The sequence below is a fragment of the Paroedura picta genome, chromosome 5 (assembly GCF_049243985.1).
Source record: "Paroedura picta isolate Pp20150507F chromosome 5, Ppicta_v3.0, whole genome shotgun sequence".
NCBI lineage: Eukaryota > Metazoa > Chordata > Lepidosauria > Squamata > Gekkonidae > Paroedura > Paroedura picta.
This window is the reverse complement of record NC_135373.1, coordinates 19596578-19667442: the sequence shown is the minus strand read 5'-3', so window position 1 is coordinate 19667442 and position 70865 is coordinate 19596578. Positions and strand designations below refer to the sequence as shown.

At 47.3% G+C, this 70865-nt stretch overlaps 3 protein-coding genes across 3 annotated transcripts; all 3 read left to right on the top strand.

The window, feature by feature from the left end:
• The first annotated feature begins 5552 nt into the window (after nucleotides 1-5552).
• Nucleotides 5553-10534, top strand: LOC143838975 (uncharacterized). Its single transcript, XM_077340860.1, has 2 exons — nucleotides 5553-5680; nucleotides 8611-10534. Exons 1-2 carry the CDS (start codon nucleotides 5647-5649, stop codon nucleotides 10107-10109), a joined length of 1533 nt encoding a protein of 510 aa, XP_077196975.1. The 5' UTR covers nucleotides 5553-5646; the 3' UTR covers nucleotides 10110-10534.
• Nucleotides 10535-29641: 19107 nt separating this feature from the next.
• On the top strand, nucleotides 29642-48149 carry LOC143838973 (urokinase plasminogen activator surface receptor-like). Its single transcript, XM_077340858.1, has 7 exons — nucleotides 29642-29781; nucleotides 37254-37364; nucleotides 38291-38437; nucleotides 39621-39782; nucleotides 43598-43738; nucleotides 44355-44501; nucleotides 47030-48149. Exons 1-7 carry the CDS (start codon nucleotides 29727-29729, stop codon nucleotides 47293-47295), a joined length of 1029 nt encoding a protein of 342 aa, XP_077196973.1. The 5' UTR covers nucleotides 29642-29726; the 3' UTR covers nucleotides 47296-48149.
• Nucleotides 48150-58360: 10211 nt separating this feature from the next.
• LOC143837220 (uncharacterized) lies at nucleotides 58361-70100 on the top strand. Its single transcript, XM_077336813.1, has 5 exons — nucleotides 58361-58563; nucleotides 61226-61378; nucleotides 63951-64136; nucleotides 64870-65001; nucleotides 66329-70100. Exons 1-5 carry the CDS (start codon nucleotides 58482-58484, stop codon nucleotides 66838-66840), a joined length of 1065 nt encoding a protein of 354 aa, XP_077192928.1. The 5' UTR covers nucleotides 58361-58481; the 3' UTR covers nucleotides 66841-70100.
• The last annotated feature ends 765 nt before the right edge of the window (nucleotides 70101-70865 follow it).

Genomic DNA, 70865 nt, shown 5'->3' with positions numbered 1-70865 from the left:
CTGCTTGAAGACTGCCAGTGAGGGGGAGTTCACCACCTCCCTAGGCAGCCCATCCCACTGCTAAACTAGGCTCATAGAATCCTAGAGTGGGGAAGGGTCCATCCAGGCCATCTAGTTCATCCCCTGTCTGTCTCTCTGCAGTCTCCCATCGACCCCCTGCCAACCACATGCGCTGCCACACCTGTGCCACCCAGGGCCCGTGGTGCCCCGAAGGTGCCCGCAGTCAGATCAGCTGTGTGGGGGACCAGGACCAATGTGTGAATCTTGATGTCACCGGGAACACGGGTAAGTAGGAGGGACAACAATGGGATTTCTGGGATAAGAGAAAGGACAGAGGAGATGGCAGGAAAGGGCTGAATGACAGTCCATTTTGGGAGGAGAGGAGCTGTCAAGGGCAGCTGGATAGGGGTGGATCAGCCATACTTGTATAGCTTGAATTATCAGCCGTGTTTGACATGGTCAGTCATGTTATTGGCCTTGCCGGGGCTGGGATTCGAGGAGCAGCCCTTCAATGACAGAGGGTGGCAATGGGGGAGTGGGGCAGTGGGGGAGGTGCTGTCATGCCTGTAATGGGTAAGCTAATGGGTAAGCCAGCAGCTTCCCACCGACCCCACAGCTCCTGCTTGCCCCCACACCGACGCGCCTCCACCCCACCACATTCTGGGCTGGGAGGTGGGTGAGGAGGCTGGAGACCTTTTTGTGCCTCCGGTGGCCTGCCCCCCACCCCTGCTTTTCTTCCGCTAGCGCCTGCTGTCTTTAATACTGCATCGGTCTTCCAGGCTAGTCAAATAAATAAATAATTGTTGGGTAGAAAGTAGAGACATGCTTGGTGGAACTAGAAAGACAGGATGGAGTTTATCGTTTTTTTATATAGCCTCTACATCCAAAAGCTGTCCAAATCGTCCAGGTTTTCCAGGGCATGAAAAAACGTTTTGCTCTTTTGCCCCCTCTAGTGGCTGATTCAAAATTACATCACTTTATCCAGCATAGCTCTGTGTGATTTGATTCTAGACATAATGTAATATCAAATCAACCACTACAAGCTGTAAAACACACGTTGGACAGACACCCCACCTCTCAAGCAGAAGGAACTCACAAATGAGGGAACTGAACAGAACAGATAGCTGACATCCAAAACTAAAAGAGTTGCCAATTACAGGTTGGAAAATATCCTGGAGAGGTGGAGATATGGCCTGAACTAGCCAGGAATTAGGGAGGAGAGCTCCGCAGGATGTAACGCCACCACGTCTGCGCTCCAAAGCAGCCATTTTCTCCAAGGGATCTGAACTCTGTAATCTGGAGCTCACTTGGAATTCTGAGAGATCTGCAATCCACACTTGAAAATCGGCAGCCCTACCGTTAACACTCCCCATCTTGGCACACCGAGCCACAGCAAGGCTACCACCACACAGTGTGGCGAGATGAGGAATGTCCTTGGTATGAAGTCAGCATTCCCTTCCCTGCTGAAGTTCTTCAACTGAGGGCAAAAGATTGGCTTTGCTGGTCTTCCATAATACCTTAGAACAGTGGTCCCCAACCTGCGGGCCGCGGCCCGGCGCCGGGCCGCGAAGGCCATGGCGCCGGGCCGCAGCTCCCTCTCCCCCCCCCCCTGCAGTAAAAAACTTCCCAGGCCGCAAGCTTGCGGCCCGGGAAGCTACTTACTGCGGGAGGGCGGGAAGAGGGAATCAGGGCCGGGCTGCGCCCGTGCAGGCCGCGCCCGCGCGGCCCGGTCCGTGGGCGTGGCTCGCGGGCGCGGCCCGATCCGCGGTCGTGGCTTCCGGGCGCGGCCCCCGGGGGCCTGACCAGAAGCGTGGGCGTGGCCCGCGCGGGCGCGGCCCGATGCCCTGCCGGTCCCCAGCCTAATAAAGGTTGGGGACCACTGCCTTAGAATCATAGAATCATAGAGTTGGAAGGGGTCACAGAGGCCATCTAGTCCAATCCCCTGCTCAACGCAGGATCAGCCCTAAGCATCCTAAAGCATCAAAGAAGTGTGTATCCAACCTTTGCTTGAAGACTGCCAGTGAGGGGGAGCTCACCACCTCCTTAGGCAGCCTATTCCACTGCTGAACTGTGTGCCCTTTCCACTGCAGCCAATGGGAACAGCATCCTGCCCTCCTCCAAGTGACAACCTTTCAAAAACTTAAAGAGGGCTATCATGTCCCCTCTCAACCTCCTTTTCTCCAGGCTGAACATTCCCAAGTCCCTCAACCTAACTTCATAGGGCTTGGCAATTTTTTTTGCCTCCCAGCCACCTTCATAGAGCCAGATTTGATTGGCTATGTGATTTTCTGACGTGCTTCATATAAGTCCTCTCATTGGTTGGGATCACTCCCAAACATGGGAATTTAGAGACTCTTGGGAAGGCGCCTTCCCTTTGATATTTTTGATGATCAAAATTCTTTAGGTTCTAAAAAAGAGAAGCACCAGTCTTTGGTTTAGCTAAAAGCAAGCCTTGATTTTTAATTCTAAATGTGATACTGTTTCCAAACTATGATGGAAATATGCTCTCTGCACATGCTCTGAGGCACTTCCTCTTAATATATTCTTGCTCGCAATGTTGCAAATAGATTCTGTGGATGAGCCAGGAATGTCATGACACAAATTAATATTGGATCTTTGGTTAATATAGCAGATTTTGCCCAGTCATAGAAGCAGGTTACTGAGCACAGTAAATAAATCTCCCAAAAAGTAAATTGCAAAAAAAAAGATAAACTTAACTCTATCCAGCTAGATTCAATTCATATTCAGGTTGCCCTTAAAAAGAACATAGAGAAGTCTAAGCTAAAGAAGACTCCCCTTATCACAAATAGGCATGTGCAAAAAAACAAACTATAGCCAGCATTTTCAGGTTTAGGTATATTGGGCACAAAAAATATCAGCATTTGTGGAGATTCCCAAATCCCGATAGTGCTGTGGTACTAGCATTCAGAGAATATTCTGGAAAGCAATTTTTTGCCTCCCAGCCACTAAATTCACTGAGATCTATTTAAATGCCATCAAACAGCTAATCTTACAGAGAGTAGTCTCTCCACAGGATCTTGGGCTCTGTTATTGGGCCTGGTTTGAACTGCCCCCATGCTGCCGAGCTCACTGGATTGCAGCTATTCCAGCAGTCCCTTTTGCTTCCTTTCCTTTGGAAGGGGGGAGTGAAAGGGAGTGTTTAAATGGCTGCTGGCCATTTAAACTTAACTGCTGATCAGTAGAGCAGTCAATCTGTCAAGTTTAAATGGTTGATGAATCAAAGTTAGCAGTGAGATTTGCTCTTGTTGAAACCACCATAGCATTTGCCTTCTCTAGGTAAGAAATCCTGACCTCCCCACAGGGGAATGTCCCATTTTCCAAAGTCATTTCTATTATTCATTGGCATTTTGGGAAAGGCCAGCCTCCCTTGACCTACTTCCTCAGTATGTGCCACACCTGTAATAAGCACCCATGCATGAAGCTCCTGGGACATTGTGCTCTTAATAAATAATATCTTATAACACTTTCCTATTTAACAAGCCTTAAAATGACTGTGTAAACTAGTAGGAGGCGAGTTTTGATCCTGGGACACTTTGCTCTGTTTGTGAGCAGTCTACCAGAAGACCTGGGCTTAAAGGTTGAGTGAATACAGGAGGATAGACCTGGTAGCCTCTATTCCTAGAGATTGGGGGGGGGGGGAGAGCAGAGTTTGGGGAGTTAGGAGTCTGGGGAAGGGAAGAATCTTAGCAGGGATGTGATGTTGTAGAGCCCACCCCTTTGAAGCTGCCATTTCTTCCAGAACTGATCCCTATAGTCCAGGGGTGGCCAAACTGTGGCTCTCTAGATCTTTGTGGACTACAATTCCCATGGGCCCCTGCCAGCATGAACTACATGGATGGCCAACATGGCAGAGGCTCATGGGAACTGTAGTCCACAGTTTGGCCACCCCTGTGTATAGCCAGGTGTAATTCCAGGAGAACTCTAGACCTCACTTGGATGTTGGTCACTTTGCTGGCTCTCCTCTTCTGCTTGTTTACATGGATGCAGCTGTTTACATGGTAGCTCATGTAGGAGTTGGTGCTGCATCCATGGGTACATGGGACCCCTGCTTTGTCTGTTGAAATATGCAAAATCTATAGTGTGCATGATTTCAGGAGCTTACGAACAATGTCCTACAGGGGCAGTGGAAGAGATGTGTATTTAGCATAGTTTGATTAGGAACTTCCTGGTTTTTTTCTAATACATTCCTGATTGACTCAGTTGGAGATTGAAGTGGAACACACTTCCTCCCTGCTTGCCTCCAGAACAACAGACAGAACAGTTAGTCAGTTAGGAGTGGATTGACTCTCTCTCTCTCTCTCTCTCTCTCTCTTTTATTTCTTTCCAGAGTTGTTCCTCTTCTAAATAAAATAGTCCTATTATTTTAAGCAGCTCCACCTCTTTTTACACATTTAAGCTCAGCCAACAATATCAACCCTGTCCTGTGATCCCTGCAGGTCAGCTTGCCAACATGAAGCTACGAGGGTGCGCCAACCTCCCGAGTTGCCAGGACACGCTGAGCTTCTACTCGGGCTCCCGTACCATCCACGCCAGCTGCTGTGACACGCCGCTCTGCAACAGCTTCACGCCAGGCAAGCAACCCTCCGACTTGGACACGGGGTAGCGGAGAGGATCTTGTGCCAGCACTCCTTCTGGCATGCATTTTTCAGCCCTGGTATCCATAGGACTCTCCTCCAACACCATATGTCAAACAAACTTGTGTCCTTCCTGTTGCCTCTCTTCATTGTTGGGAAAACATAGGTATCCCTTAAGTACCTGGCTTCTCCTTTAAAACGACTGGTCGAGCAGGGGAGCCAGGTTTGAATAGCAGTGAGGAGAACTTCTGTGTATTTAAGACATTGTGTAGTGTAGTCATTCTCAACAGAGGTCCTAGGGCCCCATGGGGGGGAGGGGGCTGGCACATTTGAAGGGGGGCAAAGATTGAAAAATGTCAGAAGGGGAATCCAAAGAGTTTATGGCAGGCCTGGAAACTGATCTGATGAAATACCTATTTTGTCACATAAGCTGTCATCAATTAGAAGGGGGAAAAAGAGTTGGTTTTTATACCCCCCTTTAAGAGAAGGGGACTCTAAATGGCTTGCGATCGCCTTCCCTTTCTCTCCCCACAGCAGGCACCCTCTAAGGCAGGGGTAGTCAACCTGTGGTCCTCCAGATGTCCATGGACTACAATTCCCATGAGCCCCTGCCAGCATTTGCTGGCAGGGGCTCATGGGAATTGCAGTCCATGGACATCTGGAGGACCACAGGTCGACTACCCCTGCTCTAAGGGATAACCCTCAGTCAGCCAGTCATGTCCTCTGCCTCTAGTTAAACTGCCTAAGGAGTTCATAGACTGACAAAGAGTGCTTGCACTCGAAAGCTCACTCCCTGAATACAATCAGAGTCCAGTAGCACGTCCTGCCTTTAATAAATCTTTGTTGGTCTTAAAGGTGCTTCTGGACTCTGATTTTATTGTGCCTCAAGGCTGCTTCTCTGACTTCACCCCCCGTCTTCCTTCCAGATTTGCACCTGCAGAGTCAGGCAACCAACGGCCTAGAGTGCTACAGCTGTGCAGATGGGGATGGCAGAGAGTCTGGATGCTCCGACACAACCCCCTCGACGGTGCAGTGCACTGGCCTCCATAACATGTGCCTGGAAGGGATCGGCAAGAGCCGCAAAGGTGAGTGTGGGATTGCACGGCTCCCTAGCTGGGCAAAGATGCCTTCACAAGACATTCCCAGACACTGTGTCCAGAGGAGACATTGGGAGACAGAGCCACGGATTCCATGGAGAGAGTTCTTAGCATGTTCAGCCCTGACCTGGATAGCCCAGGCAAGCCTGATCCCGAGTCATTTCAGAAGCTAAGCAGGGCTGACCCTGACTAGTATTTGGATGGGAGACCTCCAAGGTTTTGGGTGGTAGTTCCTCCAAGGAACACTAGGGGTCATGAAGCAGAGGCAGGAAATGGCAGACCACTTCCAAGTGGCCTGTGCCTGGCTACCAGACGATCTTGGATCTCTTGGCTAGGCTACACATGCTACGTACACAGACCTGCCCTTAGCTATAGTCAAGAAGTTACAGCTGGTGTAGAATGCGGCTGCACAGTTCCTTACAAAGTACCTGTGGAGGGCCCATATCCAACCTGCCCTCCATCAGCTACATTGGCTATCAGTGAAGTTCTAAATCAAGGTGTTGGCATCAAACTTCAAGGCCCTGTGTACTTATGGGACTGCCTTTCTCAGTATGTCCCCCAGAGAGAGCTATAATCAGCAAATACCAATCTGCTGGTGATCCTTGGCCCTAGGGAAATCTGATTGGCCACAACCAAAGCCAGAGCTTCCTTGGGTTTGGCTGCTGTCTGGTGGAATGAGCTACCAATTGAGACCAAAAGTCCTACAGGGCTGGTAAAATGGTCCTCTTCCACCCTGCTCATGGTTGAGGCCAGGATAAATGGAGGAATAACTATGGGTCTCCCATCTGACTTCCCCTCTGATTATGCCAGCTCTTCCCTGTGCTTCAGGTGGTTCTCCTGCTATAGTCTATGAAGAGTTTCTAAGTAGGGAAGAGTCTGCACTTACTTTCTTTATTCCATTGTCAATCCTGTTGAATTCAGATCGCTTTGAACTCGGGTCTTCCTCTCCCCGCCCTCCCCATTGAAACAGGAAAGTCTTCTGCATGTGGTTAGGGTAGTTCAGAAGGTGGGGGGGGGGGAGCCAAGCCTCTTTCTTTCTTTTCTTGAAGGGGGGGAGAGAGGAGCCAAGCAGGGAGCCTCTTTCTTTTCTTGGAGGGGTGGGGGAGAGGATCGAAAAAGGCAGAGGAGGGAGGAAAAATCCAGGACCGACAGAAGTTGAGAGAAATTAGGGGCTTCTCCTTTAAGGCAAGTGTGTCACATGACCAGGTGTAGCCTATCAGAGTTTCTCTACCACGGAGCTTTCTTTCCCAATGGATATTGAGGATTAAAAGCACTCTAAGATATCGCACAATAAAGGTCGGGTCACTCCGGATCAATCCTTTTTGCTGCAGAAGGAAAATTTAAATCGCCCCAAATCCAAACGGAAATCGCATTCTGTGTAGGGGGCAGGGACTGAATCAATCTGGGGTTGGAATAAAAGTTCCATGCAGTTTACACCTAGAATGGCCAGTGAAACTATGGTAGTAGCAGAACACTGATATGTAAGATTTTCTTATTGTTTAAAAGGTCCATTTAATGGTAGATACATGTTGTGCGGAGGGGTGGCCTGGAAATTAAAGTATAATAATAAAATGATAAACAAATAATAATAAATAAACTAGCATGCTGAAATGATGGTGGATTGGAGCTTGTTGAGACCAATAGGGGACCACTGAGAAGATCTTCAGAAGCTGGTCAGAGAAAGAGGCCATGTGGCATCTGCTTTACTAACTAGTAGGAGGGTTGTGGGAAGGGACTTGGGGTGCAGAAGTAATAGCTGCGGCCCTGTGTCAAGAAATCACCAGGAACTCTATGGTAAAACCATAGAATTTCCAGTGATTCCTAGAGCTACCCCATGTCATTTCAAGGCTTTCACAGGAAGTGATGTAGTGCCGTATGCCGTTGCTCGAAGCCGTCGCAGACCACAGGAATTTGCAATGGACGATTTCCTGCCCCACAAAGGCTTTCCCTGAAAGAAACCCTGTAAAGGGATAATAAAAGAGCTGTCTGAGCAGAGAGGTTTCCCCCAAAATAATCCTCACATGAATTCCAAATCAAGTTTAAGGTACTAGTTCTTGCCTTTAAGGCCATATGAGGTCTGGGCCCGCCATATCTACAAGACTGCTTCTCTGCCAATGTTCCCCCAAGATCATTGTGCTCTGTAAATCCCAACTGATTGGCAGCCCCTGCCCTCAATGAACTGTGTCCTGGCTCAACCCAGGCCAGGGCATTCTCGGTCCTGGCCCCCACTTGATGGAATGAGCTACTGGAGGAGATCCGGGTCCTGTTGGATCCAGTTCAGTTCCTCAGGGCCTGTAAGAAGAAGCTCTTCCACCAAGCTTATGGTTGAGGCCGGTGATCAGTAACATCAAATTGGCCTCCCCTGGGTAAGCCCCCCATGACGAGTGCTACAACCAGGCTACACCTAGAGATTACACTGTACACTGGGTTAATGCTTTTAATGCTTTTATTGAGCTGGTTATTGTTAATGTTTTTTATGGCTTTATTACTATTTATTTAAAGTTAATGTACTTTGTTCCTATTGCTGTTGTCAACCTCTCTGAGCTGCTAGGGAGTGTGGTATACAAATTAAATTAAAAATAATGGAGTAATCGGGCAGTGGACTGTTGAGTGTCTTCCCAGTTGGCCTGCATGCTTTACTCCCTGAAAGCACAGGGCCCCCATTGCCAGCCTCTTACCTATTGTGAGCTGAAATCCTGGATCTGACCCTGAACTCAGATCATCTTCCCCACTGCTGCTCCTCTTTCTGGACCTCCCCTGCTCCCAAACCCCAGGTGGTAATGGCTCTTGAGCTGCAGAAGTTCCTTCCAAGAGACCAAGTCTCATAGAGCAGGGCTTTTCTATGACCTGGAAGGCCTATTGTTCCTATATGCTTGTGGCCCTTGAAATACTGATCTTTCCCTCTTCTCTACCCGCAGGCCATAAGGATCTGGGCATTATGACCTTCAAAGGGTGTGCGTCCGAAGCCATGTGCCATAGTTCTCTTCTGGCCTTAGTGCAGGAGATCGATGATGCTGAAATCCTGTGTTGCCAAGGCAACCTCTGCAACACACGCATTGTGAACGGTGTGGTGACGGAATTTAGAGTCTCTGACGAGTCTCCTGACCTCTCTGAGGATGAAGAGTGCTCAGCTACCGCTGCCTCCACACCTGGCAATGCAGCAAGCCCTGCCTGTGGCTACAAGAATGAGGAAGACGAAGCAGTCCCATCTCCTGGGAGCCATGCCAGTAATAAGACATCAACGGTGGACCACAATGACATCCTTGCAGACAACACAACGGGCCATGAAAACAATACCACTGCAGGCAACCCTGTGACAACTTCCCTTCACCCTGGTGAAGTCGCTGTGGATGAGCAAGAGTTCTATGATGATTTGTTTACTGGCTATTATGAGGTTGAGACAGCCTCTCCTATAGGTGATTCAGCGTCTGAACACCACGCAACAGGTGGCTCCCCATCTACCACGAACTTGGACAGGAACAACTTGCCAGGAGCTGGCAACACCTCATCCAGCAATCACGGCAACGTTGTTGTGCTGGTCCCCATCATAGTTCCCAAGAGGAACGTGACGGCTACCACCACTTTGTCCTCCTCCTCCTTCTCCTTTGAAGCAACCAACACCAATGACGTCGTGGGAGCAGCCCACGATGACGATGTAGAGTGTGAGGAGGAAGAAAAAGACATCAGCCCTAGGGAGCATTTCACAGCTTACAAAGAGCATCAAGGTGCATCCACACAGTCCCCGCGAAGCACTGTTGTCCTAGGTGGTGACCATTCCAGCACTGGTGTCTTCACCACAGAGAGACATGGGTCTACTCACTCTCCTGCAACAGGTACTGCAGAAAGCACCAATGTAGGCCACAGCCATTTTGTCCACTCCCAGGGCACCACTTCCAAACACAGCCCACGTCCTGGACTTTCAGGGGCAAGCAGCCCCGGAGCCACCAACGTAGTTGCCACAGGTGGTGAGAACTTCGTAGCTGGTGGCAGCACACCTCCAGCCAACACCGTTCTTCCCATCCCCTATATTACGACCAAGGAGAATGACACTTTTGCCACTGGCTCAGCCAACCCCTCTATGACTGACGCCAGTGTGCCTGCTGCCAACAACAACCCTGATAGAGAGGCCCTGGTTTCAGGCAGTGAAGTGGGCACTTCCCGTCCCAAGAACAAGATCCCTTGCAAGCGGCCAGGAACTCCAAAGCAACCAGGTGTGAACTTGATGTCGTCACCTGAAGCTGAGAAACAGGTCATGGGAGACAGCACCTCTTGGAACGAAGCTGACCACCCACAGCGCAGCGTGCCTGGCAAAACCCACTTTCCAGACAAAACCAACCCCTACAGTGGTGCCTTTCGCCTAGCCACCAATTTGGGGTTATTTTCCCTCACCCTCTTCCTGGCTGCTCTGTTACACTGAGCTCCCCTGGACCACTTTGTGAGCATCTTGAATTTGATGAGTCCTGATTCTCAGTTCCATTATTGACATAGTCTCGCTCCCTTTTTTAAGTGAAAGGAGGGCTTACACCCAGGTAGGGTGTTCTGGATCCTAAGATGACCTTAAACCCAGAAACGTGAGGGTTCAAACTCAAGGCATTAAACCAGGATACCTGGAATTTGTACAAGAATATGGGTTTGGTGTGGGACAGAATAAACGTGCATCTGTGTCATTGAATAGAATCTCAGCCTTGTTCTGCAGGAATGAGAATGTAACTCTCTGCATTTCGCCGAAAAGAGAGTTTCCATTCAATAAGCTGTTCTCAGGAGGTGGCCCTCTATGGATATCACATTGCTGGAGATAGATAGATCCAATGAAATATACCCAAAGGATGCTTGACCCCTAATATGGTGGTGCTAGTCCATTGCTGTGTACATGCCCACCCCAGGCCCCTCCCCTTCCCACCCCCTCCAGGCTCATCATTGGCCATCTGGGGAACGGGTGGGTGGATCAACTGGACTATATATAGTCATATCACCCAATAAATGTTTAACAAACTGAAACATATATATTAAAAATCAATTAACTCCCATCCATTTGGGAAACCCTTCCAGGACCGTCAAGAAACCCCAGGATTTCATGAAACCCTGGTTGAGAAAGTCTGTGCTAGTCCAATGCATAGGGTGGAATTGATTTTTACCAAACTGAGTTGCATCCACAGAGAAATCCTTACTCTGTAATGATGCGTGGAAACAGGTTCTATCTATTGGGGAATCTATCACTGGGTATTTATTTTTTTCACAAGTGCAAGGGACGACGGCATAGAATCATAGAATCATAGAATCATAGAGTTGGAAGAGACCTCATGGGTCATCTAGTCCAACCCCCTGCACTATGAAGGACACTCACATCCCAATCGCTCATCTACTGTAACCTGCCACCCCTTTGCCTTCACAGAATCTGCCTCTCCTAAGAAATCCGTTCCACAAAAGGAAAACCTGGTCTCCAGTACCCATGGAGTTTCTAAAGATAAGGCAGCATATAAATCCCAAAATAAAGAAAGTAAATTAATTCGTCATCTGTGTTAAAGGAGGTTAGCCAACAAAGCTAAGTGGAGAGTGGAACGGCGCCATAGGTTTGTCCATGGTAGGTCAACTCCAGGATAGAAACAAAGAACTGCTAAGCCCAGGTGGTGTCTGTACGATGGAATTCCTGTTCTATGCATAAATAGGGATTGATGTTACTATTTTTCAATAAATGGTGTCAGAGATCCATACGAGAACTTCGGTGGTCTAACAAATTGTTGAAGGCTTTCATGGCTGGAGTCAACCAGTTGCTGTGGGGTTTTCAGACTGTGGAGCTGTGGTCTAGTCGTTTTTGTCCCTGACGTTTTGCCAGTCACTGTGGTCGGCATCTTCAGAGGTAGAACACAGCATGATGGGAATGTTTCCATGCCAAAGAGTGAGATTCCTGTCTTGTTGTGTCCTGCCTCTGAAGATGCCAGCCACATACTGGCAAAATTTCAGGAACTAAAACGACCAGACCACAGCTCGGAAAAACCACCATCACCACCACATCTGTAGTCCCTTAGCTTTTAATCCTGAATTGGAGCAAAGTCCGTCATTATGTTTCTCTATTCTCTCTTATGCTTGTCAGATTGGAAGGTTCTTGGGGCAGAGACTGCCTTATGGCTTACATTTCTCTATACAGTGCCATGTACGCAGGCTATGTTCTTGGAATGCTGATGATACTCTGACAGACTGGCTGAGTGTAACTTGGCCATGTTTGCGTGCTTTTGAATTTCGCACAAGTCTGCAATGTGACGTTCATGGTTATGATTCAAAGCAGGCCCTCGTGCAGCTTAGATCTGCCTTTTTCTCATGTGTGAAGTACAGTCTTTAAGATTCTCAAGGCTAGGGTCAGTTTATTTGCCTTATATAGTTTGCTGCAGAGTTGATCTCATTTATGTCTTATGTTTTGGTTTCTCTTCCTTTCCAATTCTTAACACTCCCCCCACCCTCACACTATACAAATAAAGAGATTTGATTATTAATAATACTGAATCTTTGGTTTCTTGAAATCTCACTGCATATCCAGCCAGAAAACTGCAGAGATGGGACACAGTTTCTTAAACTGGATTTACTCGATCAGCAATTTCCGATTAACGCTTCTTCAATTCCTTTTCTGACTCACTGAGAACTGACAGACAGGGCTGCATTCATCAGCATTAAAAAGGTTTGTTTTTTGTGATTATTATTTATTATCAATTTTAAAACATTGGCGCAGTATACAACATCCTATCAATCACCGATTAAGTCAGTATTACAGATGGTTCCTGGCAAATAGATAGGGAAGAAATGTAGGTAGTTACAGATTCTATTTTCCTGGGCTCCAAGATCACTGCAGATGGGGACTGCAGCAAAGAAATTAAAAGACGCTTGCTCCTGGGGAGGAAAGCTATGGCAAATCTAGACAGCATCTTAAAAAACAGAGACATCACCCTGCCAACAAAAGTGTGTTTAGTCAAGGCTATGGTCTTCCCAGTTGCAATGTATGGCTGCGAAAGTTGGACCATAAGGAAGGCCGAACTTGAATTGAGGCTTTTGAACTCTGGTGCTGGAGAAGACTCTTGCGAGTCCCTTGGACTGCAAGGCGAACAAACCGGTCAGTCCTAGAGGAGATCAGCCCTGACTGCTCCTTAGAAGGCCAGATCCAGAAGATGAAACTCAAATATTTTGGCCACCTCTTGAGAAGGAAGGACTCCCTGGAGAAGAGCCTAATGCTGGGAGCGATTGAGAGCAAAAGAAGAAGGGGACGACAGAGAGTGAGGTGGCTGGATGGAGTCACTGAAGCAGTAGGTGCAAACTGAAATGGGCTCCGGGGAATGGTAGAAGACAAGAAGGCCTGGAGAATCATTGCCCATGGGATCGCGATGGGTCGGACATGACTTTGCAACTAACAATGACATTACATATGGTGAAGTGAGATAGAGACCTTTCTCTACCTTTCTCACACAAGTGTCTTCTTCTTTATCTTCTTGGCATTTGATTCACAGACATTGAAATAAATTTGGACACATTTGTTCTGGATGCAGAAGTGCACCGGAGGTCTTAAAAATGGAGTATAAGCATCTGCTTTGGAGTATATCTTGCTCATTTAAATATTATCTGGAATAGGACCAGTAACCTGCTCCGTAGCACTTCGGCCAGCAATGTGAAATAGTATGGCACAGCCCAATCTTTTCAGATCTTGAAAGCTAAGCAGATTCGATACCTGGATGGAAGACCACCAAGGAAGGCTCTGCGGAGGAAGGCCATGGCCAAGTACCTCTGCTTCTCTCTTACCTTGAAAGCCCCTTTCTGGGGTCTCCGTATATCAGTTACAACTTGATAACACTTACATACATATGTACTGTTTTTTTTTTACTTTTTGTCTGCAGTATAGAGACAGTAAGGTTTGAAGCAGAGCTGCCTAGACAAGTACACATCCAAACTTGACACGCACCTGTAAAAGCAATATTGTAATAGCCGGCTTGATTACCTAACCACACACACACAAATCCCTCCATGCAGTAGAGTAGGTTTAAATACAAGGTTCTGATTCCTAATCCTTAATAATACATTCTAGCTGATGCATTTCCTGGCTTCTGCTTCCTCAAAGCAAAGAGACAGTCCTCCACCTTACTGGAGCAGCCTTGTAATATTGCCAGCTGGCTGCTTTGGAGGGTAGACTCTGTGGCACTGAGTCTACCTCACCTCCGCAAGCCCCACCCTTCCAACTCTCCATCTCCAAATCTCCAGGAAATTTTCGTCCACAAATGGGCAACTATGGGAGCAAAAGGTGCTTCTGAAAGAGGAGGAAGCATCACCGTGTCTGCAAGAATCAATCATGAGGAGACAGGAGGACAGTGGATGTTGATCCTCTCACCATTTTCAAGTTGACCTCAGCCCCCATGGCAGCCATTTTGTGACTGACCACAACTGCCCTCATGGTGGCCATTTTGTGGTGGTTCCCACTACCTCCTAGCAATGTCTAAAAATGCCTAAAGGTAAAGGTATCACCTGTGCAAGCACTGGGTCATGTCTGACCCTTGGGGTGACGCCCTCCAGCGTTTTCATGGCAGACTCAATACGGGGTGGTTTGCCCGTGCCTTCCCCAGTCATTACCGTTCACCCCCCAGCAAGCTGGGTACTCATGGCTGAGTCAACCTTGAGCCGGCTGCTGGGATTGAACTCCCAGCCTCATGGGCAAAGCTTTCAGACTGCTGCCTTAAGAGGCTCTTAAGAGACTGCTGCCTTAAGAGGCGCCACAAGAGGCTCTTAAAAATGCCTACGGGGTCCATTACCTGCATATCTGAGGAGAACATTTTGTTCATCTGGTGCAAATTAGTTAGTCTCTGACTCTAAAGACTTCTACCTGGCCTCAACCAGAGCCAGGGCCTTTTTAGCCCTGGCTCTGGCCTGACGCAATGATTTGCCAGCTGAGCCCAGGGACTTGACATAGCTATCACAGTTCCATAGGGCATGTAAGATGGAGATCCTCCACCAGGCCTACGGTTGAGGACTGAGCGATCTAGTAAAATGTGCCTCCCTCTGCCGCCTCAGGCTCCTTCCCTCCCCTTTTCCCATGCCCTTGAACAGACATGGCTGGGTTGGGAGTTAGTTAATTATTTGATTGTTAATTAGTGTGTTCAAAGGTTAAATGTTTAAATCGTAACATAATTATAAATAAACTGTTTTGCATATTTTAAGGATGTTGTTAAAGCAGCCAGGTCCATTATTGGAGAGAGGCAGTATAAGCATCCAATAAATAAACACACTGAAGAGAAAAACAAGCCATTTGAATGCTGGAAGAGCCTCAGAAACGGCTGGGCTGCTATTGTTAATGATCTGCTAGGAGACAGCATGGTGTACATAATGGAGAAACTGGCTGAACAAAGTAGAATTACTCTTGTTTAGAGTTCACAACAACAGGGCACCTCCCATCCAGCCAGTCTAAAGGACACCTTGAACTGCTGTTTCACAAATAGCTGATTCACAAATAGCTGAGGCTGCCAAACTCCAGGCAGGGACTGGAGAACTCCCGGAATTCCAGCTGGGCCTCTAGACAACAAAGATCAGTTCCTCTGAAGGCTGGAGTGATTGGCATTGTGCCCTGCTGAGGTCCTTCCCCCTCCCCAAGCCCCACCTTCTCCAGGTTCCACTCCTCAAATTTCAAACCTCAAATTTTCTAATCTAGAGCTGACATGCCTACGTTTCGTGTGTGTGTGTGTGTGCAAACCAGACATTCTCAAAAGCTCCCTCTTTCTCAGGAATGAGGGTCTAATCCAGACTAATATGTCATTGTGATAGGGTTGCCAGCTCTGGATTGTGAAATACCTGGAGATTTTGGGGCTGGAGCCTGGGGAAGCCAGAGGTTGGGGAAGGGAGGGAACCTCAGCTGGGTCCAATGCCACAGAGCCCACTATTCCAATGCAGATATTCTTCCAGCGCAGACATCTTCAGGGAGAACGGACCAGTGTATAATGGAGAGCAGTTGGGATTCCGGGAGATCTCCAGGTGCTACCTGGAGTTTGGCAACAATACTTTGACACTTCCTGTTTCCATGTTCCGTTTTTGTGCCCGGTCTTCTTCAAGGCCTGTAAATGAGCACTGTGTTCAAAGTTGTCCCTCGTTAAAAATCAGGATTAGAAGAAGAAGAAGAAGAAGAAGAAGAAGAAGAAGAAGAAGAAGAAGAAGAGACTTGTGTAATTAAATCTACTGCAAACTTTTTTTTAGGTCATTGAAACAGGTAATATTGCTGGCCTCCAGGTGGCGACCTATTAAAATTATATATTTGGATTCTCATAATGACACACGTGCAAATGCATCCAGCATTTCCTGATTGCAATGTTTTATGGTGCAATAATCACCCAATACAGTTAGGTTCTATGGAACAGTTTTGCTGGAAGAGAGGAAAGAAATTTATGGCCATTTTCCCAGCTCAAGGGCTTTAGGTGATGATTGCTACTGTGTCTCCACTTTAAAGGGAATTACTGATTTCCTCCCTGTAACATCTAAAAATGTAGCAAAGCATGTAATAATAACAATATTAACAACAACATTAATAATAACAACATTAATAATAATCATAATAAAATGTTTTTACTTCCTTTGCCTCCTCTGTATACATGAAATGAGAGAGATGAAAAGATGTACTACATAGTTCTGTTTTCATTGTGTGACCTTTTTTAAAAAATCAGGAAGATTTTCAGTCCAGGAATGCCCTTTATTGATTTATAACTTCAAGGCTTTTCTATCCTGGAATGATTTGAAATAAGAAATGAGACAACGTAACTAAACACACTGTTCTTTTTATAGAATTACTAGATTTTAAGCCCATTTTACTGTAGATAAAATGGGCGCTAGATGGCATTGGCACGGGGCAAGGGTAGGCCTGGCTGGCGTAGCACAGGGCAGCACAGGGCCGCAGGAGGCTTGCCCCCCTTCCCCACGGCGGAGCGCAGAAGGTGTTGGGGAGGGCCGGGGCTACATGGAGGGGAAGCGGCGTACCTTTTGTCGGCTTCGGCTCCTGATCTGGCAGGCTTCTGAACGCCGTAGTCCGGGCGGAGGTGAGGCGGGCGGCGACGCTGCGAGGCGGCTCCGCCCGGCGGCAGAAAGCTTCCCGCCCCCCCCCCCCACCCACCGACGCTCCCGAGGCTCTCTGGAGCCTTCTGCCGCCGGGCGGAGCGGGCTCACAGCGTCTACGACGCTGTGAGCCCGCTGCGGCCTGCGGCAGAAGGCTTCCCGTCCCCCCCCCACCCATCCACCCCCCCGAGGCTCTCTGGAGCCTTCTGCCGCGGGCCGCAGCGGGCTCACAGCGTCTACGACGCTGTGAGCCCGCTACGGCCTGCGGCAGAAGGCTTCCCGTGCCCCCCCCACCCATCCACCCCCCCGAGGCTCTCTGGAGCCTTCTGCCGCGGGCCGCAGCGGGCTCACAGCGTCTACGACGCTGTGAGCCCGCTACGGCCTGCGGCAGAAGGCTTCCCGTCCCCCCCCCACCCATCCACCCCCCCGAGGCTCTCTGGAGCCTTCTGCCGCGGGCCGCAGCGGGCTCACAGCGTCTACGACGCTGTGAGCCCGCTACGGCCTGCGGCAGAAGGCTTCCCGTGCCCCACCCACCCATCCACCCCCCCGAGGCTCTCTGGAGCCTTCTGCCGCGGGCCGCAGCGGGCTCACAGCGTCGTAGACGCTGTGAGCCCGCTACGGCCTGCGGCAGAAGGCTTCCCGTCCCCCCCCCACCCATCCACCCCCCCGAGGCTCTCTGGAGCCTTCTGCCGCGGGCCGCAGCGGGCTCACAGCGTCTACGACGCTGTGAGCCCGCTACGGCCTGCGGCAGAAGGCTTCCCGTCCCCCACCCACCCATCCACCCCCCCGAGGCTCTCTGGAGCCTTCTGCCGCGGGCCGCAGCGGGCTCACAGCGTCTACGACGCTGTGAGCCCGCTACGGCCTGCGGCAGAAGGCTTCCCGTCCCCCCCCCCACCCATCCACCCCCCCGAGGCTCTCTGGAGCCTTCTGCCGCGGGCCGCAGCGGGCTCACAGCGTCTACGACGCTGTGAGCCCGCTACGGCCTGCGGCAGAAGGCTTCCCGTCCCCCCCCCCACCCATCCACCCCCCCGAGGCTCTCTGGAGCCTTCTCTCGGCCGGCGGAGCAGGCTCGCAGCGTCCACAACGCTGCGAGGCCGCTCCGCCGGCCAAGAGAAGGCTTCCCGGCCCACCCCCCAGCCGAGGCTCTCACCAGGCGGGCCGCCATTTTCCAACCGAGTGAAGCAGGCAATGGGGAGCCGCGCTTCGCGCGGCTCCCCATTGACTGCCTGGGGCGGGATTGACACTCGGAGGGGCCAATCAGGAGCCGCTTCGCGGCTCCTGATTGGCCCCCCCCCGAGTTTTTATCCCGGACCGGTCCCGCCCTAACTCCTCCCCACTACCCCTTACTCCTTTATACAGTCCGTGGCGCCCGTGGCGCCACGGGCTGTTTACAGATTAGTGGACTGGATGGGAAGAGAGGGAAGATTTTTCACTATTTATAGACACTTCTGAAGTCAGGGTACACATAGGTGAGCCGTGGGCCACCATGAGGCTGCAAATTATACGAGTCTACTGAGTTGTCAGCTGCTACAACAAAGTTTTGTGCTGCCACCTGTAAAATTTGTTGCCTCATGGTAAGGGACTGTTTCTGTACTTGGAAATTTGCTGCCCTGGCTCCTGTGCGAGAGCACAAATCCGGGGTGGATGAGGTGCACCGGGCAAAATGCTCCCCCGTGTGGGAGCAGGAAGAGGTAGGGCAACCTCCCCCAGCTCAAACTCCAGCCTGCAGCCCAGCACAAAGTCTCCAGTGTGCAAATGGCCAGGTTGACTTTTCTGTGAAATTTGTACCTATTATATTGGGATTGTCCTATTTTATTCTAGAGATTGTTCCCCCCACCACCAACCTGTTTCTATATTTGTGTTTTCTTACTGCTCTAGTCTAAGACTGATAAAATAAACAAACAAACAAGTGGGTGAATATTGCCTGTAGTTTGTAGATAAAACGGGTCACTCCTGGGCAAGAATCAGGTTTAAAGAGGAAGTCTCTTGTCCTATGAAGTAGGGAAGACAGCCTATGAGACTTGGGGATCCCCTAGAATTACAGCTGATTACAGAGAGCAGCTCCCCTGGAGAAAATGGATGCCTTGAAGGGTGAACTCTGTGCCATTGCCCCACCCCCAAGATCCCTGTCCTCCCCAGCCTCCAGCCTCAAATCTCCAGGAATTTCCCAACCTGGATTTGGCCACCTAGCCACCCTCATCTCCTGCTGGTGTCCAGGAGGAATCTCGCAACCCTGGTTCAACGCACATGGTTTTTAATGACTAATGTTATAAATAGTGCACACTATAATATACTTATTATATTATTAGTCTAAATATGCACATGTCAGATTTGAAGGGAGAAGGCATGGGAAGGTGCCCCAAGTAGAATGTCAACTCCAGTTTGGGATTATCCTGGAGAACTGGAGGCTGTGACTGGGGTGGGTACAGTTTGATGGAGAGGAGGGCACTCGTTGAGATTATGCCTATATATATATATATATATATATATATATATATACACACACACACACACATATATACACATATATATATATACATATACACACACACACACACACACACATATATATATATATATATATATACACACATACACACACACACACATATATATATATTATGATGCCCCCGCCCAAGCTGCTATTTCTTCCAGAGGAAATTATCAGTATTGTCCAAAGAACAACTGTCATTTCAGGATAATGCTAGGCCCCACCCGGAATTTGGTAACTCTAGTCCCAAGACTATGGTGCCCGCCCCCACCCCCCAGGAGCTGGGCTATCTCTCTGCAGCTCTGTCTGTGGTTAAAGATACATGGCAAGGTTGTCCCTGTAAATGTTGGGGGGTGAAGCCTATGGGAGAGGTAGGGTTAGCAGCACTACTCATGACCTTGGACATTACAGCTCTTTATACTAATACTCTGTGTGATGAGGCATGGAGAGCTGTAGAAAATTGTTTGAGAGAATATGAGAAACCTGATCTACCAACCCATTTTTTTGCTAGACCTTTTTTGACATTGTTTTGGAAAACAACTGTTTTATATATAAGGGAGATGTATATTTTACAGATCCGTGGGTTCTCAATGGGGTTGGCCATCGCACCTGTACTGGCCAATCTGATTATGCTTGAATTATTCTGGATTCACAAACTGAACAGTATTTCTCCACATGGTTGAAATGAGGAGATTGATTGGATGGCTGTTTTTAAAAAAATGCTGAATTGTTTGTTGATGTGATAGCAAGGTGGGATTCTGTAAAAAAAAGTGTTTATTAGTAAGTTTTGTGCTTTTGTAAGTTCCTGTCAGTGGCCTCAAAGAGGAAGATCTTTTGGCCGCTTCTTTCAGCAGCCTTTCCTCACTTCCCATACAAGTTGCAACCAAACGGCCAGGCAGCTAATTTACTTCAAGGGTATCTTACAGCACATAGGATTTAAACATTTCCCCCCCCAATCACTTTTTGACTACATTCTATAAGACACATGAGAATACACTCAAGCTGAGAGAGGGCTTTTAAATAAGGCATGTGTATGCATATAAAAGGTTTTTCATAAGAGAATTATTTGGATTTTTATAATGAATTAACTTTATTTGTAGGGTGAAGAATAAATATTCTAATGTGTGTGTGTGTGGGGGGGGGGCTCCAAGATATATATTTGGATGCATTTTATTAATGCAGGAGCCTCTTCATTCATGTGAGTAATCATCAGCAGACATATATATTAAAAAGTAATAGATTTTATTGCATACCAAAGCTCTTCATAATATATTTTTATCTATGTCAGATTGTTTAACACCTATAGTACCCACTTGAGTGTCTTTAAATATTAGAATACTGAAGAAGACCCCAAGAGGAGTTGAAATGCATTTGGTTTTCTGTTTTTTGGTCATTTCCATGGATCAAAACGTTTCAGATTTGTGTACTAGTGCATGATATATGTTGATGTTTTTTTTTCCAATTCAAATATTTTATTGTGATATCAAACAAAATATCCATACCCATCACTAATCCATAAATTCATCAATCTAACATTCAATCACAAATAAGTACAAATATACATTTAAGACTTCTCTCCTAGTCCTAATAAATGAAATAGTAAACCTAAATCTGTGACATAACTATGCTTAGAACCTGCTGTTGCTATGTTAAATTTTACAAATCTTCTCAATGTCTGGATAGTTTTTTTCATATAATTCCAAAACAATGTCCATTGCTTTGCATATTTTCCAAGATCGGGATCTTTGTAGATGGCAGACAATTTGGCAACTTCAGCGTAGTCCGCCAGTTTTCTTAACCATTCTTCAGTTGAGGGAATATCAGGGCTCTTCCATTTAGAAGCAAAAACAATTCTGGCTGCAGAAGTAGCATACATAAATAAAACTCTATGATCTTTGTGGATCCTGCCCTCCAAAAGGTTCAATAGAAATAACTCTGTTTTTTTTCAAAATTAAATTTTAACATTTTTGTTAATTCCGCAAGTATATTCTCCCAATACTGTCTTGCTTTCTTACATTCCCACCACATGTGAAAAAAGTCACCCTTCTCCTGTTTACATTTCCAACATTTGTGGCCTATTTTTTTATTCCACTTAGCTATCTTAACTGGAGTAAGATGCCAACGGTAAATCATTTTATAAATATTCTCTATAATACAGTAATAAAGGGTGAATCGCATATCAAACTTCCATAACCTTTCCCAAGTGTCCAAACTCACCGTGTTGCCAAAATCCCTAGCCCAAGAAATCATTACTTCTTTGACTTTTTCGTCTTCCATATTCCATTCTAACAGCTGCTTGTAGATTTTTGAAATTTCTTTACCCTCCTGTTCTAATATTTCTTTCTGAAATCTAGATATTTGTATACTGAAACCCTTATCTTTATGTATTTTAAACAGTTCTGCCATTTGATAATATAAAAACCAATCTATCCTATGATCTGAAAGGTCTTCTCTTGATTTCAGTTTAACAGTTTTTCCATCAATATAAATCAATTCACTATATGTATACCAACGAGGGGTTTCCTTTAATCCACAAAGTCTCGACATTTCTTCCGGAGAGAGCCATAATGGGTTATAAGGTTCCATCCTGTTTTTATATCTCTTCCAGACTGTTATTAAATTTCTTTTTATACAATGGCCAGTTTGGTGTAGTGGTTAGGAGTGCAGACTTCTAATCTGGCATGCCAGGTTCAATTCTGGGCTCCCCCACATGCATCCAGCTGGGTGACGTTGGGCTCGCCACGGCACTGATAAAACTGTTCTGACCGAGCAGTGATATCAGGGCTCTCTCAGCCTCACCCACCCCACAGGTTGTCTGTTGCGGGGAGAGGAATGGGAAGGCGAATGTAAGCCGCTTTGAGCCTCCTTCGGGTAGGGAAAAGCGGCATATAAGAACCAACTCTTCTTCTTCTTCTTCTTCTTCTTCTTCTTCTTCTTCTTCTTCTTCTTCTTCTTCTTCTTCTTATTCTTATTCTTATTCTTATTCTTATTCTTATTCTTATTCTTATTCTTATTCTTATTCTTATTCTTAACTGTTTATGTATAACATCTTTATCATGCCAGATATATGTTGATGTTTTAAAGTTCTATATGCGCACTTGCACTAAAATAAATATTTTGCGTTATAATATTTAATACAGTTTCTGACGTTGCTCAACTTTTCAAGTACCAAGCTTCAATTAGAACAAGCTTGGCTAGGCAATGAGTCCATAAACCCTTTTTTAGATACAATAGTGGTGATTAAGGAGGGGGGAGATGCAATTTATACAAGTGCAATTTATACATATTGACCATGGCTTTTCAACAGCACTTCCATGTTCCGACCCAGAAAACCACTGAATATGAGACACTGTTGAGTGAACAGATTTCTACCTTTTTCATTAGGGTTGCCAACTCTGGGGTGGCATATATCTGGAGATTTTGGAGTTATAGCTCGAGGAGAGAGGGGCTTGGGGACGGGAGGGACTTCAGTGGGGGATAATGCCAATGAATCCATCTTTAAGTTGCCATTTTCTCCAGGTGAACTGATCTCTGTCTCCTGGAGATCAGTCATAATCCCAAGAGATCTTCAGCTACCACCTGGAGGCTGGCAACCCTAAATCCTTCATGTACTGCTTATCAACTCCCCAAGCCATCTATCCGGCTCCTCCAGAAAGCCAGACACCAGAGAGTGTGTAATTTGATATTTATTTATTAAGTCTGTGGGTTTGGTAGACTCAGATCCAGTTGTTCGAAAACCATCAGCTCTTTATTAACTCCAGTTCCAACCAGAAACACAGAAGAAAGACCCCAGGCGCAACATGAACTTATAAACAGTTTGGCTAGCCCGCCAAAGACCCTGATTGGCCCTTCTCCCAAGCTACCGATTGGTCTATGTATCCTCAGAACAAGAGTCAGTAATTGGGTCAGGGGGAGGTGAAGCCAACCATTGCCAACTGAAAAACAGACAAAGCACAATAAAATCCCAAATAACCCTCCTCTCTAAGTAAACACCTGCATCCGATGCTTTTTTAGTCTGATGTAGTCCAGTCCTACGAATCTGAGAGCTTTAACATTCTTCCTTCTCTTCTTTTCTGGATTTTGAATACACCAAGGCAGTTTCTCCTTCGATTCGTGCTGTATCTTTCGAAAGCGCTACGGAGGTGTTCCAAGACTTGGCCTTATGACATAGCGAATTCCTCAGATGTTTCGGAGAGGTTCGAACAGCTCAGTCTCCGGTTGTTTCAGGTTGTAGCAAAGCGCTCATTCCCCTCCACTGCTCCTTTGCCCACTCCTGTGGTGACTTGATTATATGGAATGCTGCTTACAATCCATGTGGGTTGCTCACAAGGCATCAAGATGGGAAGAAAATGGTGCAGCTAGGAGAAGGAAAGAATGTGTTCTGCTCAGTCATCTCTAATACATCACCTCAGTTCAAGGTATATGTGTTTTCAGTGGAGTGGAACCACAGAATGGGAACTGCAATTCCAACAGCATGGATCTTAGAATCACAGAATCCTGCTAGAGTTGGAAGGGGCCACACAGGCCATCTAGTCCTACCCCCTGCTCAATGCTAAGGCATCCAGGATAAGTACCTGTCCAGCTGCTGCTTGAATATCATCAGTGAGGGGGAGTTCACCACCTCCTTAGCCCTTCCCATTGCTGAACTAGACTCATAGAATCCTAGAGCGGGAAGGGGCCATGCAGACCATCTAGTCCCAACCCCTGCTCAATGCAGGATCAGCCTAAAGCATGTAGGATAAGTCCTGCTGCTTGAAGACCACTGGTGAGGGGGAGCTCACCACCTCCTTAGGCAGACTGTCCCACTGCTGAACAAGACTCATAGAATCCTAGAGTGAGAAGACCACCAGTGAGGGGGAGCTCACCACCTCCTTAGGCAGCCCATCCCACTGCTAAACTATTCTGATTTTGAAAAAAAAATCTTGATATCTAGCTGGTACTTTTCTATACATAATTTAAACCCATTCTTGTGCTGCTGCCAACAGGAACTGCCCCCTACCCTCCTCCAAGTGAGAACCTTTCAGATACTTAAAGGGAGCAATCGTTATAGCTCATCTCCAGACTAAAGTGATGAGTTGACAATTCATGGAGGAAAGAACAAGAACTGATTTAAAATGACTTACACAAGCATAACAGAAATGTATCATGAAAATGATGGTGGTTACAGGGAAAGTGGAAGAAATCGGCATCAAGTACACATTTACAAACAACAAGAGAGTCATTGTTTAAACCGGTCGGTGCCAATGTTTGAAATCTGTGAATGAAAGACTTTTCTTTTTGCAAGACAGCTTTATCTACATTCACTTTCTCAAAAGGCTTAAAGTTTAACACGTCAAGAATTAAATATCTTAAATCATCTGCAGGATGCTTTTTTTTTTCTAGAAAGTGCGTCACTAAAAGAGCTTCTGTTATTTGATTTTTAATATGAGAGTGGTGTTCCCCAATGCTCACTTCAATAGGTCTTGTTGATTTAACTATATATTTGAGACAGCAGGGACAGATCACTAAATAAACACATAGAATCATAGAATCATAGAGATGGAAGGGACCTCCTGGGTCATCTAGTCCAACCCCCTGCACTATGCAGGACACTCACAACCCTATCGCTCATCCACTGTAACCTGCCGCCCCCTTGAGCCTTCGCAGGATCAGCCTCTCCGTCAGATGGCTATCCAGCCTCTGTTTAAAAATTTCCAAAGATGGAGAACCCACCACCTCCTGAGGAAGCCTGTTCCACTGAAAATCCACATAGTTTGGTGTTACCGTTTGGGGGAAAACCTTAATTCCAAATCAAATTTCAAATCTGGAAACACAACTTGTTTTGTTTCCCAGACATATTTGCTCAGCTGATAATTTAAACATTTATAATGTCGCTATACATGAGGAGTAACCCTACTGACCCTACACACATCAGTGTGTGCCAGCAGGTTTCTTATGAACAAAGTTTTTCTCAGTCCTATTTTTGGTTTTATTCCACATCCCAGGATGTGCCAATGCCAATAAACAATCTTTTTAATATTGTTGGCAAGTGGAGAAAACTCCAAAACCCAGTTTAAGCACTGTAGCACTGTGACCTAGTTTAACCTTCTGTTGTTCCAAAAGTCCCTTACAAATTAGAACGGCTGTCTTCTTAAAGGAGCCATGCATAATATGCTGTGGATAACCTGTACTGCAGGGGTAGTCAACCTGTGGTCCTCCAGATGTTCATGGACTACAATTCCCATGAGCCCCTGCCAGCATTTGCTGGCAGGGGCTCGTGGGAATTGTAGTCCATGAACATCTGGAGGACCACAGGTTGACTACCCCTGCTGTACTGTTTAAATCTATCATGAGTTTTACAGCATTGGCCTTAAAGTCCCATTCATAACTTGAATTCCTTTTTGATTTGGTGAACCACCTATAAGGAATATTGCTTTTAAGGAATTGAGGAGGAAATTCTGTAGAATATAGGTAAACATTCTTATCTGTTTATTTCCTTGTAAGGATTCACCATAAGTTTTAAGCTGTCTGTGAAATAAACCATAAGATCCAGAAAAGCCAAGGACTTATTTTTCCATCACAAATGTAAATGTTAAATTGCCATCAATAAACCATTGAAGCCCATCTCCTCCCCAAGCCCTGCTCTCCTCAGACGCAAATCATAAAATCTCCCAGTATTTCGGAATCTGGAGCTGGCAGTCATAATTTCTGGCCAGCTCTGCTCTGTGGGGTCAGGCAAGGTGGGTGTGAATCGGGCCGTTCTTTTGACCCATTCCAAATGGTAAGTTTGGCTTTAAATCCATATATAGATCTCCTTTTGCAAGGCTGTGGCATTTTGGTTTAGATATAGCAAGAAGCTGTCAGCAGTTGCAATCCATGGTGGTCACAAGGTTGAGTGGAAATAGAAAAGAGAAGTAGATGGGACATTTTGGGGACCAGATTCCTCTTTGTCCTCTCTACACTAATCCCTGAATCTCATCAATGGCGCTGAAAATAGTCTTTCTTTTTCTTTAGTTTTCTCCATGTAACCATTTGATCAAATTCATTACACAGTTCCATGTCTAGTTTTTGTTATGTCAAACTATTACTAATAAAAGGGGTTATACCAGGGGTAGTCAAACTGCAGCCCTCCTGATGTCCATGGACTACAATTCCCAGCGAACGCTGGCAGGGGCTCCTGGGAATTGTAGTCCATGGACATCAGGAGGGCTGCAGTTTGACTACCCCTGGGTTATACAGTATATAGAATGCAAACCAAATTAAAAAAGAGCCCAAAGAGTAAACAGTACTGCTGCCAGGATGCAAGAAAATAAATTAAACTGAATCTAAAAGAAAACTTAGAGTATGTTGCTGTGAATTATTTATTCTAAGTATTTTTTTGCAAAAAAAAATCTCAATAGTAAAGCATAATATTAACAAGGACATTCTAGTAGATAATTCTTACACGGGACAAGGTACGATAAAGTTTAGACATTCGAAAATATAGTTACACATTGAAGTCTAGTAAACATCTGATGCAGCAAAGCTGTATAGAGAAGGAAGAAATATAACAAGAATACAGCAATGAGTTGTTAGCTGTGATCTTGTTTCGTCCTCTGAAAAGAGAGTTTACCACTTATCTTCCAGCCAAAGGGTGTTTCAGTAACAAAATGTATAAAAAAATAAGGAGACTAGACATATTATGAGTACAGTGAGCTATTAATGGAATGACTTTTTTTTACAAGAAGATACATAAAGGTGTTTTTAAGTATACATGAGAGAATGAGCTTCCAGTAGGTCAAAGTATACATGCCAATTAGTTTAAATCATTGTTTTGTATAGGTAAATCATCCAATTTTTTTAGACTATCTACAATAAGATCTAAAGGTGCGAAAGCTGTTGCCAAATAAGAGTGATGATGCAGTAGAAAGAAATGTTGAGGACTTAGCCGTCAATATGACGTTAAAGAGTCTAACCTCTTAAGAATTTTGAGAAGAGCTGCCAGCGTGCTGGGTTTTTTGTGCTGGAAGCTTATTTTACAAGCTCAACCTTGACATATTTAACAGAGATGATAATCTCTCTATATATATATAGTTAAGTGAATGCCCCTTGCCTGGCTGCTAGACAATCCTCGTATTTCCTGGCTTCATTACATGTGCCATATGATAACTAAAATGAATAAATCTGGGACTCAACTGGAACATCTGTTTTTCATGGAGGCAACTAATGGCTGAAACTGGACTCAAGACTTTTCTTTCGTCTCTGAGGAATGCCAGAAATACTGCCTGCCGGCAAACTTGCGGACAGATTCATCCAAGAATACAGCACCGAGAAGAAGCGGAACGGAAACAAACCCGGTGCCCTAAGCTGACCCATCCGCAAAAGCCAGCTCTCATGTCACAAAACTCTCGGCTTCTAGAACTGCCAAATCCAGAATGGGAAGCACCTGGAGATCTGGGGGTAGAGCCTGAGGAGAGCAGGGTTCTAGGAGGGGAGGAACCATAGAGGGGTAGAATCCACCCCTCCTTCCAAAGTTGCCATTTCTTCCAGGGGATCTGATCTCTGTGGTCTGGACATCAGATGTATTTCTGGGAGGTTTCCAGGTTCCACCTAAGAGGGCCCTCCTAGGTGGCATCCTGGGTTCCTTCAATCAAATGTGATCAAGAGTTCTCTGCATGGGATTTAATTCCCATGCCAGGTGAATGCAGACCCAATCTGAATCAGGATCGTGGCAGGTAGGGAAAGGAGGATTAAGCTTCCTCTCTCTGACACAATGTTTAGCTGATACGAATCGATCCCCGGAGCCACAAATGACAGCCTTGTTTGGGTAGAAAAGCAGGAAATGAATGAATGAATGAATGAATGAATGAATGAATAAATGAATGAATGAATTAATGAATGAATTAATTAATTAATGAAATGCCTTTGCCCAGTCAGCCCATTATAATACACATGTTTTTTCTAAACTAATCAAATAGCAACTCCCTGGGGCCATTTTAAATCTGTTACAAAGGTGGGCCTTAAGTCCCTCCCTCCCAGATATGTTTGCCAGCTGATGCCAGCATCCTCCCCACCCCCAGTTCCTGGGGATCAGTGCTCCAGCATCACCCAGGCTCATGATATCACTTCCAGCAGAAGAGGAAGTGACATCACCAGTGCTATCCCCCTTTTCCTATTTCCCCCCCACACCAGCTGGGCAGGGGGTGTCATGCATGTGAACTCCATAGTGCTAATGCCAACCATTATGCTAATGAAGGATCGTAATTCAGCCAATCAGAGACTATCTTTAATTGAAATTATGGACCAATGAACTCCTCCTGTGAGGGACCAATCAGATTTTTTGGAGGGCTGGTACAAGTGTATATAAGTTATGTTTTGTTGATGAGTGTTTGGTGTTTCTGGCTGGAGTTTGTAGTTAATAAAGAGCTGATTGTTTTCGAAGAACTGTCTGTGTCTACCGAACCTGCAGACTTACTTAGGGGTAAAGGGTGGAAAGTCTCTCCTATAACAAAGGACCCCACGCCCACCCTCAGCACACCACAGACCTGAACCGAAACCTGCCTGCATGCCTCAAGGAAATACATTTTTGGCACGCAGAACTCCAGCTCGTGTCTACGCAGACGGACAAGGCAGAAATGTGGGAGACACGAGGACTTTGCAAGGTGTGAATCTGCATTCCAACATTCATGCGTCTGGATGTGAATTCTTAGCCTTGCTGGGGTTGGACAGATTAGGTCCCAGATTTCCTTGTGAGATGTTTGGCTCATCGTACATGATAAAAAACCACCAGCTCAGGATTCTGTTACAGAGCAGCAATGCAGTTTGGGACTGGGTGCCCTGAATATAATGGGACTTATTCCAAGTCTGCAGAAGATTACAACCTTTGTCATTAAGACCAGAAATGGGTGAAGGAAAGGATCAAGCTTGTGGGGTGACTTTGGGCCAGTCGCACATGCTCCACCTGACCTACTTCTCAGGAGAACAATATAAGCCTCTTTGGGTCCCCGCCAGAGAGAAAGACAAGGTATACATTCAAAAATATAGCTATAAACTCATGCTCCAGGCCTGGAATCCTCTCTTCCTGTCACCAAGCAGACTCCAATGAAGGCAAAAGTGATCTGTGCTCTGCACATGTTCAGTGGCCCTTTGAAACACGTGGCTTTACAGCCTCAAAAATGACTTTATACGTTCCCGGATGCACTGAGAGCAGATGCCAAGGAAAAGCCATTGAGCTGTAGTGTATACACAGGCGGGCAAAGTCACTGCTCCCCCCCCCCTCTTCCTGTACTAGTCTGACTACTGGCTGTGTCATCCTTTCAGATTCAGCGGGGGGGGGGGAGAGGTGAAGTTCCTCTCCAAATGATGTCAGAGGTGGGGCCAGAGGGAAAAACCTTTTTAAAAGAATAAACAGACCAAGAAGTGCTGGCAGAGAATCTTTGCAGGGCTGAGAAGAGGCAGAGGGGGAAAAGAAATACATTTGCACATTAGAAACCCATCGCCTCTCTCCCTTCGCTCCTTGAGGATATGCATTTCTTCTTCTGGATCTGTTTCTGCCTCCTGTCTTCGCTGGTGGCTCAGGGTAAAATATATGTGTAGATTTTGTTCTTACTTGTTCTATGTACGCTGCCCCGAGACATCATAGTGTGGGGCAGTATATAAATTAAATGAATACATAATGAATTAATATCTATCTATCTATCTATCTATCTATCTATCTATCTATCTATCTATCTATCTACACACATATATTTCTGCTCATATGTTGTGCCATGTTGGTATGTATCAATTGACTATAATTTTCTGCCCCGGAATTGGTGAGGGCAGTTGTTCCAGTGGTTAGATGTTACTAGCTTACAATCTAAGAGAGCCAGCTTGTTATAGTGGTTAGGAGTGCGGACTTTTAATCTGGGGAGCCGGGTTCGATTCTGCACTCCCCCACATGCAGCCAGCTGGGTGACCTTGGGCTCACCACAGCACTGATAAAGCTGTTCTGACCGAGCAGGAATATCAGGGCTCTCTCGGCCTCACCCACCTCACAGGGTTGTGGGGAGAAAAAAGGGAGGGTGATTGTAAGCCACTTTGAGATTCCTTCGGGTAGAGAAAAGTGGCATAGAAGAACCAACTCTTCTTCTTCAGTGAGATCAGGACTCTCTTGGCCTCACCTCCCTCACAGGGTGTCTGTTGTGGGGAGAGGAAAGGGAAGGCGACTGGAAGCTGCTTTGAGACTCGTTCGGGTAGAGAAAAAGTGGCATAGAAGAACCAACTCTTCTCCTTCTAAGATGGCTTTCCAATTTGAGGAAGGTAGCAAGGTTCAGTAGTCAGAGCATATGTGTTCTTGAGATGGCGGCAAGTTCTGATCTCAAAGCAGATTTCATCCCTAGTAAGAAAATGGGGGTCTTATGTGAGAGAGGGGAAGCAGCGGCACACTGACAGGAAAGCTGTTCACATGAAAGGAAACCATTTTCCGTTCTTCTCTCGAGTGGCCTGTAAGGGCTAGAATGGAAAGCTTGTGGGCGAAATGTTCTCTGCCTGGTGTGAATGGGCCGAAAAGTGCCGGCCAGGAGTCCCTGGACCTAACGGTTGGTGTTTTCTTAACACAGTCTTAATACAGTCTGGTCTTGCTTAACTCTTTCTCCACCCTGCTGTTAAAGCAGTTGTTCCGCATGGATGGCCAGCTGCTGTTATTTTAGTGGATGACGTCCCATTACACAAGATTGTCGTTTGTGAGGTGTTTATTTATTTTTTTAATTCTGGGTTCCTCAAACCAGAATAGAGTTTTGGGTCCAGTGAATTAGAAGCTGTTGTTTCCAGGAGATTGCCTGCCGTGCTTTGAGATTACATCTGGGTACAATGCAACCACATATAGTGAACCTGTAGGATGCATTAAAAATACAATGAGTGAGTTATATCTGGATGGGGGCACAAAGCCAGAGGTTTCGTAGTTGGGTTACCATGTTCATCTGGTGGGCAGCAGGGTATGGGATGGGGGGGGGGCAGAGTTGCCCTATCCAGGCTAGGAATCCCCTGGATTCAAGACTTAAAAGTGCATGCCTAGCAGGAGAAGTTGGCTGAAGACGGTGAATTAGGGAGGAGGAGGACTTCTCGATACCATTCTTTGGGGGTTGGAGTTTTTATGGGAAGTGGTTTTGTGTAGCAGGTCCAGGCCTATAGCCAAAAAGGAGCTGGGCCCCCTCAATCATTTGTCACACTTCTCCAATTAAGAGGCTGATTCCGCACAAGGACCAATGTTGTCAGTTGGTCCCACAAAGCAGAAACGCTATTTTTAAAAGTGCAATCCCGGCATTACGCATACCTGCTTTTTTAGTGGAATCCAGTAGCGTTTCATTTGTTTCCCACAGGTTTCCGGTCTTGCAAAAATCGCTAGACAGGAAACGATTTTTCCTGTGCTTTGTCCCGCCCCTGGCCATCAGTCAAACGACCAGCCAATGGGTGGTTGTTATCATGCTCCGGGAAAGCCCCTTTCCCTTTAAGAAAAGTTTTTAAACAACCACACACACGTTGCAATGAATATGCATTAATTCATTGCAAGGGAGAGACCCATCTAGCTGGCAGCTGGCGTGTGAGCTGGCGATTCATCGTTGCCACGCTCCCCTGACTGAAAAGAACCCCCCCCCCCCTGCACGGGCGCGATTTTCGGCCGAAAATAAAGGGAACTTGCAAACGGGGCTGTGTTGTGCTTGGTGACTTAGGGGAGCTTTAAAGCAGTGGTCCCCAACCGCCATGCATGCGTGGCCGAAATAGCACATTGCGCATGCGCAGCTGGAACGTGCATGCGCACATGCGCGGCCGAAATCACGCAATCATGGCACTTTCGCACATGCGCGAAAGTGAAGCGAATGCGCAATGTGCGTGCACGGCCCTGCTTCCCTCTCCCCCCCCCCCCGCAGTAAGAAGCTTCCCGGGCCCCAAGCTTGCGGCCTGGGAAGTTTTTTACTGCGGGGGCGGGAAGAGGGAGCCGCGGCCCGGTGCCAGGGCCTTCACAGCCCGTTGCCGGGCCGCAGCCTGGTGGTTGGGGACCACTACTTTAAAGCACTTCTGTGGAGGGACTGTGGCCGGAGAAGCCTCGCTGGGTGAATGAAGGCTCGCCGGTTCGTTGCTTTCTGCTCGCTCCGAAAAAAAATTGGTGATCGCTTCTCCGGAAGTTCAGAGAAGAGAGCCAGTGGGAGGGACTTTGCTGGAACCGCAACAATGGGAACGCACAGGTCTTTTTCGCTAGTGTTGCAGATTGTTTGCAAGAGTGTAGCGCTTTTTGGAGAGTGAATCCACTTTTCCCGATTTCCCTTTAAGCGCTATAATGAATCGCTTTTTGCGGGACTGTTTCGGGAGTGTGGCAGATTGTGTGCAACGTCTTGCGGAACTGCAAATTAGTAGCATTTACAGTTTGCAAGCCTTTTGCAACATTGAAGTCTGTGTGAAATCTGTCACAAGTCTTCCCAGTGAGGAGGAGAGGTGAAAAGGTGCAGATCCTGTCCTAAATATTTCAAATGTGAATTCTCTATGCCACGGACTAGAACAAAATCAGCATTTAGCAGGGCTAAGGAGTCCATGCTTAAAAAAAAAAAAAGCCCTGCAATGTGTGTGTGTGTGTGTGAAATCATATTGAAAGGATCTGTCCTGGGGCCTGTATTGTCCAACATATTTATAAATGATTTGGATGAGGGATTAGAGGGGCTACTTATTAAATTTGCAGACGATACTAAACTGGGAAGGGTAGCAAACACAACCGAAGACAGAATCAGAGTACAAGATGATCTTGATAGGCCCAAGAAGTGGGCTAAAATGAATACAATGAAGTTCTATAGGGACAAATATAAAGTTCTGCATTTAGGTAGGAAAAACCAAAAACACCAATATAAGATGGGGGAGACTTGTCTTGGCAGTAGTATGTGCGAATCTAGGAGTCTTAGTAGACCATACATTGAACATGAGTCAGCAGTGTGACTCGGTGGCTAAAAAGGCAAATGGGATTTGGGGCTGCATCAAACAGAGTATCATGGCCAGATCACGGATATCACTTTACTCTGCTCTAGTTTGGTACAGACAAACTGGAGCGTGTCCAGAGGAGGACAACAAAGATGGTGAGGGGGTTGGGGGAGCTTGGTCTGTTTAGCCTGGAGAGGAGATGACTGAGAAGGGATCTGATAACTATCTTCAAGTATTTAAAAGGCTGCCATACAGAGGATGGAGCAGAGTTGTTCACTCTTGCCCCAGAGGAATGGACCAGAACCAATGAGATTAAATTGATTCAAAAGAAATTCCATCTAAACATCCGGAAGAAGTTCCTGACAGTTAGAACGGAACAGGCTTCCTCGGGAGATGGGGGTTCTCCATCTTTGGAGATTTTTAAACAGAGGCTGGATATCCATCTGATGGAGAGGCTGATTCTGTGAAGGTTCAAGGGGGTGGCAGGTTACAGTGGATGAGCGATAGGGTTGTGAGTGTCCTTCACAGTGCAGGGGATTGGACTAGATGACCCAAGTGGTCCCTTCCAATTCTGTGATTCTATGATTTCTTGATTCTAAAGGAGAGAAAATAATGACGGCTGATCATCCGTGTACTCATTTGCTTCCACCCAATACAAATGTCTTAGCTGTAGGGGGGCTTAAGTGGACAGGAGGTCCTTTCTCTGATTTGTTAGTCACTCCTTTCTGCTTGATTGAAATTTCCCTGCATCCAGCTCAATAGACAGACTCACATCCTGCCAGCCTTTACTCAGCATCCGAGATCCTGCAGGTGTTCAGAAAGGGAAGAAGGGAGATTTTATTTCAGCCAGGGTCGGAGAAGACTTCATGCACAATGTCAACGGTCACAGAGAATGCAGAGATTAATCATGAAAAAAACTTTAGCTGAAATTTCCAATATATGTAACTAAAAGGACATGTAATTATCATGGTCAATATTTTATACCTTTCTGGCAGGCTTGAATAGTGTGGGCACAACATTTCACTATACATCATGTCAGTGGTTGCAGTGCTCAAAAGCCCTACGGGTTATCTTTGAGCCCTCACAACAGCCCTGTGAGGTAGGTTGGTATAATGCACTTAGGGGCTTGAGTTCCAGAGAGAAGAGGGTTGACCAGCTCTAGGTTCCAATGTTGTGAGTCAGCCAGCTCTGCTTAGGGCCACTCACAAGCTATCCACAGGAGACGGTGGGGGTATGATTGGTGTGTATCTTTCCCACTACCAGGCAGCGTGCAGAGTTGCCAGCCTCCAGGTAGGGACTAGAGATTTCCAGGAATGACCAGGGTTCCCCAGACTACATAGGTGGCTGATTTATTGCTTATTTGTTGGACACATTTATCCTGCTTCCTGAGGAAATGGCTCTTGGGAAGGTGAACTCTGTGGCATTATATCTTACCATGTTCCCTCCACTCCCTAAACCCCACCCTGGCACCCCCACCTGCTTGTTGTTGGGATATGCAAGATCTGCAGTGTGCATGACTGAGCAGAATATGAAGAGCGTCCTGCAGGGGGCATCAGAGGAGATGTGTATTTAGCATAGTTAGAATAGGAACTTTGTTCTGATTTTCAAATAATCTCCATTGTCAACAGGGGACTTCCTGCATCTTTGAGCACACTTCCTTTACAACAGAGAGAATGACTCCTACAACAGTTATAGCTAAATTAGCATCATGAAAAAATATCCAACAAGTATGCATCAGAATGAAAATGTTTGTTTCCCATCAAAACGGGGATCCAGCGATTCTAAGGTCTCGCCCTGGCTCTCAAAGAGGAAAGCCGTGTCTAGTGGTTAGAGCAGAAACAAGGAGATGTGTGTGTGCAGGGGGGGGGGGAACACCTGCAATTAGTCTAGGGCTCTTGAAATGGATTTGAACATACTGATGAGGGCAGGAATGCGGGTAGGGTTTAAATACGCAAAGGAGGATAAAATACTTTTATTGAGAAGAGACACAACTATGTAAAGAAAAGAGACCTTTCAGTATAACTGACGTTGTGGGGGCAAGCAGGGAGGAAGTGTGATCCAAGGAGCAGGAAGTCTCTAAATGAGCCAATCAAAACACAGAAGATTATTTGAAAAATATCAGTAATTTACTAATCATATATGAAAACTGCACATCTCCCCCAATGCCCCTTATAGGATATTCTTCATATGCAGTTGAATCATGCGATCTACAGATCCTGGATCTTCTAACAAGAAATAGGGAGGGTAAAAGCCATCTTAAATAAAGGTAAAGGTAAAGGTATCCCCTGTGCAAGTACCGGGTCATGTCTGACCCTTGGGTTGACGCCCTCTAGCGTTTTCATGGCAGACTCAATACGGGGTGGTTTGCCAGTGCCTTCCCCAGTCATTACCGTTTACCCCCAGCAAGCTGGGTACTCATTTTACCAACCTCGGAAGGATGGAAGGCTGAGTCAACCTTGAGCCGGCTGCTGGGATTGAACTCCCAGTCTCATGGACAGAGCTTCAGACTGCATGTCTGCTGCCTTACCACTCTGCGCCACGAGAGGCTCCATCTTAAACAGGTTTAGTCAAAAGTAACCTCCATTTTTGGAAAGTGTTTTTAGAACTGCAATGACCAGCCTCTTGGATTATTACCACCCCCCTTCCCCCAAAGAACTGCAGTGTCCAAAGCCTGCCTTTCATTAATCATTATGGGATGTTCACAGAGCACAGCCAGATGGGAGATCCCATTCCAGTGGAACTTCATGATGGCTGTGGAGTCTCATTTCACCTCCAAGCTTACAATTCCCCCATCTCCTGCAAGAAGCCCATCTCGAGAGGAAGGAGCAGGGCCCATTTTTCCAGCCTGCAGTTTAATACAGATACAGATTCATGTCAGTCTCCTTAATGTAGAAGCAGAAGAGTTGGTTCTTATATGACGCTTTTCTCTACCCAAAGGAGTCTCAAAGTGGCTTACAGTCACCTTCCCTTTCTTTTCCCCACAACAGACACCCTGTGAGGGAGGTGAGGCTGAGAGAGCCCTGATATTACTGAAGAAGAAGAGTTGGTTCTTATATGACGCTTTTCCCTACCTGGAGTCTCAAAGTGGCTTCCAGTCACCTTCCCTTTCCTCTCCCCAGAACAGACACCCTGTGAGGTAGGTGAGGTTGAGAGAGCCCTGATATTACTGAAGAAGAATAAGATCTTACATGCTGCTTTTCTCTACCCGAAGGAGTCTCAAAGAGGTTTACAGTTGCCTTCCCTTTCCTCTCCCCACAACAGACACCCTGTGAGGGAGGTGAGGCTGAGAGAGCCCTGATATTCCTGCTCAGTCAGAACAGCTTTATCAGTGCTGCGGTGAGCCCAAGGTCACCCAGCTGGCTGCATGTGGAGGAGGAGTGGGGAATCAAACTCAACTCACCAGATTAGGAGTCCGCTCTCCTAACCACTACACCAAGCTGGCTGTGATGGTTTATGACAGGTTTTCCCAACAGGGATTTCGTGAACTAGGTGGAAGTTAATTAATTGTGTGTACGTGTGTATAACTTTTTTTTTTAATTGGGTGATTTGACCATATATGGCTATATCGAACCACCCAGCCCCTTCCAAAATGTCCAGTGATGAGCCTGGAGGGGTCGGAAAGGGGAGGAGCCCTGGCCATATGAATCCTTGCTGGCTGAGACTCATTGCATGGTAGCAACAGGAGTCCAGAGAAATAACTAATCACATTTTAATTTAATTGCATGGGAGGGATTGGTAGGGCTGACGAAACAGCGGATGCCTGTCCCATCCCTGCTCCTGGTCCAGCGGAGTAGGCCTCTGGATCGCTTCTTGCATGGCTATGGAGCTTGATGTCACTTCCGGTGGAAGTGCCTGGGTGATGTCACTTCTGGTGACATGTGTCTTCTGAGGGCGTGGCAGGGAGGTGTGGCCTTCTGGCATCACTTCCAGAGTTTCTTGAAGCCTGAAGAATGTTTCAGGAAGTTTTCAATGGTAAGAAAAGTTGAGAAAGGCTGGTTTATGAGACAGAGCATACCGGAACTTGCTGGACAGTTAAATAGGCAGCCCTCATGTTCCGCTTCCAGGCTTGGTCTCCCAAGGATTTCCCTTCTCATTTTCGTCTTGTAGCCTTCGGTCTTCAGTGCTACTCTTGTGATGGAGACAGCAATTGCCTGGAAGCTCAAGTCTGCCCAGAACACCAAGACCGGTGCCGCACTACTGTCATGACAACACTAACCCGTGAGTTTCGCAGAGGGCCGTGGGTGGTGGTCAGAAGGTCTCCCCTCCCCATTTCCTTAAACACTCAAACTGAGAGAAGAGGATCACATGGATTGTTCCATCTATCCAATGTCAACTGCAGCCTCAATTTGCCTCACAACGATGTGGAAAGAAAGGGCTTATTAACCCTTTAGGGGTGGCCATACTCTGGCCTACTCACTCACTCACTCACCTCTAGTCTATAAGGAGGATTGCTCTGAAAGCCACCTAGTGGTCCTGGAATTATACATTTCAGAGGATAACCATGTTGGTTTGCAGTAAAACAGCTAGTTAAGAGCCCTGTAGCATCTTAGAAACTAAACAGATTTTTGGGGTTTGAGCTTCCACTCTGAATAGCTTGCACCCTGCAAATCTGGTTGGTTTCTAAGGTGCCCCGGGACTCAAATCTAGTGGGAAATATGTCTATTTTAATATGCTCGAAAACGTTTGAGCTAAAACACCCAGATCTGCAAATGAGGGGAAATCTGCTTATGGTGGGTACCTATTGGCAAGTACCTGTAAGGTCACCCTCCTACGTTCCCTGAGTAATTTTGCCACTCTCTTTCAAACATTTATGGCTGTTCTTTTTCCCCCCCATTAAATATGTCTATGCCACCTTTCCAGGGTGGCTCGTTAGCTTACAGAACAGTTCTAAGGACTGCCCGAAAACATACAAATAAAAAATGTAAATTGACAGATAACCATATATACATGAGATGCTGCTATAAAATATAGGTGAACCATCTGCCTGAATTATAAGGAAAGGTGCAAGATTGGGACCTAGCACAGTTTTCTTCTTGCATGTGACTTCTGAGGCAAAGGGTGATGACACGTTCAGGCCGTAAGTGAAGACTGCTTTGAACTGCAGTTTAAAATCTTCCTGAGTCTCCCTCCCTCTTTCCTCACAGGATCAGGGATCTCTACGTACTACAACAAGGACTGCGACGTGAGTGGGAAAGCCAACAATTCCGTCTCGTACCTCTCCAACAACCAGGTTGTGTTTCTGGCGGAAGAGCACTGCGAGAGAGAACTCTGCAATGAACACACCCCTTATGGTCAGCTGAGAGGAACATAAAGGGATACTCACCACTCCCTCCCCCCAGGGTTGCCAACTCCGGATTGGGGGATTCCTGGAGATTTAGGGGTAGAGACTGGGGAGGGTGAATTTTGGGGAGGAAAGTATTGGAATTTGTAAGATCTGCAGTGTGCATAATTGAGCAGAATATAACAAGTGCCCTGTAGGGGGCATTGGAGGAGAGTTATATTAGGCATAGATATGCTAGGAATTTCCTGATGATTTTCAAATCATCTCCTCCGGTGCTCTCTTTGACTGAACAGGAGACTTCCTGCTTTTTGAGCACACTTCTTCCCTCTAGAACACTTGTTAAAGAACAGAAGAATGACTGCAGCTAGGTAGTTAGGTCTCTCTGTCTCTGTCTCTGTCTCTGTCTCTGTCTCCATAGCGGTTTTTCTTCCAAATAAAACTATTTTATTATTTTAAGCAGCCTGGTGCTGTACACTCTCTGCACATTCAGATTCTGCCAACACTCAGCCAGGATGTGATATCATAGAGACAACTTCCCAGAGCTGCCATTTCCTGCAGGGGAAAAGATGGGTTGTCATTATAGGGAGACTCCAGTCCTGACCTAGAGGTTGGCAACCCTACTCCTCACACTGCTTACACTTTAGTACTATAAAAAGGGGAAGCACAAACGCTGCCTGTCTTTTGCCCCGGCAGAGCTGACAGCAGAATGGGATGAGGATCTGACTCCTATTCAACTTGGCTGCCCGAATCCCTAATTATACTCCTTGGGGTGGAGAGGTTCTTTTTTAAAGCTAGGCGATCCCATCACAGTTCTAACACACAGGGCCTCATTTGGTCTCCCAGTGGCAGAGCTGCTGCTTGGCATGCAGAAGATCCCATGTTCAGTCCTTGGCATCTCCAGTCAAAAGAACCAGGCAGGAGGGGACCAGAAAGACCTCTCCTTGAGACCCTGCAGAGATGCTGCATAAGGCAGTTTCATAGGTTCTCCCCCCCACCCAAATCTCTAGGAATTTCTCAACCCAAAATTGGCCACCATATCCAAGGTATTGCCTAACATGTTTGCGTCATCTAAAACAATGAAACCTGCTTTTCTCTTGGAAATGTTTGTTTCTATTCCTAGGCAAACACATAAAGAATCACCTGCTGAACTGGACACGGTTAACTGTTCCCTTTGCCGATTTCTCCCCTGGCAGTCTTGGACGTCCTCCTTGCCCGGGGTCACCCGCCAAACCTCAGGCAGTGCTATTCCTGTGGCTCTGCCGATCAGTCCTGCTCTAATCTCACCCTGGCTCAGATGCGCTGCTCAAGGCCCGGAGAGCACTGTGTGGACATCACATCCTTCACGGTGCCAGAAGGTGGGTCTTCATCATCCACGATCCTTCTCATCGCCCCAGAGAGTAATCCCTCCAAAAAGTCAACATCAGACCAAGGCAGAAAGCCCAGAGGGAATGTTCAAGCAAAGCCAGTCTCCTGGAACACTGCCAGGATCTGGAGCCCACTTACCTTGGGGTGGGACTGGTTAGGGGTGTGGCCTAGTCCACTGCTAGTAATTGGTGGGAGCTTGAGGAGGCGGGGCCATGAGAATAAGCCAGTGCTGTGATATCACTTCTGATTAGGGTTGCCAGATCTCGTGGAGCAGCTGGGTAGGGGAAGATGATGGGGGAGAACTCTGTAATTTAACAGGACATGCCTACATAATATCAGAGCTCTCTCAGCCTCACCCACCTCACAGGGTGTCTGTTGTGGGGAGAGGAAAGGGAAGGCGACTGTAAGCCGCTTTGAGCCTCCTTCGGGTAGAGAAAAGCGGCATATAAGAACCAACTCTTCTTCTTTCTTCTAAACAAAAAGGGATATTGGCATGTATGGGGATGTGTCTGGCATTCTTCCTTCTGATGTATATGCAGACGTTACATATCTGCATCAACTCGACACTCTAGAATTCTAGAACATCGCCTTGACACTGTGATGTCACTTCCCGGAATGGATGCCAGCCTCCAGGTAGGACCTGGGGATCCCCTGGAATTATAGCTCATCTCCAGACTATAGAAATCTGACACCCACCCCCTCTGGAGAAAAGTGATGCTTCAGAGGGTGGGTTGCCATCATCCCCAGGCTTCACCTGCAAATCTTGAGGAGTTTCCCTACCTGGGTGTAGTCTGCACAGGGCTTTTTGCCCATTGCCAGCTCAAATAAATCCCTGCCGTCTACACTAAATTCAATTTCCACTTTGATTTGGGGCACTTTAAATTTTCCCTCTGCAACATGCATGATTGATCTGGAGTGACCATACCTTTCCCCCGCAATATCCAGAAGTGGATATAACCCTTGATATTTGAAAAATCGCCATCAGTAGTTCAGTTCAAACTTTATTACAGTTGTTCAGACCAAGTTGTATGAAGTTAATACATAAAAGACCAAAAGAATATGGTCATTTGATATAATGCAATTTAAAAAAGATCATAAAATAAAACTTAAATTACTTTAGAGCAGTGGCCGCTAACCTTTCTCAGGCTGCAGACCACTCTGCTGGGAGGGAGGAGAGAAGGAGGCCCAGGTACAGGTGGGTGCTAACGCGCATGCCCAAAGCTGCCGCACATGCATGTTTGCGCCTGCCTACCAGCGGGCTAGCGCCCGTGCCCCCCCCCCCCAGCTTGCCACTCACTGTTCTGGGCAAATCACTCCTGAGTCCAATCAGTAAATGTGCAGCTCTCTGCTTTTTTGTGAATTAACTTGCTACCGCATGCCTACAACGCTGTAGCAGAGCAGTCTTCCCTGATTGGCCAGGGCATCAGTTTAAAGACTTCCTGGTTCCCAATTGCAAGGCTTCCCTTAAAGTGACTGTGCTCCAGAAGCTCTAACTTCTCTCAGCAGAGATTTGGCTCTTGGATTTATTCCCCCCTCCTCTGCTGTTTCCAATCCTTTCCCCCCTCCTTTGTTCAAGAAAAGAAAGAGGCTCCTGCTGCGCTAGGCTCCCCTCCCCACTCTAAGCTTCCCCAATCAAGTACAGAACTCTTTCTGTTTCAATTCGGGGGGGTGGGGGGAATAGAGAAAGACCCGAGTTCAAATCGATCTGAATTCAGCAGGATCCATCATGGAATAAACAAAGTAAGTGCAGAATTAGCCTTGGATAGGGCAACCCAATCTCCTGATTCTCTTCTGATCACCAGGGGAACATCACAACCCTACTTACCAGTTTGTGCTGAAAGGAATGTCATAGCATGAGCACAACTCTTATTCCCCCCCTCCATTTCCCCCCAAGCAATAGTGAACAACCTGCATAGTCAGGCAGGAGGTCACATGTTCTAGCTGGAGGCAATTAGGCAAATACAACAAAGGATGGGAAACAACAAAAAGCAACTGCTGTTCATAAAGGCCAGATATCAATTTGTACAAGCAGGTTTTTGTTAGCTCAAATCATGTTTACTTATGTTTCACATTCAAAAGAATAATCTTGCACAAAGGTTCATCCTCCACAAAACTGAATCTTCCTTTCATGTATTTCACTCGACTGTCGGACATACCTGAGCACAGACTTCAGCTCCAAAATATAACACCCCTTCCCCATGTTTTGCCTTTGGGCTTTTATACAGTAAAATGTCTTCATTTAGGTCAATATTTACAAATTATTTCTCATAACATGATCTTCTCAAATATTCATTAAATACCTGTAACTGGTCTCTGCTTCTAATATAATGGCATTGTATTAATTATTTATGCCTCTAATTATATTACAGTGAATGAATGGGAGCATTGCTGGTGTGCCAGTTCCGGGTTGGAAAATTCCTGGAGAATTGTGGGGCAGAACCAGGAGTGGGCAGGATACGCGTTGGAGGGACCTCAGTGGAGAATAATTCTATGGAGTTTAGCCTCCAACACAGCCATTTTCCCTAGGGGGACTGATCGCTGCTTCCTGGAGATGAACTGTAAATCTGGGAATCTCCTGGTCCCACCTGGAAGGTGGCATCCTTAACAGATGTTCTAATCCCGTATAAGGCACCTTCATGGGCGCTTGTCATAAATGAGTCGGGGTGGAGGCTGGAATCTTTTTATCACAGTCAGAAGGCGGGGGTGGAATATTGGAAAGAATGCCTTTAAAGGATGCAAAAGCACATTGTAGTTCCCTTGATCAGAACAGAGGGGGATGCTTGAGCGTAGGCCATCTCTCAAGCAAGCTGAGCATAGGCAGCTTTCTGGACCTTTGGCTTCACCCCCTTTCCTTTTAGACAGGGGCATCCAGATTGTGTCTCTCCACATGCCCATGGACTACAATTACCATGAGCCCCTGGGAGGGGCTCATGGTAATTGTAGTCCATGGACAACTGGACAGCTGTCGTTTGGTCACCCCTGCATGCTAACATTTTATATCACAACAATAGAAGGGTTGGTGCTAGTTTCCTCCTAGCATGAGCTTCCGTTCTTCCCTGGCTGGCATTCATTTTGCCACTGGTACTCGGAGAGGTGAAAGGCTGCATTCCCAATGGCTGATTCAAGTGGGTCGTCTGATTCAAGAGGGAGAAAGAGCAAGACCTCGGCTATCTATTTGCCCATTGTTGTCCTAATGTAGACATTTAAATTCTTATTGTGGCCAAATGTTTCCTGTGCAATTCAATCTCAAGTGAATACATACAAATCTAAATTGCTGTTTTTTCCTGTTTATCTCTGGAACCTGTGAGACATTTTTATTATGCTGTATGTTAATAATTAGCCTCTTGTGGCACCGGGTGGTAAGGCAGCCAACATGCTGTCTGAAGCTCTGACCATGAGGCTGGGAGTTCGATCCCAGCAGCTGGCTCAAGGTTGACTCAGCCTTCCATCCTTCCGAGGTCGGTAAAATGAGTACCCAGCTTGCTTGCTGGGGGGTAAACGGTAATGATCGGGGAAGGCACTGGCAAACCACCCCATATTGAGTCTGCCAAGAAAACGCTAGAGGGAGTCACCCCAAGGGTCAGACATGACTCGAGGCTTGCACAGGAGATACCTTTACCTTATGTTAATTTACTCTCACACTCTACCTATAAGTTTGAACTGATTCCTTCCACTCCATGGCATTGCATCTGAGTACGTGTGCATGCACATGAAAGCTCATACCTTGGGGGAAAACTTAGTTGGTCTCGAAGGTGCCGCTGGACTCTAAATTTGTTCCCAATGGCTGTTCTCTCTCCTCTGCCAGAGTTCTTCCCCCAGGACGAATTGCACATCAAAGGTTGTGCGCAGCTGTCCCACTGTTGGGAGACTTTGGGGTTCCATAACCAGAACAGCTTTTACCTGATCCAGTGCTGCAACTCCAGCTTGTGCAACAAAGAGACCCGAGGTGAGATGTATCATTGATTATTTATTGTATGGGTTGTGCGTAATGTAGCTAGGAGATCCTAAGAAGGAGGCAACTGGAGCCTGAGAATGCAGTAAAATAACAAATAAACAAGGCCTGGGTTGAATGAACCCACAGAAATGGATCCATTTCGGGGAGTGAGCGCATAGGCAAGAGACAGTATTTTGAAATCCAAAGCCTGCAGCCCTAGAGGGCCTTCTTCACCAGTGAAATGTCACAATATTTATTTTATTTCTTTACACAGATAAATCATTGCTTCTAAGTCAAATCCTGTCTGGATCCTGAGAAAGCCCTCATGCATTCTGATTTTTCTCGCTTGTATGTCCCTGTTGCTTTGGTCCTCCCCCCTTTTTTCATATCCTTTGCTGCCTCTAGTGGTCAATTCGATATTCGATGCCCAACATAAAAACTTGCAGTTTAAATCTGGGGGGGACATATGCCGGACATACAGCGATGTTGACCACTAGAGGGAGCAAAGCACATGAAGGAAAAGGGGGAAAATGAGAATGTGTGGAAGTGCCCCAGATCTCGCGGTTCTTCATCTGCACCACACTGACTCCCGTTTCATATTCACAGTATTCCATTCTTTCTCCTGCAGACTATAAAGCCTCCCCCCTTCCCTTGAATGGGGCGACATGTTACAGCTGTGAGGGGAACTTTAGCCATGGTTGTGCTCCTGAAGACATCACCCAGGAGCAGTGCCGGGGGCCCATGAGCCAGTGCTTAGAGGCCTCAGGAATAGACGGTGAGTATCTCCTCTTAACAGCTCCACATTCTCTCTCATGAGATCAAGTTGCATGGACAAGTTTCACTCTCAGAATTATTAATAGTAGAGTTGCCATCCTCCAGGTGGGGCCTGGAGTTCTCATGGCATTACAACTGATCTCCAGACACAGAATTCTGTTTCCATGGAGAAAATGGCTGCTTTGCAGAACTAAATTTGGCCTAGTCCTCTGTGACTGGAGTGAATGAATACATATTCTTTCCTAGCTTATTCCTTCCATGGTTTTTACTTCATGTATCACTTTATCCTCAGCCAGGTTCCACAGCCGTGTAGTTCATTCGCAGGAGTTTGCTTACTGAAAGCAAGCATATGCCTACATGTGAGGTCGCTCAGTCAGAGATCATGCAATTGGTCCAAGATCCCCCAACAAGCTTCTCTAACAGATTGCAGACCCGACCCCTCATTTCTCAGCTCCTAGTGTGACGTTGTTGTCGGATAGTGTAACTCTGGGAGGGAAAGGGTTAACAGAATTCTCTCATTCGGGTACACTTGACAGTTGGCCCCGCCCTCTCATCTGGCATTAGAGCCACTAATTAATTCACTCAGAAGATTTGCGAAGTGGAAACATAGATGATATTGGTACAGAGCAGCCTTTCTCAGCTTCTTTACCGTTGAGAAACCCCTGACAGGCTTCAAGAAACCCCAGGAGTGGTGCAACCATGCAGAGGGAAAAAATAGTAACATAAAACCTTTAATTGAAACTGGGCATGCCAGTCTCCAGGTGGCACCTAGGGATCCCCCCGGTTTTACAGCTGATTTACAGGCCCAGAGATCAGTCCCCCTGGAGAAAACAGCTGCTTTGGAGGAGGGACTCTGTGGTGTTCTACTCCACTGAGGTCCCTGCCCGAATGAAATTCCATTCACTCCAGGCTCCACCCCCAAAGCCCCCAATTATTCCCCAGCCCAAAGCTGGCAACCCTAATTGAAAACCTGTTTTTTTTTAAAGATGTGTTTTGGCCTGGTGTCTAACAGGAAGGGGAAAGGTTTTTTCAGAGGCAAAGGGCCGCCACAGAAAAGTCCCTGTCTCTAGTTGCCCCCCATCTCACTGAGGGTTGCTAATCTGGAGCTCTCCTGATATTACACTTGATCTCTGGACAACCAAGATCAGCTCCCCCAGAGGAAATGGCTGCTTTGGACAGTGAACTCTATGGCCCTATACCCTGCTGAGGTCCCTCCCCTCCCAACCATTGCCCTCCCCTGCTCCCCCATTACAAATCTCCAGGTATTTTCCAAACTAGATCTTAACTAGGGGCTGGGAGACAGATCTTAATGAGCAGGCTAGATAGTTTAGGAGGAGACCGTCCTTAAGATACCATAACCCCGTGCTTTTTAGGGCTTTAAAGGTAAAAAACCTGTACCAAATATATTTGGATATAAGCCGACCAGCATATAAACCGAGGCACCTAATTTCACCACAAAATGCTAGAAAACCTTATTGACTTGCATATAAGCTGAGGCTGGAGTTTGGATAGTGGCTTTTCCCCCTTCCCTTCCCTTCCCTTCCCTTCCCTTCCCTTCCCTTCCCTTCCCTTCCCTTCCCTTCCCTTCCCTTCCCTTCCCTTCCCCTTCCCTTCCCTTCCCTTCCCTTTTGGGCAGGATCTTTTTTTCCCCCTTTTCATCCCACCCTCCTCCTCCCTCTTTTCTTTCCTCCTTCCTCTTTCCCTCTGACCCCTCTTGCCTTTTTATATCCAATTCTTCTTCTTGTCCCATTCCCTTCTTCTTAGCCGGGTGTTCCCTCCACTTTCCATTCCTTCCTCTAGGGGCGTCTCCTCCTTCTGCTCTCTGCTCTCCCTCTGAAACAGAGGCTTCAGAGCTTCCTGAAGCAGCAGCACATGCTAGCCTCGTGCTAGCCTTGTTAAGGCAGTGAGGTGGGAAGGTGGAGACTGCTCTTCCCTCCCCTACCACTGTCCCACCTGGGCTTGCTGAGTTTCTTCCTGCCTCTGCTTCTTCAGTTAAGTATACATGTCTCCCACCCCCACCCTCATGTCTAGTCTGGCAGCTTTTTTTTAAAAAACCCACATATAAGCCAAGTGAGACTTTTTCAGCTTTAGAAAAGGGTTGAAAAACTCGGCTTATATGAGAGTATATACTGTAATTTGATTTATGCCCAGAAATTAATACTGTTTGATTTTGTAAACCAATTTCAAAATCAGCCCCTTGTTACTCTTTGCCTAGCCCTTGGTCCTCCTCTCCCATGTGCAAGAAATTGAGGAGCAGGAGAAAAAAGAATGGCCAGAAAATGGACTACACAATGGCCCTCTAGGAATTCCCCTTTTCTCTATGGTCTTTACCATAGAAATTCTGAGAAAGTCTTAGAGCGCCACACAGAAGTGACCACATTCTCTCCAAACTCCATCTTCCCTTGAAATATTTTGGCATTTGACCAAGGCGGTGCTTGCAACCCTATGCAGGGAGTTGGGGGCAGAAGGCAGAATACAGCCCCTGGGGGTTCATCTTTGAATTCATGTCCCGTCTGTTTCTCCATTCAGGTGTCTCCGGACAGAGTTCCATCATCAAAGGCTGTGCTTCCCCTTTATGGTGCGACAGCCCCTATACTGCCATCTACAAGAACTTGGGAGCCCTCCACACCCGCTGCTGCACCGGCAAACTCTGCAACAGCAGGATCACAGATGAGACCACTCTGAAGCCTTCTGGCAGGAGCCAGGCCAGCCACAACCTCCCGGCCCCCCTTGTTTTGCTTTCAGCAAGTCTGCTGCTCTGGTTGGCCTTTCTGCTCGGCCCAGAGAGCTCCTGACCTTCAGCACCAACCTCAGAGTGCTCCCTGGGCCATGGATCAGCCGAGCTCATCTCTGGAACTCCTCCCTCTCCCCCAGTTCCTCAGTGCAGCTATGAACTAATGTGTGAAGTAGACATGGTCTCTGAGTCTATGCAGGGTGCAATTCCCATATTGCTGAGGAACTCCAGCCCACTCTCTCAGCCGTCCCGTCCTGTTCTCCAGGGCAGCAGGCAGATGTTCCAGATGTGAGTCCTAGAACCTGAACTCAAGCAGAGGGCCAGCTAGAGACGAGTGTTAAAGAAGAACAGGACTAGGGTCCTGGAAACTTTGTGGGGTGGAGCCGGGAGTGGGCAGGATTTAGGATGGGAAGGGACCTCAGTGGAGTATAATGCAGTGGAGTCCACCCTCCAAAGCAACCAGGTTCTCCTGTAAAACTGGAGGATCCCCAGGTCCCAACTGGGATCTGGCATCCCTAAACAGGACGGGAATTTAGGGTTTCTGGGTCCTATTCTCAGCTTCAGGAGAGTAAAGGGAATGAATTAAAGCAAGCATGCTGACATCCCTTCTAGCTAAAGATCCCTGTTGGTAAATCAATTTAACTCCATGAAAATCAAAACCAAGAAACATCCACCTTATTATTTATTGTTATTTATTGAGGCAAAGGACTCCCGCCCTCAAGGATTTGGCTAGCTTCCTTTTGTAGCTTCCCACCGGACACATCCCCCTGCACAAGGCTGTCCAGAAAACGTGGGCCTTGCGGTAGCACCCTCTCCCCTGAAATGGCTGCCTTTCCCCCTCCCCAAGCTTGCCCTTCGGAAGGATGTCAGTCACCTGGGAATGGTGTTTTCCAGTTATTTCATTATTATTTTATATATAAGCACTATTTATGTCAATAAACTATTTTTATAGTATTGCAATGAAGGTTTGACACATTAATTGCAAGCAAGGTGACCACGATCGGTTGCATTCTCTACCTGCAGGCCTTGAGGAATTGTAGTGGGATTTTGCTGGGAAATGTAGGGAAATCATCATAACCCAGGGGTTCCCAACCGTGGCTCCACGGAACCCAGGGGTTCCATGAGAGCTCCCCAGGGGGTTCGTGGTTTCCCAGAAATTTGGGTGGCCACCTGCTGTGGCATGGTTGGGGAGGGGCACTGAACAGGTGCTCAAGCAAAGTTGAAGCTACCAGCTCTGTGTTGGTAAAACATTTAGAGGTTTGGGTGTGGAGCCTGTGAGGAGAAGGACTACAGTGGGGTATAGTGCCAGAGCCCACCTCTCAAAGCAGCCCTTTTCTCCAGCTGACCTCCAGCCACCATCTGGAGGTTGCACGAAAAAAAATGGACGATTCCAAAATAGTGACTATCTATCTAGTGGCTTAATTAAGCATAAGAAGATAAAAAGTCTCTTATGTTATTTTATCTGGCAGAGTCAAAGCCTAAATAAATAACATAAGAGACTTTTTATCTTCTTATGCTTAATTAAGCCACTGGATAGATTCTGTCTCTCCTTCGTCACCATCTGGAGGTTGGCAACGCTAGCCATGTAGATTAGTTGTGGTTCTTGGAGATCTCCAGCCCCAACCTGGAGGCTGTAGTTATTATAGACATATAGACATGTCATTATTATATTAACTGTTAGCTTGCCATCTGGTCAATGCTAGGATTCAGGAGATAGCATTAGTCTCCTTTCTCCAGGGTCAAAGGCTGGGGGTTGCAGTCAGGGAAGACCGATCCCATTGCTGGACGCTACAATGTGGTGTCCAGCAGGGGGCAGTCCTTTCCCCAATGTTATTCAACATCTTCACGGACCCTCTTGCCCAGTTTGTGCAAAGGTTTGAGCTTGGATGCCATCAATATCCCGATGACCCCCAGCTTTACCTCCTGATGGGCAGCCAGCCAGACTTCAACTAGCCAGATGTCTGGAGGCTGCGGCTGAACTCTTCAAAGATGGAAGTCCTGTTGCTGGGTAGGAAGGGACCCGTGGAGGAAGCCTGTTTGCCTAGCATGGACAGTGTACAACTTGCTGCTACTCAGACCATCAGGAATCCGGGCGTGATCCTTGATGCCTCCCTTTCCAAGGAGGCTCAAATCACCAAAGAAGCCCAGAAGGCATTCTACCATCTACACCAGGCTAGGCTATGAGTGCCATACCTGGCCTAGATCACTTAGCCACAGTCACACATGCAAATATCCCCTCCAGAGTAGACTTCTGTAACTCACTCTGTGTGGGCCTTCCCTTGACCCTACTCCAGAGGCCTCACTGGAATACTGTGGAGGGTTCATATACTCCCTGTGCTCAGGCAGCTGCATTGTCTCTGAGTGCACTGGATTAGGTTCAGGATACCAGTTTTGACCCTTCAGGCCATTTGCATTCTAGGCCCAGCTTACCTGGGGGACCACCTCTCTGAATACATCCCCTGAAGAGCATTAGGTTCTGCTTGTTCAAACAGGTCAATGGCCCGAGAGAGTTTCGCCTGGCCTTGACCACAGGAGAGCCAGATTGGTGTAGTGGTTAGGAGTAGGGTTGAGTGCTTCAGCGTGGTTTGGCCGCCTCAGAGATCACCAAAGCCCAACGCGGCGCGTAAGAGGCCAGTGCCATGGCACCGAGAGGAGGTGCGGCAGCTGGTTGGCACATTGCCGCTACCGCCGCTGCCCATCCTCTCCATGCCATAGCACTGCCTGCCATATGCTTCAGTGATCGCTGAGGCGGCCAAACCGTGCCGAAGTGTTTAACGATCGTTAGGAGTGTAGACTGCTAATCTGGTGAGCCGGGTTTGATTCCGCGCTCCTCCACATGCAGCTAGCTGGGTGACCTTTCCTCTCCCCACAACAGACATTCTGTGAGGGAGGACATTCTGTGAGAACCAATTCTCTTCTTCAGTAATATCAGGACTCTCTCAGCCTCACCTCCCTCACAGAATGTCTGTTGTGGGGAGAGGAAAGGGAAGGCGAATGTCAGCCACTTTCACACTCCGTTGAGTAGAGAAAAGCGGCATATAAGAACCAACTCTTCAGTAAATATCAGGGTTCTCTCAGCGTCATCTCCCTCACAGGGCGTCTGTTGTGTCCTAGAAGCTGCTTTGAGACTCCTGATAGAGCTGTTCTGACCGAGCAGTAATATCAGGGCTCTCTCAACCCCACCTACCTCACAGGGTGTCTGTTGTGGAGAGAGGGAAGAGTAGATGAATATAAGCCGCTTTGAGATTCCTTTGGTAGAGAAAAACAGCATATAAGAACCAATTCTCTTCTTCAGTAATATCAGAGCTCTCTCAGCCTCACCTCCCTCCTTCTTCCTGAATGCATGGGGGAATTCCTGAATGCTCACCCACTCATACCTCTCTTAGAGCTGCGATTCATTGATGACATTTTTATCATCTGGAGACGTGGTAAAAAAGCCCTGGATATTTTCCAGCAGGCATACAATGACTTTCACCCCACTATCAACCTGGCAACCAACCAATCTATGCAAGAAATATATTTTCTGGACACTACTGTAAAAATAAACAATGGATGCCTAGAGACCACCTTATACCGAAAGCCTACTGACCAACAAACGTACTTGCATGCCTCCAGCTACCATCCTAAATATACCAAAGAATCCATTGTATACAGCCAGGCCCTACATTACAACTGCATCTGCTCCAATCCCACAGATAGAGATTCCCACCAAAACGATCTACAGCAAACCATTTTGGAACTAAATTACCCAGCCAGTTAGGTCAAGGAACAGACTAACAAAGCCAGAAGGATACCAAGAGAAAACCTGTTAGAAGACAGACCCCAAAGAGAAAACAACAGAACAACACTAGTGGTTACATATAGTTCTCAGCTCAAGACAGTACAACGCATCACCAGTGACTTACAATCTCTACTGGATAATGACAGTTTTCGTTCCCAAGCACCGGGGGGGGGGGTAGACCTTTTCTTTTACATAGACAGTCCTCCAATCTCAAACAACTCCTCACCCACAACAACAATTATTATTATTATTATTATTATTATTATTATTATTATTATTATTATTATTATTATTATTATTATTATTATTATTATTATTATTATTATTATTATTATTATTATTATTATATTTATTCCCCGCCACTCCAATGCAGCATTTAATGTGAACATGGACTGGTATTAGAGCTTACAAAAAACCCAGATGCCAACTTTGCTACCATATACACTCCAATGCCACAATAACTGGACCTAACAACATCACCTACACCATCAAAGGCTTATACATTTGCTTATCTTCCAACATTGTATATGCCATCAAATGCCAACAATGTCCCTCTGTTCTCTACATAGGGCAAACAGGTCAAACCCTCCGCCAAAGGATTAATGGACACAGGTCTGACATCAAGAACCACAGAACTGAAAAACCTGTAGGAGAACACTTCAGCCTTCCAGGACATTCAATAAATGTTTTATTACAAAGGAACTTCAAGAACAGGCTAGAAAGGGAGATTGCAGAAATGCAAGTTATTACAACACTCAAAACTATGACGTACCCTGGACTCAACAAGGACATTGGTTTTTTATCTCACAATGCAAGCTTAACCTTGTTTAACGCGTATCCACATTCCTCACAATTTATTTTATTTGGGACAATGTGACTGTAAGGTGATGGTAGTGATATGTAATGGAATTTGGAGTTTGACTCCCTGGTCTTAGGATGAGATAGTTGCCAGTGTAGCAATTCCCTTGCAGGGATGTTTCACACTTGGATGGAGACAGATGGGGCCGGCAGCAAATGGTGGGGTGGGAGGCTTTGATCACTGACATAGACAGTTTAATTTCTCCTATGTTTTTGTGAAGTACAACTGAATTCAAGGGTACAGATTGGCTGTTTTGGCAAAGAATTATCATATCGCTGTATTTGGATGTTGTGACACAGTTTACTAATTTAACAGAATTAACTTTTGCTTTATATTTCCACTGTCATGATGGAAGATCATAGTCTGAGGAAGAGTGCTTGCACTCGAAAGCTCACGCCTGGAATAAATCTTTGTCGGTCTTAAAGGTGATACTGGACTTTGATTTTGTTGTGCCATTTCTAATTGCTATACTGACACAAGGCACGCAGGCACACAATGTTGAAACATCCGGGGTGGGGTGGGGGTCCAAAATATTTCACAACCTTTTGTTGCAGAAATGGTTCCTTAAAAAAAACACTCTAGTTTTTTGTAACAATTACTTCTTGGGAAATTTCCTGGTTTTGCAAAGAGGAAATGAAGTAAACCGGTAGACTGGCTTGTTCCATATTGTCAACCTTGCTTTACATGAACTATCTTCTACTGCATTCTTGCGGCACAGGAAATAGGGATGCCAGCCTCCAGGTGAGACCTGGGGATCCCCTGGAACTACACCTCATCTCCAGGCAACAGAGATGAGTTCCCCTGGAGAAAATGGAAGCTTTGGAGGACATATTCTATGGCATTGTACCCCACTGAGGCTCCACCCCCAAATCTCCAGGAGTTTCCCAACCCTGCCTCTCCATCCCTGGCTAGTGGCCAGGGGGACCTGGCATCCTTAACATGAGAGGAACATCTTTAAACCACTCCGCAGGAGCGGTATAAATAAAGCAGTAAGGGCCCTTGAGGTGGGCCCTGTCCGGGATGGGGAAGGGTGGCCATTGGCCCCTTCCCCTTGGATTGACAACCGGAGGGCCCAATCACCAGGTGCAAAGCACCTGGCGATTGAGCCCTCCAGTTGTCAGTCTGCCGCCAAGGGGCCAATTGGCCCCTTGGCCTCTGACATGAATCGGCAGCTGCAAAGCGCCTGCCGACCTGCCCCCCCCCCATGTCGGCCACCTTGCCCCATCGCCGCCATTATCCTGCAGCCAAGCAAGGTAGGTGGTGGTCAGGGTGGCCCCCTGAGCTTCGTCCCGGCAAATGGATAGCCGCGCAGCCGCGGCGGGCCTGTCCCTTTGCCATGCAGGATATTCCAACCTCGGTGTCAAGCCTGACGGGCCCGTCGGGCTTCCTGTGTGGCCCGTCGGGCCTCCTGAGCCCCCACATCGCCACTCACCTCCGCTGCCCCGAACAAGCCCTCCCTCCTCCCCCACGTGATCTTTCCACCATCCCTGCTCACCTCCGCTGCTGCTTACCAGCCCCCAACCACCCACCCCTTCCCCCACCTCCCCCATCCATTGCTACTGTCCACTCCCCCCATGGCACCTTACCCCCTCTTCCTCTCACCCCTGCCCTGTCCCCTTTCATGCCACCTACCTGACTCCCTTCCTGCCTTCCTTCCTCCCAGCTTTCCCTTTGTCCTTCCTTCCTTCCTTCCTTCCTTCCTTCCTTCCTTCCTTCCTTCCTTCCTTCCTTCCTTCCTTCCTTCCTTCCTTCCTTCCTTCCTTCTATCCTATCTGCCTCTTTCTCACTCCCTGTTTCTCTCCCTCTTCTTTTGTCTCTTTCTGTCTTCCTCTTTTTCTTTCTGTCTTTCTCTTTGTCTCTCTTTCTCCCTTTCTCCCTTCCTTGTACCCATCCATCCACCCACCACGCTAGCACTCGCTGTATTTTGGGTACAGCGGGCTTAATATCTAGTTAAAAATAAAATCATAAGCATCTTTGAGAAAACTATAAGGCTCAGGAAAATGACATTATCTCAGGGATCATTCAGATAATGGTTTGGGACCTGGGTCTTTTGACGTTTCTGAGCACCAATCCCAATATGGCACCCTTACCATATTTCAGGAAAATGGATAAGGCCTTTGCCCAGTGGGGCTTGGGATTGGTATGTGGTTCCCAGTTTTACTCAGCCATCGCCTGAGGGACAGGAGGGCAGGTAAGATGTGATTGCCCCTAGGGATTTCCCTAAAGCAAGGGGGATGTGCCTAAGCAGGGGTTTCCCCGGTCCCAAAGTGGGGGTGTGGTGGACTGCCTTGCCTGGGGAAGAGAGATTTAAAAACTCTGTCCCAGCAGCAGCACTGATAAAGAATAAGCTGACCAACATAAAGGGAGTGAGGTTTTACTCCCCTTTCCTCACTCCTCTGGTAGGGTAGCCAATCTCCAGGTGGGAATCAACAAATAGGGGAGGTACCCCAAAAACAAACACAAAAAATGAGGGGGAAATCCCAGTTTACTCACAAAATACACACTCAAGTATAATTCACAAAAATGACATAACGAAACATCAAAGTAGCTTTGGAACAAATATAATAGCGTAACAAAAACTATATTTTTTAATCATTCCTTTTTATAACTCTTTTATTGTACATCCAATTTAAAGATGTAGAAGACGCAGAGATGACGGGTGCTAGCTGAAATCCCTGTTTCACAAACAGGATGCTTTTGTCAGCTATCTGTCCTGGGCAGGGAGAAGGAGAAAGTGCCAGCTCGGGAGCTACTGGTGAGTGTTTCTTTCTTTCTTACAGTCTGTGATGGCAGTGTGCAATGGTATATAGCAGTGGTCCCCAACCTTTCTGAGGTTGGGGACTGGCAGGGCATCAGGGCGCGGCCCGCGGCCCGCGCGGGCCACGCCCACGCATCGGCCGCGCCTGCGGGCCGCACCCGCGCATCAGGCCGCGCCCACGCATCGGGCCGCACTTGCGGGCCGAGCCCACGCATCGGGCCGCACCCGCGGGCCATGCCCGCGCATCGGGCCGCGCCCGCATGGGCGCGGCCGGCCCTGATTCCCTCTCCCCGCCCTCCTGCAGTAAGAAACTTCCCTGGCCGCAAGCTTGCGGCCTGGGAAGTTTTTTACTGCGGGGGGGGCGGGGAGAGGGAGCCGCGGCCCGGTGCCCGCAGATTGGGGACCACTGGTATTTAGGTTGCAGGAGAGTGTGTGATGTTTGAGTGGTTTTTTTTCCTGTCTGCTCCTTGCCTGGGTGGTGGGGGGACTGCTGTTAATCGCATTAGCTGATTTGCATTAGTTGGCCATGGAGTCGCAGGTTACAATGGTAGCCCACCAGGCGATTTATCATCTTCGTCAGGAGAGGCTACTAGCACCCTGCTTGTCCTCTGAACACCTGGCCATGGTGATCCATGTGACCCTCACCTCCAAAACTGATTTCTGTAATTCACTCTATGCAAGCTTGCCCTTGCCTCTGACCCGGAACTTACAGCTGGTTCAAAATGTGACCTTTAGGGTCCTCACAGGAACATCTTGGAGGGCCCATATCCAGCCAGTGCTAAGGCAACTGCATTGGTTACCGGTTATGGTCCAGATCAGGTTCAAGGTTCTGACTTTGACCTTTAAGGCCCTTCGCGGTCTGAGACTCTCATATCTGAAGGACCGCCTGCTAGTTAGACTTGATTCTCACCAACTGGGAAGAACTGGTTGATGAGATAAAAGCTGTGGGCTCAATGGTAGTGACCATATGATTTTGAACTTTATGACCCTGGAGAAGAGAAAAGCTGTACATATACAGGCTGGACTTCAGGAGAGCAAATTTTAACAAACTTAAAGTTATGTTGCGTAGAAACCCATGGTCAGAAAAATTTAAGGAGATGGAAGTCCAAGAAGGTTGGGAGTTTTCTCAAAAGTGAAATACTGAAGGCTCAATCACAAACAATTCCCTTGAGAAGAAAAGATGGAAGGAGCCTAAAGAAACCATGGAGGCTCCATAAACAGCTTTCAAAAGAAGTAATAAAAAAGACACATGTAGGAAATGGAAGGAGGACCTTATAACCAAGGAGGAATATAAACAAATAACCAGCGCTTGTAGAGAGAGTGTTAGAAAAGCTAAAGCTCAGTATGAGCTTAGGCTAGCAAGAAATTATAAAAAAAACAAAAAGGTTCTTTATTTATATTTATTTATATTATGTTAATATTATATTTATTGATCGCCACTCTCAGGCCATGCTGGCTCGTGGTGGTTTACAGTAAAATGATAAAGGTAAAGGTAAAGGTATCCCCTGTACAAGCACCGGGTCATGTCTGACCCTTGGGGTGACGCCCTCTAGCGTTTTCATGGCAGACTCAATACGGGGTGGTTTGCCAGTGCCTTCCCCAGTCATTACCGTTTATCCCCCAGCAAACTGGGTACTCATTTTACCGACCTCGGAAGGATGGAAGGCTGAGTCAACCTTGAGCCGGCTGCTGGGATCGAACTCCCAGCCTCATGGGCAGACAGCTTCCGACAGCACATTTCTGCTGCCTTACCACTCTGCGCCACAAGAGGCGCCTAGTAAAATGATAAAATCACATAAAACAGAAGAAAAATACACAATCCTATGCCCTGGCAATAAAACTAGTCTAATGCTCCCCTCCCTTCTTCACACACTCGACTACAGCAATCAACAGTCCCCAACCCCCACTTGGGGGGTAACTCCTGCCCGATGACCTTCAAATAGGGCCTATATAGGAAGGGACCTGATCTTCTTAGCCTGACCTCAACCAAATGCATGGTGGAAGAGCTCCATCTTACCGGCCCTGTTCCATCAGGGCCCTTAACTCTTCCAGGAGCTCATTCCAACAGCTTCCTTCCTTCCTTCCTTCCTTCCTTCCTTCCTTCCTTCCTTCCTTCCTTCCTTCCTTCCTTCCTTCCTCCCCCCCCCCTCTCTCTGTGTAGTGGAAAGCGGGGTACAACCCCATCCACCCCGCTCTTCTTCTTATATAATTGTACGTGTGTGTTAGGGGTGGTGCACAGGGCAAACAGGAGTCATGTGGCTCTGTGGGTTGTGAATGTGGTGCCTTAGGAAAAACGCCTGAATCTCATGGCAAGCAAACTCCTGGGAACTCATGCTGATACCTGCAAAAGCAGCCCAACAAAATGGGTGGCGGGGGGGGGGGCAATCTTCATCCCCCTGCAATGATGTCACTTCTGGCATCAACTGGAAGTGCTAACATTGCATAGATTGCTCCTGCCCCTGGCGATAAGTACATGCCACCACCTATCTGCTGCCAGTTGCCTGGCAACCCTAATCCCAGACGAACCTCAGTGAACCTCACCCATGACATTCCATCTGCCATCAACCAACAGTCAAAATCTCACCATCTCCTCCAGCAGGCCTATTCCATCACAACTTGGGGGTAGTGATGGGACCCGAATTCATGCACTCAATGTACATTTTATCAAGACTTGAATCAACAATGTCAGCTCTGCAGAAGGAAATGCCCAGATGACACCCAGTCTGTTAGCATTTGCTTCACCCTAATCTTTTCCGTGCCAAGTTTTGGTGTGGGACACATCTTCTGGTGCGCCTCCTGAAATAGAAATAAATACAGAAGTGACGTCTTTAGACCCACCCCAGGAAGTGTGCCAAAAGAGGCAAAAGAAGCCAAGGGAGCTGAGGAGGCAGAGGCCTCAGAGACCCCCAAGGGGCCCGGCCAGCACCTTCAATGCCAGTGGGGGGGGGGGTGAGCAAGAGGCTATGCTACCTCCAAGGCCAATGTAGAGGCCGCAGCACCCCCAGGGGCCCAGCCAGCACCTGTGACACCAGCAGGGGGGTGAGGAAGTAGCAGAGGTGGCCCAAGGGTAAACAGGTAAATGGGAAGGGGGAGGGGGGAAGGGAAGGGAATCTGTGTGTGTGTTTGCTTGGGTGGGAGAGAAGGGAAGGGAAGAGGTTGGGAAACCCAACAGATAAGGGGGAAAATGGGTGGGTGAGGAAAGGGAGTCTCTATGTATCTGTGTGATTGTGAAGGAGGGAGGGAGAAACCAAGGATGAGGTTGGGAAACCAACAGGTAAGGGGGGGGGGGAGAGAGAAGGAAGTCTGTATGTGTGTGTATGTGTAGGTGTGCTTGCAGGGGACGGAGGGGGCCCTGATCAAGTAGCCCTGAGCAGGTATGTGTTTCACATACCCTCTGAGAGTAAGACTGTGAGTGGAATTTTTTTTTTTGGTGACAGTTTGGCTATTTAACGGCATCATTTCCCCCTTCCCTTATATAAATTGTTTTTTGCTGGTCATTGTTCTCCTGAGCTTTTTCCTGCGTTTTTTTCAGACAACATAGGAAAACCAGGGGGGGAGGAATGGGGAAACAATGGCCTACAAAGAAGGGGGAGGACAAAAACTGGTGCATTTAAGTAGCCAAGTTGCAGCAAAAACTCAAGGCAACTCCCCCCCCCCCCCGGTGTGTTTACAGTTTTACTTACTTCTCTTCCCTGAGTCAGGAAGTCAATCTTTACCCAATCTTCACAAGTGCACACACAAACACACAGAGTGACAAAGACTGGCACATGTGCCTCCAGCCACAACCGTATCTTTCCCTTCTGCTGCCAGTTAGACATTTCTCATTGTCTATTGGAAGGATATAGAACTATGGACGGTTCCCGGCTGAATTGGAGGAGGATCGGAACAGCTGCACCATTGGCATTCCTACACTTGACTCTTCTTATCTCAGGTACCAAGTTTCGCTTTTTAAAAGTTGCTGGACATCTAAGTAGCCAGCTCCAGGCTGGAGAACCCCTGGAGATTTGGGGGGCGGTAGAACCTGGAGGGTGGTAGAACCTGGGGTCAGTCCTAGAGGAGATCAGCCCTGACTGCTCCTTAGAAGGCCAGATCCTGAAGAAGAAACTCAAATACTTTGGCCACCTCATGAGAAGGAAGGACTCCCTGGAGAAGAGCCTAATGCTGGGAGCGATTGGGGGCAAAAGAAGAAGGGGACGACAGGGAATGAGGTGGCTGGATGGAGTCACTGAAGCAGTAGGTGCAAACTTAAATGGACTCCGGGGAATGGTAGAGCAGTGGTCCCCAACCTGCGGGCCGCGGCCCGGCGCCGGGCCGCAAAGGCCATGGCGCCGGGCCGCGGCTCCCCTTCCCCGCCCCTCCCCCCCCCCCCGCAGTAAAAAACTTCCCAGGCCGCAAGCTTGCAGCCCGGGAAGCTACTTACTGCGGGAGGGCGCGGAGAGGGAATCAGGGCCGCGCAGCCCGCGGGTGCGGCCCGATCCACGGGTGCGGCCCGCGGGCGCGGCCGGGCGCGGCTCGTGGGCGCGGCCCGAACCGCGGGTGCGGCCCGCGGGCGCGGCCGGGCGCGGCCCGATCCGCGGGTGCGGCCCGCGGGCGCGGCCGGGCGCGGCTCGCGTGCGCGGCCGGAAGCGTGGGCGTGGCCTGTGCGGTCCCTGCGGGCGCGGCCCAATGCCCTGCCGGTCCCCAGCCTAATAAAGGTTGGGGACCACTGTGGTAGAGGACAGGAAGGCCTGGAGGATCATTGTCCATGGGGTTGCGATGGGTCGGACATGACTTTGCACCTAACAACAAGAACCTGGGGAGGACAGGGACCTCAGTGGGGTCCTGTGTCATAGAGCCCACTCTTCAAAAGCAGCCATTTTCTCAGGGAAACTGACCTCTGTAGTCTGGAGATGAGATGTAATTCTAGGGGAACCCCAGGTCCCACATGGAGTCTGGTATCCCTATGGGGTCCTGGCATCCCTGAGGGGTGTTGATGCTCCATTTAGCCCATTAACTAAAAATAACTAAGAGCAGCAGACTTGTACAAAGGATTATTTTTAATAGGGAAATGTAGTGTGCACACACACAACGCATAGATTGGCTGGTACCTAAGAAGGGTCTCTCCCTTTCTTTTGCTTATCAGGAAAGGTCATTTGAAAGACAATGCTACGCAATGCTGGAAACAAATGTCAGTTAAAAACAAGACACATGTCTGGAGGGTTTTTAAAATGTTCCTTCTGGGCTGTTTTACGTGCATGGGATTATTTGAACCAGTGGATCAGTTATAATTCCTGGAAGTCATCAATTTATAATTTTTTTAGGAATAGGTGGTATCAGGACTTTTGAGCTAGACTTGGTCCTAGGTTCCTCTGGAAAATTAGAGCTGCAGAATAACAGTGTTTGGAAAATATGCAGTTGCTAGTTATCTTCGTAGATGAGGCACAGATCCATATCCTCAGCACTTTGAGGATTATTATTATTATTATTATTATTATTATTATTATTATTATTATTATTATTATTAAATTTCTATACCACGCTTCCAATATGGCTTTAGACAGATAATCTTTACTGGAAAGATTATTTACAGAAATCTATCATATTCATCAGCTTCTTACTGAAGCCGAGTACAAAAGTTTAAAAGCTAATTACAAAGAAAACACATTGCAAGCCCCTGTGGCTGGTGCAAGCAGACTACATGCCACACATCTACAGATGGAGAGCATAGAGTCTGCTCCTTGCTTGCTTCAGAGCACATGTACACTTATCTTCTGCTTCCTGAAGGAGGAAGTGGGCAGGAGCCAACTTTAAGCATAGAAATCCCCAGGTTATACGCTCAGAGTTTTTCCACTGCAATGTCACTTGTGACCACTTGATACACTATTGAGCATTCAGGTACAGCCCAGCTGCTTAAACCTCGTAACAACAGCCCTTCAAGGCTGAATTCACCAAATTACTTGTCAATTGCAATTACAACAGGTGAGCATGCTGATCCAATCAATATCCCCAAACAAAAGCTGTGTAGTATCATTCAGAGGATTTTGGTTTATTATTATACTGCTTAAGATCCCCCGCCCAAAAGAGGTGAGTTTGGCCTCAGCTAGGACCAGGGCCTTTTCAATGTTGGCCTCGGCCTGGTAGAATGCTCTGCTAAAAGAGATCATGGCCCTGCAGGACTTTTACCAGTTCCACAGGGCCTGCAAGACAGGGCTGTTCTGCCAGATCAATAGTTGAGGCCAGACACAACAACAAAAAATGCTGGCCTCTGCTGGGAATAAAGGGAAGACCTGCCTCCCCGAGAAAGACCCGCAATCCTGCCTTCAAATTCCGCTGAATGGGGCTGTTTTAAGGTCTGGAGGTTTGAATGTGTATTCTGGTCTTTAAACAATCTCTGCATTTTATCCCACGTTGTTACCTGCCCTGAGCTGTTAGGAAGGGCGGGATATAAAAATAAATAATTATTACTAGTAAATAATAATTAGAGATAAATATAGGTCAGACCCCAAAATGGTATTTTGGAGATTTTAAGTTTGTCTGTATTAGCCCAGGAACAGCACAGTGCCTTCTGACATCAGCTTGCAATGTTTATCCTCCGTGTTTGGTCTCTACTTCAGGGGCTTTTGCCTTGAGGTGCCATACCTATACCTCCATCCAACCTGTTTCCAGAGATCAGATCAGCAGTGAGTTCTCCATGGCACCCACCGTCGTCAGCGTCTGCTCCGCAAGCCAAAATGCTTGTGCAGAGGCACATCTGATGCTCAATGCAGGTGAGCACAACCCTAACCCTGGGAAAGCTTCCAAATACGTAACAGTCAAAGCGGAGGGTGCAAGAACCTGTTGGGAGGGAAATTCTCTGCGATCCTACAGGCCATCTGGAGGGGACATTAGGAGTAAAAAAAAAAAAAAGAACCCTTTGGAAATATCTGTTCCTAGTAAGAGAGAGCCCTCTGATTTCATCAGCTCTCAGAAGGTTAGTATTTGAAGAAGAGTTGGTTCTTATATGCCACTTTTCGCTACCAAAAGGAGTCTCAAAACGGCTTCCATTCGCCTTCCCTTTCCTCTCCCCACAACAGACACCCTGTAAGGGAGGTGAAGCTGAGAGAGCCCTGAGATTACTGAAGAAGAAGAAAAGTTGTTTCTTATATGCCGCTTTTCTCTACCTGAAGGAGTCTCAAAGCGGCTTACAGTCGCCTTCCCTTTCCTCTCCCCACAACAGACACCCTGTGAGGTGGGTGAGGCTGAGAGAGCCCTGATATTACTGAAGAAGAAAAAGAGAATTGGTTCTTATATGCCACTTTTCGCTATCAGAAGGTGTCTCAAAGCGGCTTACAGTCATCTTTCCTCTCCATGCCATCCACAGCCGAAACAGCTTCCCTCCCTCCTGCCCTTGTTATTGGTTATTGTGTCATGTTACAGTTTTTGGATTTTCACCTCAATTTTGTCACAGCTGCAGATTAAGCACAGTGGAACCTGTTGGCAGGGAGTCCGGTCTGCATACTGGACTCCCTGAGGTCAGAGGTCTCCTTAAAGAAACCAGCTTACATTTAGGTGCAGCCTACTTGGCTGGGGGCCTGTAGGCAGGCAGCCGGGGAAACCAAACGGAGGTGGATGCCTGCTGGACCCCAATCAGTCACCTCCCTCGTAGGGATTCCGTGTCACAAAAGGGACCGTTCTCCCAGCTGGGACTGAAGCAAGTTCCGGGCACCATGGGCCCTGGGATTTAAGCAGGGGTTCAGGCTCCTTTCCTGTGCCGAGCCAACCCTCTGGTGGGGTTTGCAATAAAGGCTGTGGCCATGTTTATGCCAAAACGGATGTGTCACTTGTTCATTGGCAGGCTAGTCAATAATCGAGAACATATAATATTTCCAACAGTAGAGCTCATAACAGTAGAACGCTTAACACTGCCTTTACAGCCAGTGATCCGATGTTAGTGCAGCACTGTGGTTTGGTACTCCTGCCTGCGAGATGTATTTGGTGGTGAAAGGAGCCTCTGGGCTCTGATTGGCGGAATTGCTTCATTGGTCTCGACCGGAAGCCTGGTGGAAGAGTTCTGTTTTGCAAGCCCTGCAGAACTGTTTTAGTTCCAGCAGGGCCCTGATCTCTTTGGGGAGCTCATTCCTCCAGGTGGGGGGTCAGGACAGAGAAAGTCTTGGCCTTGGTTGAGGCCAGAAGAGCCTCCCTGGGGCCAGGGATCACCAGCTTGTTGGTGCCTGCAGAGCGTTGTGCTCTTTGGTGGGCATAGGTGGAGAGGCAGTCCCTCACCTGATCCAATAGTTCACTGATTGCCAGTGCGGGCTGGATGTGGGCCCTCCAGGGTGTTCCTTGTAAGAACCCTGGCTGTTGCAGGGAGAGGAGGGGAAAGGTGTTTGTAAGCTGCTTTGAGACTCTTTTTGGTAGTAAAAAGTGGGGTATAAAAACCAACTTCTCTTCCGGGGCTGAATCTGCACTTACTTTGTTGATTCTGTTATGGATCCTGCTGTATCAAGATGGATTTGAAATCGGGTCTTCCTCCCCCCCCCCCCCACTCCCCATTGAAACAGAAAAGTGTTCTGCAAGTGGTTAGGCAAACTCAGAAGGGGATGGGGGGAGCCAAGCACAGCAGGAGCCTCTTTCTTTCTTTTCTTGAATGAGGATGGAGGAGAGGATTGGAGACAGCAGAGGAGGGAGAAAAAAAAACAAGAGGCAAATCTCTACTGAGAGAAGTTTAGGCTTCTGGAGCTTCTGCTGAGAAAAGTTAGGGCTTCCCCTTTAAGCCTGGAAACCAGGAATTGATGTCCTGGCCAATCAGGGCTTCTCTACCATGGAGTTCAGCCCCAAAATCGAAACAGGCAGAGCTCCGCATGCTTTCTCATGCTTTCTCAATCCTTCAAATATTGATGGTTATATCCACTCTAGGATATTGCAGGATAAAGGTAGGGTCACTCCGGACCAATCATGCTTGTTGCAGAGGGAAAATTTAAATTGGGCAAAATCAAAATGGAAATCGCAGTCAGTGGAGATGGCAGGGGCTGAATCGACCCGGGATTGGAATAAAAGCTCCGTGCAGATTCAGTCCAGGAAGGTCTCAGTTTGTGAGACCTGAGCAAGATGGTTTGTTTTTTGGGGGTTTTTTTGTTAGACTTAGGTCTCTCTCTTCTTTCGAAACAAAGTTCGTTTCTCAACACAGCTATTTTATTCCTTTAAGCCGCTTGGCGCCACACCCTATTTGCATATTTAAACTCTGACAACAAACGGGCGGCCTTTGGAACCCTGGGTTCCTGCTTTCCAGTTCTTCTCCATATAAGTTCATTTGCATGTTCCTCATATGTATTTCCCCTTATATGTATTCCTCTGCTTTAGAAAAAACGGCCATGCTCGTTATTCATAGAGGCTGCGCCAGTGAGGACCTTAAAGACGAAGCAGGGTCCTCCGCCTCTGGCGGCCAGCACCTCGTGCATCATTCCAGTGTGCGCTACTGTCACACTGACCTTTGCAACGGGGAGCCGATGGACGCCAATGACTTCAAGATGCCTGAACAGGAGAAAGGTAAGACGGTCACCAAAGAAGGGAAGTCCGAAATATATTATTTTCCCCTTGCAGCAGAATAGACAACAAGAAACTCCCCCCCCCCCCGCTTTTCCATAACTCCAAAATTCAAGGATGTCCATCAAAGTTAATTGACAAAGTGCTTTTTTCCAGGGTGCCTAATTAATGTGTGGAACTCACCATCACAGGATATGCTGACAGCTGATAAGTCTGAATGGCTTTAAAAGGAGATTAGGCAGATTCATGGCAGAGGCAGGCAATGGCAAACTGCCTCTGTTCATTGCTTGGCTTGAAAACCCTCTGGAGTTGCCCTGAGTGGGCTGCAATCTGACCACAGTTCCCACCACAAGTCACAATGGCCATGTGGAACCTCCAAGTGCAGAAGCAGTGTACCTCTGAATACCCATTGCCTGGGAGGGTGATAGCAAGGGAAGATTTGGGCTCTGTGCCTTTCAATGAAATATTTTCATAAATTAAATTAAACCAACAGGCCTCTGGCCCGTTTCTTTTTTGCGGCCCTTTAAGAGCTGCATGCCAAACAGAAATCGGGCAGGGGCAGCACTTCCTGGAATGGAAGAGGAAACATTGCGGTCCCTGTTGAATTCCTGCCTGCCACACAGCAGTTCAAAATAGAGGAGAGCTTCAAAGTGTGAGGGGAGGGGAACGGATTCTGGATCCAGCCCCAGTAGTTTGCAAAGCGAGTAATATTTATTTTTAAATATATATCTCCTAGCATCTGAAGCAAGCAGCTCCAACCGGTGCTATTCTGGCTTCGTACTGGACCCCAACGAAGACATCCGTGACACAGTGATGTGTGAAAGGGAACATTCCCAGTGCTACCATGGCAACGGCACCATCACAGTAGGTGAGGTCTGATTCCAAACTCCAGCTAGCCTTTTACCCCACTAAAATGTTTCTCGGTCCTGAGACTGTTGTGGATCTCAATGCATTTGCATTGGAGAGGGGGCAAGGCAGTACCAAGGGAGGACGGCGTTTGGGGTGGGCTGCTAGAGTTGTCAGCTCCAACCTGGGAAATTATTGGAGATTTCAGGGTGGATGCTGGGTAACACAGAGTTTCAGGAGAGGAAGGAAGTGATTGGATCTGTCGCCAGGGCATGGGGATGCACATACTGGGAATGGGAAGGAACGCCAGAAATTAATGTGACATGCCTACATGACATCCATACTGGGGATGTCTGGAGCAGTGACACTCTGTTTTTTGAGCAAAAACTCTATGGTTGAACTAGCTTCTACCATAGAGTTTTGCCCAAAAACTAGAGCATCATCTAGGCCTCCAGTGGGCCTGTGTCACTTCCCATTAATTCCCAGCATTCTTTCCTGGGGGAGGGTTAACTGGGGCAGAGATGCAACCCAAAAGCAGAGGCCCCCACCTCAACCAAGGAGGAGAGAGTCTGGCAACCCTAGATATGATGCCACCCTCCTCCAGGGGAACTGATCCCTGCTACCTGGAGATCAGTTATAATTATGGGAGAACTCCAGGCCCCCCCTACAGATTACCCACCCTCCAAACCAGCCATTTTCTCCTGGAGAACTAGTCACTGCCATCTATAATTCTGGGAGAACTGCAGGCCCACTTGGGAGGTTGGAAGCCTTACTACATGTATTGGTTTTGCCTCATTGATGCTATAAATCAGTGATCCCCAACCTTTTTATCACTGGGGGCCGGTCAACGCTTGACAATTTTACCAAGGCCCAGGGAGGTAGTCTTTTTCCGAGGGACGCCGCCGCTGCCTGGGCCCGTGCTCCACTTGCTTTCCCGCCGGCGCCCCTGACTTCCCACCTTCCGCTGGGGGGCGCTGTCAGCAGCAGCTGCGCAGTGTCACGCCGAGGGAAAGCCACAGCCATGATGGCTGCTGGAGAGCACCAAAGGTGAGCCGGCGGCAGGGCAGCCCCCGAGGCAGCAGCCGGAGAGGAGGATGAGGAGGAGCCGCGGCCCGGTACAGACCGGTACCGGTCCCCGGAGCGGGGGTTGGGGACTACTGCTATAAATTGCCTCTCCCACTGTCATGTGACATCAGGGCCTGCATCACCCAGAATGCCTTACTTCTCCCCTCCCACACTCTTTGTGGTCTGCCACCTCTGTAGTGTTATTCCTTCTCATGTTGCATTGCATTCTGGGGAAATTGAGCCTGCCTCAATGCTCAACCTGACTGACTTTTGACTCCCCTTAGGACATCTTGCAGTGGATTTTCTCATCAAAACCTGCCAAGACCCAACCTGTAATGTCCCTGAGAGCCAGTCCTTTGGCCCCATTGAGTTGAAGCTGTGGGGCTCCTGTTGCCATGGTGACTTTTGCAATGGGAAGATGGTTGTCCCTCAGGAGATTAGCAAAATGAATTCCTCTTCAAGACTGCCGAACAGCACAATCGCACCCTCCCTGCGCTCATCCAGACCTCAACCTACCAATTCCTCCCAACACAATATTGCCAATGACATACAAGACACTCTTACAGCATCTGAAGAGGTTACCGTCACACCTGCCCATGAACAGGATGACACCCACACAACCACCCTCAAGAATCCATTGTATGATTATGAGGAATATGAGGATGATAACCAAACATCAACCAGCACCAATAACACACTAAATCCACGAGCAGCGAATCAGAGTCCCCCACATCCCGGCCTTCCACCTTACCTCTGGCTGGTAGCCCTGGGCAGTGCGATCCTCAGGATATGGTGATCCATAATGCGGTTTGGGGGCACCTTGAGTGTTTGGGGGTATGCCACAGAGCAGAAAAGCAGAAGAAGCTAGACATATGAAAGTGTCTTGAAGAAAAGTTCTTCTTACAGTTGTCAGCTTAGACCAGGGGTGGGCAAACTGTGGCCCTCCAGATGTTATTCCAACAGCTTCAGTTTTAATATTCTTGACTTCAGTTATAGTCTCCAATTGTAGCTATTGGAAGAAAGAACATCTAAGCTGACAACAATATGAAGAACCTTTCTTCAAGACGCTTTCCTATTATTGTATATAGGCAATAATACACAGATGGTGTCTTTTTCTGTGGCTTGTTTCTGTGCATCCTGTTTTGTATAACAGAAGAAGCTTCACTCCAGAGCTCTAGAGTTTAATAATGAAGTTCCTTCTCTACTCAGAGCTACAGCAACACCTGCCTTTTAACTTGGCTTTCCTTTTTCATCCTTCTAGTCTGCTAGAAATTCAGGAAAGGGCTGGTATGTGATGGGCCCAGGACAGCCTTGAAGCCTGACCTGGAACCAGGCATGGTGTTCTTACCACCATAGTCACTTGTTCTAGCTTATAAACCTCTTCATTCCACCTTCTGCGACTGTATCACCCTACCCCTGCCCAACTGCTAATAGGTACTAAGTGAAAACAATTTTAACACAAGAATCTGCCTTATTCGGACTTAAATTGCTGGTCTAGCCAGGTTAGTCTTGTCTAGGGATGCTAGACCCCCTAGTCAGGACAGGTATCCCCCACTTTCAGCCCAAGTTCTCCCCCTCAATTAACCCCCCCCCAAAAAAAGAAAGAATACCAGAAATTAATGCTATATGCCTACATGATCCAGAAGTGACAGAGGCAAATTGGGGATGTGGGGGGAGGGAGGGTTTGACGCTCTGGTTTAGGGGCAAAATTCTATGGTAAAGGCTGATTCTACCATAGAGTTTTTGACCAAAAGCCAGAATATCATGCTCCCCTCCCATGTCCCCTATGTGCCTACCCTACTTCCGGGTCATGTAGACTCACTGCGTTAATTTCTGCCAGTAGATCTGAGGGACCAGGCAACTCTTTTTTGGTCCCATCAGAAATAGATCTCCAGAGCTTTAGATAGAGGCCTTTCGTAGACCCTCCTGCTCAGGCTTTTTAAGTGGAGATGAAACAGAAAACAAAAAATGTAACTGGAATTAGCAATGACCTGAAAAGTTGGATGTCTGTGCGATTTAGACAATAGGTTATAAAATTATGTAAGCATTTATACATACATACATATCTTTATTATGGTCATAGACCAGCAAAATCAAAGCAATTTCACAATTACACAGATAATCTGGCTAAAACATGGTTTTACTCATAAAATATCATTATGTTAAACACTTAGACTATGCGTCTGCTAAAACATAAATTAAAACTAAATGGAAATATGGGTAATTGTTCTAATTGCTCTCAGGGTCAGTTAAGTTTTAGTCAACTTCCGCCGCCTTTTCATGGCTGCAGCACAAAACCTGGCAACACTATATGTTATGGAAAAAATTGTGTCTATGAGCAGCAGGGAGATATAGGATTGTCCTGAAGGCCCTGGGACTCTATGTAACCATGGTGTGATAAATATGGAATGAATGTCATTATAAAACTGACAATGCAAAAGGATATGGTCCAATGTTTCTATCTGGCCAGAGCCATAGGGAATTTTCTTGTATCGCCCTTCAAGTACAACTGAGAGAAGGGCATTTGGAGACCAAGAGCTCACAGCCTTGACTTTCCATTATACAAGAGCATTTGCCTCATTATATTCAAACATTAACAAGGACGGACTCATTGCCACTGACGAAAGCCAGACTGAAAACGGAAAACAAATGAATCTAGAGACAGTTTTGGCAGAGTCAAAGTCTAAATAAATGAGATAAGAGACTTTTTATCTTCTTATACTTAATTAAGCCACTGGACAGATTCTGTCTCTCCTTTGCACTAACAATGAAGGCAGAGGTATTTGCTAGACCATGTTGGCGTTCTATATCCACTACTCGCTGTTTGATAACCTCTTTAGCTTGGTCATAGGCCATCCGAACCAGAAATTCTGGAGAAAATCCCAAAGCTTTTATTGTGCACAGCTTTTTAAAAAACAAATATTGAGATTAAAAACATACACAAAACCCATAGGCCATTATTGACAGATTATTATATGCCCCATACAATCTTAGATCTTAGAGTTGATGTGTTTTGACACACACTGGGTCATCCTCGGAGGTCTAAATTTTGGCCCACATCTACGGATAGAATGCAAGACACACAAAGAAGCCTGTAAAATAAACAAATCACAAGAACAGTTTTTTTACAGTGACAAAATCAATCAAAATGGATCAGATGGGGAAAGTCCATTTATCAGGTGACAGTCCCCTTCTTTCGGGCTGCCAAGAAATTCTGACATGTGCCCATGGAGTCAGTGCCTATACAAACGCAGGTGAGCCTGTTCTTTTAACTGGAGATGCCAATGATTGAGCCTGGATCTACCTGCATGGAAACCAGAGGCTCAACCACTGCAGAGCCACGGCCCCACCTAGTTATCTTATCCAGGCACTGAGCATTTGTGGCTCAGTGGGAGAACCTCAAATTTCCAGGTCTCAGGTTCAATCTCTGGGATGTCCAGTTAAAAGGACCAGGTAAGAAGTGATATCAAAGATCACAGCCTGAGATCCCAGAGAGCAGGTGATGGTCAGAGTAGACAAGACTGACCTTGATGGACCAGTGACCTCACACTGTAGAAGGCAGCTTCGTGTGTGTTAAGTGGGTGTTTTGTTCAGTATACCTATTGCTTTTATTGGCTACGAAAGTGTCTATTAGAGGCTACCGCCCTCGCTTTATCTGCTGCATGGTGTTTTGTTTTAAATGACTATTGTTTTAATGTGCTTCCTGCTACTTGCTGGTGTCATGGATGGGGGGTGGGAATAGATTTATTTTAGTGATTGGGAGCGCGTGCGGGTGTATTACGCCACCTTGGAAGCCTTTTGGGTGTGAAAAGAGGCAACAGTCATTTCAATAAATGAATAAGTGGATAAACGCTCCTGTGGTCTCAACGGTTTGCATAGCACATCCTCTCTCTTCGTTCGAACGCTTCCTGCATTTCCCAACAATGCGACTGCTTTCCCAGATGAGCTTTTGTCACCTATGACGCATTGGTGATGTGTCATCACAAAGAGATGACTTCCCCTTCTTAGGTCATCTTCAAGCATCGCAGGTGGCAAGAATAAAAACAACAGAAATGCACAATCGGAAGGTAAGGCAGATTCAGGCGGGTCGCCATGTTGGTCTGAAGCAGTGGAACGAAGTTTGAGTCTAGGGGCACCTCGAAGACCAACTAACCCGGTTTGATCCAAGGTCGTGTGTTTGCACACGGACGCTATCTTGAATAAAACTTGGTTGGTCCTCAAGGGGCCACTGGACTCAAACATTGTTCTGAATAGTGGTGGGATTATGTTCTGGAGAGGGAAAGAGTGAGGCCCATGTCATTTCATTTGCTTTTCCCAGCCTCAACCATATGCCTGATGGATGAGTGCTATTTTGCAGGCCCTGCAGAACTTGAATAGTTCCATCAGAGTCTGGGTCTCAGTTGGCAACTGATTCCACCAGGTTGGAACATAAAGAGTTCCATCAGGGTCCAGGTCTTGGCTGGCAATTGATTCCACCAGGATGGAACTTGAATAGTTCCGTCAGAGCTCGGGTCTCAGCCAGCAATTTTCCACCAGGTTGGAACTTGAATAGTTCTGTCAGAGCTCGGGTCTCAACTGGCAACTGATTCCACCAGGTTGGAGCCAGGGCCAAAAAAGCCATGGCTGTGGTTGAGGCCAGTCGCCCTTCGCTCAGGCCAGGAACCACTAACAGGTTAGCATTTGAAGACTGATGCCCTTTTAACCCCAAAAAGATTTGGAAATTTTTTGGAAGCATTAGATCCGTATTAGAAGAGGATGTAGTGATAAGATGGTGCCACTAGAGGGCCAAAGTTACCGAGAGACTATCCTCTCCAGTGATGG

Bases quoted from the DNA above. Each gene is read 5' to 3' on its own strand.
- LOC143838975 (XM_077340860.1), top strand. From the start codon at position 5,647: ATGTGCCTGGAAGGGATCGGCAAGAGCCGCAAAG. The intron at 5,681-8,610 runs GTGAGTGTGGGA...CTCTACCCGCAG, and splicing joins GATCGGCAAGAGCCGCAAAG to GCCATAAGGATCTGGGCATT.
- LOC143838973 (XM_077340858.1), top strand. From the start codon at position 29,727: ATGCATTTCTTCTTCTGGATCTGTTTCTGCCTCCTGTCTTCGCTGGTG. The intron at 37,365-38,290 runs GTGAGTTTCGCA...CTTTCCTCACAG, and splicing joins TGTCATGACAACACTAACCC to GATCAGGGATCTCTACGTAC. The intron at 39,783-43,597 runs GTGGGTCTTCAT...CTCCTCTGCCAG, and splicing joins ATCCTTCACGGTGCCAGAAG to AGTTCTTCCCCCAGGACGAA.
- LOC143837220 (XM_077336813.1), top strand. From the start codon at position 58,482: ATGGACGGTTCCCGGCTGAATTGGAGGAGGATCGGAACAGCTGCACCA. The intron at 58,564-61,225 runs GTACCAAGTTTC...TCTCTACTTCAG, and splicing joins CTTGACTCTTCTTATCTCAG to GGGCTTTTGCCTTGAGGTGC. The intron at 61,379-63,950 runs GTGAGCACAACC...CCTCTGCTTTAG, and splicing joins ACATCTGATGCTCAATGCAG to AAAAAACGGCCATGCTCGTT.